General features: G+C 45.6%; 1 protein-coding gene across 2 annotated transcripts; it reads right to left on the bottom strand.

The window, feature by feature from the left end:
• Positions 1-18,040: 18,040 nt before the first annotated feature.
• GABRP (gamma-aminobutyric acid type A receptor subunit pi) lies at positions 18,041-48,005 on the bottom strand. Of its 2 annotated transcripts, XM_019803397.2 has the most exons (11): positions 47,939-48,005; positions 46,517-46,621; positions 35,240-35,336; positions 34,648-34,766; positions 30,576-30,643; positions 29,574-29,791; positions 27,177-27,259; positions 23,438-23,575; positions 22,810-22,962; positions 22,151-22,338; positions 18,041-20,034 (listed from the first exon to the last, which is right to left on the bottom strand). In XM_019803397.2, the coding sequence occupies exons 3-11, from the start codon at positions 35,290-35,292 to the stop codon at positions 19,732-19,734; spliced, it is 1,323 nt and encodes a 440-aa protein (XP_019658956.1). In that variant the 5' UTR covers positions 35,293-35,336; positions 46,517-46,621; positions 47,939-48,005; the 3' UTR covers positions 18,041-19,731. The 2 variants fall into 2 exon arrangements, with proteins under 2 accessions (XP_019658956.1, XP_019658955.1); XM_019803396.2 differs by lacking the exons at positions 35,240-35,336; positions 46,517-46,621; positions 47,939-48,005 and adding an exon at positions 31,420-31,564 and having other exon boundaries at positions 34,648-34,688.
• Between the last annotated feature and the right edge of the window lie 23,648 nt (positions 48,006-71,653).

Below are 71,653 nucleotides of genomic sequence, written 5' to 3' on the forward strand. Positions count from 1 at the left end.
TTAAAATTTTCTTAAAACTGGAAAAATTTCAGAGTTGTGATGAGGATGAAATGAGATACTCATGTAAAAGTTTCTAGGCGATACAGATGCACTTAATAAACAGCAGCTTTTTTCCCCATTAGTTCATGACAATCAATAATTATAGTAAAAGTAAGTTCTCTAGAATAATTAACCTACTCTGGCACAGTAACCTTTGACCAACTATCACTCTAGGCAGAATATTATATTGGCCTGCTTTAGACTCTTGCTAAGTGGCCTGGCTGTTGCCTGAGAAACAGTGATTTAAACTAGACATATGGATTTCTGTCTAAGTATGATAGATGAGGTAAGATAACAGCTGGAAAAGAGGGAACCTCAAGGAAGGAGGGGAGGGAATTGATTTTGGTTTTTTTTCAAAAGGCTGGTGTCATTTTTCTGAGATTTGTCATCATGTCTTGTTTGATCACTTGAAATCTAGGTGTCAAATACCAGCTGCGTGCTTCACAAAAGCAGCGGGTTTTATAGAGAAAATGTGAAAGGTTGGGAGATAAAGAGGAAGGGAGCAGATACTGTCTGATGCCGGTTGCCGTCCTGGAGAAGGACAGCTCTTCAGGACAGAGAGCATTGAGAGATGCCTACACAGGCAGCTGGATGTGAGTTTGGAGGGGCCCACGTGAAGTATCCCTTGGGTTCCAAGTCTTGGCTCATCAGTTTCCTTTGAAACCACACCACCCCAACCTTAACATAAAAACTAGCTTATGATGCAGCAGCTATTTACAAGCCCCCTTGACAATGACAAAATTTAGGCAAAGAGGTTAAATAATGTGCCCACAATTGAGTATTTCCAGAGCCTGGATTTGTACCCAGGTGTACCTCTCTCCAAAGTCCATCTACTTTTTTCACATTATCATTCTCTTTCTCCCCAGACGTGAACTTATTTTATGAAATAAGTGCACGCAAGCCTTTTGTAAGGCATAAAGTATTATATAAATCCAAGACATTTTAGATGTTATTTAACATCTGAAAGGCAAAAGATACCTGGAAACCAGAGAGGCAGTTATGCTCATGTAACACTCAACATATTTTAGTTTGTGGAGTAGGTTGAAAAAAAGAGAAGGGAATATGAGACCAAAATGGAGATTTAACAGTGGAGGCAGAGGTGAAAAGTAGTGAGTTTTAGTGTTTCAAAGAAAAAGAATAATAAACTTATTTCTGAGTAGTAGAAATTTTAAAGTTTAAACATTTGTCTCTTGCATGAAAAATTATATAATATGAATGTTCAGGGTCTAAAATTAAGGAGGTATTATTTCAAGGCTGATCCACAAAAAGTTCCGTTTCTTGCTAATCAAAGTATGGCTCAGGACCAACAGCTCACCTGCTTGCCCTGGGAGTTTGTAGGAAATGCAGAATCTGGGCCCCACTGGGTCAGGGCGGCCATTTGACCGTGACCACAGGAGATGGGTCTGCACAGTGCGGTCTCAGAAGCATTGCTTTGGGCTGAAAGCTAACGGCTGTGGATGAAGAGAAAGGGCATAACTTTGGGCAAGGGGTTTATGTGTTAGATTTCTAATGAGAAAAATGAATTTCAGGGGGTATCCTGAGTATTTTGTATGAACAGTCGGTACGAACAAATCACTCCAGTTGCCACAAAAGTATCTTGACTGTGGCTGGGGAGTGGGGTGTGGAGGGAAGTTATGTTATAAATAAAGTTCATTAAACAAACAAAAAGTTTAGGGACTTAAAGGAGTGAGAACATTTAATTCAGCCTACCATTTACCAATTACATTTTAATTAGCCAAGGAGGACATAGGTGAAATCTTGAAAATTTAGCTTAAAATCTTCCCTCTAATAACATGATATATTGAATAAAACAAAAGCAAAATTTTGTGAATTTCTCACTTGTCAAAGCAATTCAGTATTAGTTTACTCCGTTAGTGTGCTGAGGTGGAGGGAAAGAGTATCTGGGGTATTTGGCACCTTGTGGAGAACCCAGCAGTGGGGCAGGAAATGGTACTCTTAGGTCTCCTGAGTCCCTGCTAGGGGCTAAGTCAAATTTCCTCACAGCCTGTCATTACCATTTATGACTGCACTCTCAGCAGAGCATTATACTGGAAGAGATCAGTGGAGGCGGGAGGCAGGGATTCAAGGATTCTCAGCAAGAACTATGGTCTCTGACTTAAAGGAAATTATAATCCCTCAGGTCCTTAAGAATTTACCCTCTTTAAATTAATTCATCAACAGGTATTTAGTGAGCACATATTTTGTGAACAACTCCATGCAGTAAATCAAAGTGTAAGCCATTGTTTTTTTCTTCCAGAATGCTTAACCTCCATGCCAGAATTGGCAGAGTAATTCATGGAGGGGTGGGTAATGTACATTTGGGTAGGAGGGGTCACTAAAATAGTACACTGATTGTATTTAGGACTTGACAGAGAACAAAGGACATTCATGGTCAGTTTTCACATCTTAGAACCATGGAGAGTTTTGGAGAGTTTCATAATCCCCTTAAGGTCATCCCCACTGGTAAACTGGCAGAGCTGAAAATAAAATCCAGATCTTTCATTGCTTAATTCCATGAGAAAGAAGAATCCAGGTGGTGGTGGTGATAGTGACGATGGCCATGATGATGATGATGGTCATGATGACGGTAGTGGTGGTGGTGGGGGTAGAGTTGATGGTGATGATGGTGTGGTGGCGGCAGTTATGATGATGGTGGTGATGATAATGATGGTGTTCGTGGTTAGAAAGGATTTAAGTTCAGAAAGGCAGCGCTAGGGATTCTTCTCCTTAAACAAAGAACATTCCCGCTACTCCTTCCACCAATGTTGTTTGTTTGGGCTGAAGGAGAAAAATGAGTGACTTCAAGAGAATGAAACTGAGGACAAAAAGAGGGACTTGGGCAACCCAATGTGATCTTAGTGCATATGGGGCTTCCCAGAGCTCCATGAAATAGATATAAGTGAATAATCTTCATTGTGACCTACAACCGAGGTTAAAAAAATCAGAAGCTTCACTAAATGCATCTGGCAAGCATTTCGTCTTCCCTTAAATAAAATAAATTCCCTTAATAAAGCCAATGGAGGCAGGGTTGGTGGTGGGGGTGGGGGGTGGAGAGGGTGTGTATGATTTATTATGGAGCAAGGAGAGGGCCTTGATGGCTCTGAACTATCTATTTAGAACTGCTGGCTCTAAAACCAAGTTGTACATTGGTTCCTCTTTTTGTGCCAATCTTACATTTTTAAAAAAATATAACTTTTATGAATATCATCATTAGTGCTATAAGCACAGGGAAGTATAAGTTAATTCTACAGTAAAGTGATTATTAAATCCATTAGTCATATACAGGGAATCCATAATTAACTTATTCTCCAGCATCAAGTAAATGATTCTACTGTGTGCTTTAAGAAAGCAATTGTTCACTAATATGCAAAATACAGCAGAACTATTAGATCATAAAGCTATGCAATCTTATAATTAAATTATAAATTTTACATATTTTAATAATGTGCTTTATATACTTTAATTGTTTTCTACGCAAGATTAAAAGGAGGTGCCACGGTTTTTCTCAGACATATTATATCTTGACCTGAATTGTGCAATACTTAATAATAATTGATGAGTATCTACTAGGGATGGCAGCAGTCTTTCAGCGACATCAGATATTTCTTTGGGTTATTGCCGAGGACAAAAATAAAGATATGCATTAGTTTTAAGTGGAGTCGTAGCTCTACCCTTGGGCTTTCTTTTGTTTTCTCCCCTTTTGCTGTTATAACAACCATAGGCATCCATGTTCTCTCTTCCCAGGCCACAAGAATGGGCTGGCCCCCATCCCCACTGCCTTGGCTGTATATGTGGGTAAAGGCAACATGCACATTAAATTCTCTGCAGGGGACTTATGCGCCTACATGAGCAATCTATTGTTGTTATTGTATTTTGGATTAAATAATGATGCCATTCTTTTCCACGTGCACAATTAAATGTGCTTGAAAGACCTGGGAAATACCACGGATCTGTGCCTCAGGGGTTGCCTCTGCAACCTTCTGTTTTTCCAAATCCTGATTGCTGCAGTGGGAACTGTAGTACTGGTTCCGTTTATTCTGTCTGAGAGGGAGCCAACCTTCCTCCCAGATGATTACACTACCTGGCCTGCTTTTAAGTTTTCAGAAGTAACGTTGCATTGATGATGCCCTCCACACAAGTGGAATAAGTGGTTCATTCATCTTTTCACTTTCAGTAAACACTGACTGAGAGTTGACCACTTGCCCAGCCCTGAGGTCAACACTGGGGGTGGGAAAATTTAAAAAGATGAAGTTTTTTGACTTAGGTCCACAAAGCTGGTGTATCACTAAGGCTTACACAGGATGCTAAGTTAGTTAGTTTGCTAGGGTTGTCATAACAAAGTGCCATAGACTAGATGGCTTAAACAACAGAAACTTATTTTCTTGTTGTTCTAGAGACTAGAAGTCCTAGATCATGGTGACCACAGGGTTGATTTCTTCTGAGACCACTCTCCTTGGCTTGCAGATGGCTGCCTTCTCCTTATGCCTTCATGTAGTCTTCTCTATGTGTGTTTCTGTGTCCTAATCTCTGTTTGTGAGGACACCAGCCATATTAGATTAGGGCCCACCGGGTAACCTCATTTTAACTTCATTACCTCTTTAAAGACCCCCACACCCAAATACCATCCTGTTTTGAGGTACTGGGGGTTAAGACTTCAACATATAAATTGGGGGATGGGGACACAATTCAATCCATAACACTAAGGGATCACTAAGGGGCAGTACCAAGCCCAGCCTCAGATGGAGAAGGCTTCTTGGAGGGTAATTCTATTTTGTGTGTTGGAAGATAAATAAGAGTTGTTCAAGAGTTGTTCAATAAGGGGAAAGGCAACACAGGTGGATAGGGCATCCTGTGATGATTAGTTTTGAAAACGGTGGGATTTGGGGCGCCTGGGTGGCACAGCAGTTAAGCGTCTGCCTTCGGCTTAGGGCGTGATCCCAGCGTTCTGAGATCGAGCCCCACATCAGGCTCCACTGCTGGGAGCCTGCTTCGTCCTCTCCCACTCCCCCTGCTTGTGCTCCCTCTCTCGCTGGCTGTCTCTATCTCTGTTGAATTAATAAATAAAATCTTTAAAAAAAATGAAAACAGTGGGATTTGAGTGTGAAAGGGGTGGGGAAGGGACTGACATAATGTTGAGTCTGGAAAGGTGGACAGAAGGCCAACCTTGGAGGGCCATGTGAATCAAGTAAAGGGATTTGAATTTTATCCTGAAGGCTGAGAAGAACCACTAAAAGATTCTAGGGAAATGGTAGAGGTGGTTTTATTTTTTACAAAGAAATTGGTTTATTTCGGGGCCTGATGGAAAGGCTGCCAAATCCCAGAATATCTTTCCTATGTGATTTGTCATAGCGTCTGAAATTCTTAACACCAAAGAAACATTTCTTTGGGTCATTACCCTATAAGCACAATCATCTTTATTTTCTTACGGGCACTAATCAGGATTTGTGATTATTGAATTTGTTTACTTGTTTATTTCTTTGATGGTACGTTCTCTGTATATCCTCTGCACCTGGCACGGTGCCTGGCATATAGCGGGTGCTCATGAAAGAATAGTGAGTCATCCTGGTATGACTTATAACACAGTAAGCTGCTGCTAAAACCAGTAAACTGACCTAGAGCCCTTGGAAATAAGATGAAGGTCAGGTAAGTTTTGATAGTGGTAAGCAGGGAAGTGTAGGCCAGACCCAGTGAAGTTACGTAGGACAGGCCAGCAGGAGGAGCTGACACACCGGCCACTACATTACCGGGAGGCTGTGTGGTTGGTTGGAGGTAAGGGCTGCTGGAGACAATGCATGTGGGAGTGATCTGCACACTGAACTTGGAATTAGAAGCCAGATCGTCTGCCTCATTGGCAGGCCTCTGCCACTAACTAACAATGTCCAACTCTGGGTAAGTGCCTTACCCTCTCTGGATCTCCATTGCTTTGTCTCGAAAAGAGGATAGTGATAGTCTCTACTTTTTGGTTGTTGTGAGAATTAAATGAGTTAATTTAAGAAAAGTTTTTATGATAAAGCCTGGAGTATCCTAAGAGTTATGTCAATCTTGGTTACTATTATTATAATTTGTTTTTTAATTTTAGTCAAAGGATGTACAATTGGTCCCCTTGACTTTGATCTCTGTTTTCTTTCTCCAGCTTCTAAGCTGCTCCCATTTACTCTCTAAAACCTAAATCATGTTACTTCCCTACTTAAAAATCTTAGGCTTGAAAAAAGAATCTTGGCTTCAGTTTAGATTATCACTTGTGTATTATGTGATTGGCAAGTTCCAGGCCCTGGAACAGAAGATGTGAACAGGTGAATGTGGAATCACATTCTACTGATGGCTTCATATTGTTTTTTAAAAGATTTTGTTTATTTATTTGCGAGAGAAAGAAAGCAAGACAGAGCGAGCGTGCACATGAGTGGGGTGGGGGGAGAGGGGCAGAGGGAGAGGGAGAAGCAGACTCCCCACTGAGCAGGGAGCCTGATGTGGGGCTCTGTCCTAGGATCCCAAGATCATGACCTGAGCTGAAGGCAGGCCCTCAACCAGCTGAGCCATCCAGGCGCCCCAATGGCTTCATATTGTTTTGAGCAGTGTTTCTCAAAGCCTGGTCCACAGACCTTCCATTAGCATTCCTGGTGCTAAATAGAACTATGGTAGACTAGATACATAAGGATCAGAGTAGAGTGAGGGCAGAAGTCTAAGACTTAACCCTATCACAAAAGTATGGGGAAAGTTGTGGAAAAGAAGAGGCAAGAAGTGGGACACTGGTAGCTACAGTGTTCTTTCTGAAGAACTGGTCACATCTTTTATACTACAGACAACTTCTAAGTCTGAGGGAGGTCTAAGCTCTTGGCAAAAGGGAAATGCATGAAGAATTCAGGCCTTCCAGGCCTCCTTATTTGGACTGCATGGTGACTACCTAAACCAAACCGGGCTTCCTAGAATTGGCTGACAGAGGAAGAACCTGTTTAATTTGTGAGTTCTGGACACAAAATCATTTTTTGTGGCAGCTCCGATATTGGCAGATGGGAGATTTAGCTCTGTCCTGTTTATATAACAGCAGTTGATAGATAGTGACTTCATAGTTGGATATTTATGAGAGGTTTCATTTCAAATAATATAGTTTTGGCCTGTGGCAACGCTAAGGCTCTTACCCATTATTACTGAGAAGCTAAATCTTTAGGATATTGTTAACTATAACTGCAGGGGCTGTTTGATCTACCCGGAAGAACTGGAAAAGTTAATATTTTTCAAAGCAATGAAAGCTTTATTATAAAAAGTCTCATTAGGAAGTTTGTCCCTAAAACATATAGGCTATCAGAAGGTCAGGTATTAAAAAAATCAACTTTTCATACTTTTCTTTTACCTTATGACTTCTATCACATAACAAGGTAATTAAAAAGGAAAAAAAAGTCTGCTTTCCATTACAGAAACCAAACACCTTGCCATGGCCTCCAGCCAGGTCCCAGCTCTGAGATGAGCTGGTGAAGTCCATTCTTCACTGTTTCAGGACAACAGGCTTTCCTGTGTGAGGTATTGAGCCCTCTGCTGACTTAGTACTATTCCCAGACCTGCAAACTGTCAACAAATCATGAGTTCTTTCCTAATTGGGAAAGAAGACTAACCCCATTTGAACACCACCTGGGCATATCTTCCAGAGTCTGTGGGTTTTAAATCTTTGTAATGTGATGGGAGATCCTTGGCAGCTAAGGAAGTTATCAGGTTTGGAAAAGATGGGTGGGTAGGGTGGTACAAAGACTCTAAGGACAGGCTCTGGGAATCAGCAGGGAAACAGCATGTCACTACAACTCTTCTCAAAGGGACACTGGATGGCAGCAAAGGGTCTGAGTCACAGGGGCGCTCTTGGTTTGGGGGAGGCAGAGGAAGATCTAAAATAGTTGGAGAAAAATTGGATAAGAAACAAAAGTGATAGATAACTTAGCAGAGAACTTAAATATTTTTATTTTTTGTTTTTGTAGTGCAGGAAATCGAGCAGGACACACAGTAACCCTGTGTGTCTTTAAGGGGCCGGTGAGAGGAGTTATGCCTGGTGTTGTGGGATGAACTATGTTATTCCCCACCATCTCTGCCCTAAATTCATATGTTGAGGTCCTAACCCCCAGTACCTCAGGGTGGTGCTGTATTTGGAAATAGGCTCTTTAAAGAGATGATGAGGTTAAAATGAAGGCATTTGTGTGGTCCCTCACCCAATATGGCTGGTGTCCTTATAAGAAGAGGAGATTAGGACACCGACATACAGAGAGGGAGGACCATGTGAAAGCATAGGAAGAAGACGGCCACCTACAAGCCAAGGAGAGAGGTCTCAGAAGAAACCAACCGTGAGATCACCTTAGTCTTAGACTTCTAATCTCCAAAATGGTGAGAAAATAAATTTTGTTGTTTAATCTTCCCAGGCTGTGGCACTTTGTTATGGCAGCCCTTGCAAATTAATACATCTACTTAAGTCATTCAGGGGGAAAGGAAGAGAAGGGCAGATACTAGTTCCTAACTGCATAGCAGGATGCACGATGTACTTCTTTTCAAAGCTTGAACCTTTAAGCGGGAACCTCTACCTTTTCCTGTACTTGAACTCTTCAAGCTGCATCTGGCTTCAGCTGCAGACTCTGCTCGCAGGAGCTCCAGGGGTCTCTTATCTTGGTCCAGGTGAAATGTTGGGATCTAAAAGTTTAAGGCTATATCTTTTTTCCATGTAGATCTCATTAATTAAATTTTGAGAAAGAGTTACTTTCTCGTTATTGTTGTATTTCTTCATTACCTATACTATTGAAAAACATCCAGTCCCAAATTTTGTTTCTTGTTATTTTGCTACTAAGGAGTCTAATTCAGCATTTCCCACGGTGTGCTCCATAGAGGATCCATGAGATATTCTAATATATTTTACTCACAAAATGGATTCTGTTGTCAGGGCGCCTAAGTGGCTCAGTTGGTTAATCATCTGCCTTCAGCTCAGGTCATGATCCCAGAGTCCTGGGATCAAGCCCCGAATTGAGTCGAGGAGCCTGCTTCTCCCTTTCCCTCTGCCACTTCCCCTACTTGTGCTCTCTCACTCTCACTTGTGCTCTCTCTCTTAAATAAATAAAATAAATAAATAAATAAATAAATAAATAAAATCTTTTAAAAAAAAGGATTCTGTTGTCAAATAAACGTGGGAAACACTGTATATTATGCTCTCCTCTTAAACATTTATAATGCACATTAGCACATTAAAAGCTCTGAGAAGTCCTGCATCTGAGAGAGCCCCTTAACTTTATTTAATCCAGTATCTTCCAAAATTATTTGACTAAAAATGCCTTTTTTTATCCCCAGGTCATTAGCCACAGTGGTGTTTTAAGAAATATAATAACAGTAGTTATATTTGCTCAGGCATTGTTATACATAGGACGTTGCTGTAAGCAATGTATATATTATAATTCATTTTATCTTGATCACGACCCTGCAAAGCAAAAACAATCATTAGCCTCAATTGGCAGATGAAGCACAGAAAGGGGGATTAATGTGACTAGGATCACACAGCCAGTAAATGTTATAGCCAAGACCCACCAGTAAATGTTATAGGCAAGACTCAAACCCAGGTATTCTGGCTCCAGGGAGGGACACTTGGGGAAAAATTGCTCTGGTCTCCAGAGACAGAATTTTTTTCAATATTTCCGGATTCAATGAATGTATTCATTTACTCAACATTCACTGGGCACTCTTTTTTTCTTTTTTTATGATTTTATTTATTTATTTGAGAGAGAGAAAGAGAGTACATGAGCAAAGGGAGGGGCACAGGGAGAAAGACAGGCAGACTCCCTGCTGAGTGGGGAGCCCTACTTGGGGCTTGACCCCAGGACCCTGGGATCATGACCTGATCTGAAGACAGACGACTGACTGAGCCACCCAGGGGCCCCTTACTGGGCACTTTTTGAGAGTTACCTTGCTAGGCACTGTGGGATACTCAGTGAATAAAAGCAAACAGAGTTCTTGCCCAAAACAAGTGTAAATCTCAAGGAAATACAGACAGTAACCAACAAATTATTCAAATAGGTATAAAATTACAGTCATGGGACTTTTAATGAAAGGCATACACTGCTATAGTCTACAAAATATGGGGATGTGAGCTGTTCATCGAGAGGGAAGTCTTCCCTAGGAAATAGAAATCAAGCCTAAAGCGTTACCACTCTGTAAGGACCCAGCCCTGCAGGTGATATTTAGTGACAACTCCCATAAAGACTTATTTTAGTTTTGCTTATCTGGAACTATGGGTTTTAATTATTTAATGTGAAATTTTACATGGTGCCCACCCTTGGTCAAATTGTCACTTCCAAATCCTAAATCTCCCAGCAGCCTCATTCTCCTTTTCCTCCTTCCCTGTCCAAATGTCTCCCATTCTTCATTCATACTTAGGTAAATGTTTTAAGGTGTTATCTTCCCAAAAGGACATCTACATTTTTTTCTTAGATTAAGCCATAGATGAAAAAACTGAAGGTGTAATAGAAAAGGTTTCTTTGGACAGGAGAACTATCAAGAGTGGTCCCATTTTAGCTCTGCGTGTAGCCAGTCTATTACTTTATTTTCATCAATCCTATTTAGAACTTTTTTTTTTTAAAGTAAGAGTTTGGGAATGGTTGGAATAAGAGCTTAAACTTCATTGTGTAAAAATAAGAAAGGATGGGATGTGCATTTCGGGGACTGACATATTAATTAGAAATTCTAAAGACTCAAGTTTCACAATCTTAGCAGCACCAATTTCCTACTTAAACTGGCAGGAGAAATCAAATGGGTTCTATTTTGGGCTGCCGACTAGACTTCAATGTTAGCTGAGCCCAAACAAAAGCATCTGTTCCTGAAAGTAGAAACCCAATGCTTGACATCCATTCTTTGTTTTTTAGGCTCTCTTAAATCAAGACATGTAAAGCCATTAGGTGCCAACAAAAACCAGTTAAACCAGAGACTGAATTTTTTTTTTTTACCAACAATGTGCCTTTTATTTTTATACTGCAACCTAACAACAAGGGTTCCAATAAAAAATAGATAGCATTAATGAGCATGCCACAATCTGCCAGGTGCTGCGTTAAGTATATTGTACACCTCGTATTATTCAAAACCATGAGGATGTTTTTCCTGTTATACAGAGAAGGAAATAAGGTTCAAAGAGGTTAAGTGGGGTCACACAACTAACTAGTAACAGGCAGAGTCAGGGCACAAACCCAAGTCGACTCAGGTCAAAGCCATAGCTGTTAATTGTTCCAGGGTACTGCTTGGATTTCCCACAGAGTCTGCTTCTTCTTATCACCCTTGTGAATTATTGCCTTTGGAGATGGAAAGCTCAGTGAATATTTTGAAGGTAGGAAGGTGAAGGAGATGTGTTCTCATTACATTTGCATTTTTTTCATTCTTACTGGAGTCTAACTCAGATCCGGATTCTGGAGACTTCTAACAACTTATCAGAGGGAGGCAGTATGGTATAGTGGATGAAGCATGGGTCTTGAGAACCAAATAGACCAGGGTTCAAACCTTACCTCGGACCAACTGTGTACCTTGAGCCAGCCAGTCAATCTTATTCATTATTACTGTTCTTACCTGCAAAATGGGTTAATAGCATTTACCTTATAGGATTATCGGCAGGGTGAGAGCCAGAGTAGGGTTAAGTGCATAGTACGTGATGATACTTGATAAATTATACCTATTGACTTGCATTTACACACCATGGACTCCTATCCTTTTATGTGACTCACAACAGCAGGTCTGTCTAAACTACCTGGGAAGAAGAAAAATGAGAAAACCCCTGATGGATGACATTGGGCAATTATTCTTAGTATTTCCCCCCAGAAGACTGAATAAAAGTTATTTTATGCCTATGTTCTATTTGGAAAACATTATAAAACTTTGAGCAGACAACAGTGCTGCGATAGCACAGTGCTTACCAAAGCACTGGATGCTTCTCTGATAAAGATATAACTTTATTGCCCTTTATGTACTCTCTTGGTTAATACAGTAAGCAAATGGTAGATAATTTGAAATACCTTTACTACCATTTATAGTGTCAGAACATACAACTTACCTTTAAAAATGCAAAAGATTCATTGCAATGGAAGGCATTGCTTATATATACAAATGCATTTGTAAAACAATTCACAGTGCGGAGAGGATTCATGATCTGAGATCTTTCACCTTTGCGAAAATGAAATAGGGTTTTCTTGCTAACTGCATTCCAGGAGCAGCTAGCCAGGTCAGAAGTATGTTTCATGGGCAGGATGTCAGCTTTTGGGATCTCCTCCGCAGGGGCTTTTAGAAGGAAGGGGGGAAAGTGGGGCCTGTAGGCTAAAAAAAATAAAATAAAATGACTTTCAAAAGTCCTTCATGGGGATCTGATTGGGTAGCAAAGATTCTAGAGATACCTTTGTCTCAAAATTCTGGGAGTAGAAGTGTGAGTAGAATCTGGCAAATTGAAAGAGATCTTCAAGACTTAGGCCACAGATAATACCATTAAATCTTGATGGGGTTGTGGCTTTTTGTTATGCTGTAGATGTCGTCATCTTTCAGTGCTGCTTCTGCACAGAGCATGAAACTGTGTGCACAGAATCATTTGAGGAGGTAACGGAATCCGTGAAAAGAAGGCTGGGCTTACGAGACATGGCTTCTAGTTCTGGCAATGGCCTGTGTTTGGTCTCAGATGGATCCTGTCATGCTTTTGACCTTTATCTACTAATATGTCACGTATGGCGGTTGGACATCACGATGTCCCAGCTATATCCCTGTTCTAATTTTCTAGGGATATATAATATGTGTGCAATCATGTCTCAGATTAACTAGGACCTGCTTCTATTTATTTATTTATTTTTTTTTTTAAAGATTTTATTTATTTATTTGACAGAGACAGAGACAGCCAGCGAGAGAGGGAACACAAGCAGGGGGAGTGGGAGAGGAAGAAGCAGGCTCATAGCAGAGGAGCCTGATGTGGGGCTCGATCCCACAACGCCGGGATCACGCCCTGAGCCAAAGGCAGACGCTTAACCGCTGTGCCACCCAGGCACCCCAGGACCTGCTTCTATTACACATTCCCAAATACTTTTATATTTATAATCTCATGTTTAACTCTATCACAAACCTGTGAAGAAGGAAAGACAAACATTTTTGTTTCATTCAACGTATTGGTAACTTAGGCAAATAGAGATTAGGTTAATGGCAGAGCCCAGATCTCTTGACTCTCGTTCCTGGACTCCTACACTAAATTAAACCAGATCAGTCTTTTGGGATATATGTGAAAGGGTATGCAATTGAATTCTTTGTGGAAAAAAAGATAAATGAATAAGTTATTTAAATTACTATAGGAGTAGATAAAACAAAGTTCTTTTTCCCTTGTTGAGAATTTGCCTTTGATTCTCTCTGTGAAATGGATTAGAATGTTTTGTTAGGATTTAAGAAATATACAAACCCAGAAAAGGTACATCTCATATTCTTTTAAATGGATGATTTCTCCTGGGACTTCTTTACATTCGGAAAATTCACTTTATTATTGCATTCTAAGGTTTGCGGCTTTAAATGCCATGGCATCTGAGTCTAAGTTTTATTGGTGATATTTGTGGTTATCACTTTCTGCTGTCATCCTCTCCCATTTCCTTTGTTTTCTTCCATAGATACGATTTGATTTATGAATGAGGGCATTTTGATTCTTCAAGATGTATTTTGGTGAATTGGTTCAATAACTTGTTATTGAAAAGCAAATCCGTCAGGGACATATTTGCCTACTTCCCCTAAAAAGAAATCTCTCTCGTTGAGTCAACTGTTTATTCATCAGTTATGCTCCATTTCTGTATGTTATGAGGATATAGCCACATTTTTTATTTGTTAAATATGGCCATAGAAGGCTTCAACCTGAAGAGCCAGCTTCAAGACTACTTCTAAAATTTAGAAATTAAACAAGTGTCTTCATCCATGACATAATAAGCACAATGTAATTCGGATTCTGGCTACACTCGCAAGGCCTTTGGTGCAGATGCAGAATAAGCCGGTGAGCCAGACTGAAAGACGCCTAAGGATGAGAAAGGAAAATGAGCTTACAGACGCCCTTTTATGTCACAACTTTGATGATCTCTTACTTCTTAGTCGAGTCTTCTCCCTTTGTCACTCAGAGTTCTTGGGGGAAACTCTGGGGTCATACCCCGAACCTCCCTGAGGGCTACCCTATGAGGTGTCATTCAAAACAGCTGCCCCGCCTACTATTGCAGAAACCAGAGTCTTTGGTCGCATGTAGTCTAACTTTTTGCTTTCCTATGAAGGTTTTTAGTTCATTTGCATGAGTGTTAAGGTTTACTGTCTCAAAAACTGGGAGTTGCAGTGAAGAACTGCTACATCCCCATTCACTTTCAACCACGTTTATCATTGGGTGCCTTTTTGTCATGTTGTGGCCATATGAGAAACAGAAGCTGTCCTGTTCCTTCTTGGCACTAACATAAAAAAAACGGAAAAATTTTGCTTTCTGTCTGCTGTGTACATTATTCATACTCAATCACCATATTGAGTTGGACTTTTTCCTTCCATGTAGCAGACATACCCTATTTTTTTCCTAGAAAATATAGCTTTCATGCAGCTGTTGTCTTTTCCACCAAGGCATTTGGCATCTCTTTTCCCATCTGACTTCATATCAAAAACATCTGGAGAGCTTTGAAACACACAGATCTTGAGTCAATAGGTCTGGGGTGACTCTGGAATCTGTCATCTATAAAGCTCCACTGGTGAAACTTACGCTCCGCTGGGTGCCAAAGCATGTGTGTCAGGAGTCCCCAAGACCACCCGTGGATACACTGATTCTCTTAAGGGACCCATGGGACTCAGCATATAGCCCTACTCATAGCTGTAATATATTACAACCAAAAAAGGGAAAAAGCACACGGGGCAAAGTCTGGGGGAAAGCAGGTCCAAGCTTCCAGAGACTTCTCCTCATGTAGTCACCCAGGATGTGCCCAATTCCTCTGACATGGAATTGTGGCAAATGGTAAATGTATGGAATGTTCTCTACCAAGAAACTCATTAGAGAGTCAGTGTCCAAGATTTTTATTGGGGGCCGGTCACATTGGCAATCTCTGTTTAGCACGATCCAAAATTCCAGACTTCCAGAAGGGAAGGAGGTATTCAGCATAAACCACATGGTTTATACAGTTTAGGCAAAGTGGGCCACTATTACCAATCAGGGAATGATGGGAACTCTCCCCAAATCCAAATTCCACATGCCAGCTAAGGACCGACCTTGCAAACAGACCTTTTTAAAGATAACAGTCTCAGCTCTGGTACGTTAACCTTTTTCTACACAGTATGTTAGCCAAGTTTCTGTGTTGGGTAGGAGGAGAAACTTTCAGATGAACATGGAGACTCAGGTGATGAAATATTAAATCCTACTCCTTGAGGATTTTAATAATATTTGTGCCATGGGAAGCAGGCCATAAATGCAGGGTATGGACCACCAGCCTCTCCAAGTCCACTTCCCCTTGGCTGTAGTCTGGCTTAGAGAAAAAGAGATCACAGAGACATTGAATCAACATGCAGCTAGCCACAAACTCACTTTTTATGTTCTGCTCCCCTTTCTTCTTTTCCAAATGGGAGTATTTAATTTTTGGAATGACACAATTATAAGTAGTGAGTCTGGATAATCAAAAAGCCTTTTTCATATCCAAGTCACCGAAAGCTGCGAGTCACATGACCTCCCCCACCCAAATCCCTGAAAAGAAACTATAATTTTAGTACTCAGCCTCGTGGGCCACCAGGAATATTTGTGGGTTACCTGGGAATATTCTTAGGCATACGTTTTTTGTTAGCAACACGTAGTATGACACTTTAATTTTCTGAGGCTGGTGGCGTCTCCCTGCATCTACAACCTCCCAAGATTACCTGGCCGAATACAGTCATCTACTTTCAGACCTGTTGGTGGCAAAATCAAAGGAGAGAGATGATTGTTTATTCTCATGGGAAACTTCCAGATGGAGACTAGAAGTTTATCTGAGCATTTCATTATTCAAGTGCATTTCATTATTTAACTTGCACATTCTCTTCCTTCTAGACAATTAGACTTTAAGTTCCTTTCTATTTACTTTTTATTCAGTTCACTTATTCAGGTGAATAGTAGAACAGCAGGTACCTTGTACAAAGCCCTCTGTGAATCTAATAATCACAGTCATTATGCAGCATTGCTTTTCAAGGTGCTAAAGTTTCTTCTCGGACCTGTTTTTCGTGATTTTAATCACTTCTGCCATTTTTCTTTGACCCTTCCCATTTCTCTACATGCTTTTTAAAGGTACGATGGCCAAAGTTGGACTCAACATTTTTCAAGCCAAATATGCAGCAGTCTGACATATTTCTAAATTCTCTACAAAAACTATTGAAAATTATATTACATATTTTTTAATTATTCACAAAACATGAAACACATGGTCAAATGTTCTCTAAAGTCATTGGTATAATACATAAAGTACATTTACCATATATCGGGGTATAATTCCCTGTCTGTTATGACTCAATTTTAAAAATGTATATTAAGAGGCAAGGATCTTTGGCAGTAAATGTATTATAGATTGATCAAAATTAACTACGGGCTAGAAGCTGAGAAGAATACTCTGTACGTCTGAGTAATGTATAGCATCGAGGAAGGACCACGTCTCGATCCTGATTGTCTAACTCTCCCTAACTACAGATTGTTCCTAGATGTTCCTGGCACTGAAAGCCCCTACTATACTTTTTCTCCTAATGGTACTCCCCTGCGTTCCTTAATTGTTTTCAGCTTGTGGTCTATTGTTAATCTTTTTTTTTTTTTTTAAAGATTTTATTTATTTAACAGAGAGAGACAGCCAGCGAGAGAGGGAATACAAGCAGGGGGAGTGGGAGAGGAAAGCAGGCTCCTAGCAGAGAAGCCTGATGTGGGGCTCGATCCCAGAACGCCGGGATCACGCCCTGAGCCGAAGGCAGATGCTTAACAACTGTGCCACCCAGGTGCCCCAATCTCTAACTCTTTTCTGCTATGCTCATTTCTCCATTTCTCCCTGTCTTTCACTGGAAATTACCCTCTGTCATTTATCATTGAATATCATTATATATATATATACTTTCATATATTGAGACTGTTGATATTCCCAACATCAAGGTAATTAAAAATCATGTATCCATGACTTAGAATATTCTCAACCTTACATAGTTTCATGTCTTTGGAAATTTGATGATGTTAGTCTTTGTATTTTCACCCAAGAAATATTTGAATGAAGTGAGTTCTGGGACTGATCTGGGTAGGTAGGAAACATGGAGCAGATCTAAAATTTTAGGAGTTTTTACTGAGAACTCCAATGTTGTAGCCTACATAAATGGCATGAGTGATACAAACTGCAAGAATTTTCCCCAAAGTATGTTCTCAAACTTTAAAAATACCATCCAACAAAAACGAAAGTGAATTCCAAAACAATGAAGAAGGCTTAGAAGGGAATCCATAACATTTTTGAGAATTCGATCTTTCAGTAGCTGTGGGCCCAGCTGTTTAACTGAAAGGCAAGTGTTGTGGGGCAGTGATCTCAAAGGAAGACATCGACTGTGCCTCCAGTGCATATCTTCCTCGGCAGGAAACAGTAGGGGAATGTGTCTGTGTGTGTATGTGTGTGTGAATGTGTATGGGTAGTGTCTCCAGTGGGGGGAACATGGAGATGTTGGACCCTGAGCCCACTGAGTTTGCGCTATGATGTATACCTTTTCCAAATGGGATCTTACCTTACTCATTCTACAGATGACCACTTGATTTGGTGGGTAGCTAGTATGGTATGTTTATTTCGCAGTTTCACCCGTTTACAGCTTTTTTTTTTAAAAGATTTTATTTATTTATTTGACAGAGATAGAGACAGCCAGAGAGAGAGAGGGAACACAAGCAGGGGGAGTGGGAGAGGAAGAAGCAGGCTCATAGTGGAAGAGCCTGATGTGGGGCTCGATCCCATAACGCCAGGATCATGCCCTGAGCCAAAGGCAGACGCTTAACCACTGTGCCACCCAGGCGCCCCACCCATTTACAGCTTTTTAAAAAAATATGTAGCACTTGAATGGGGTTTCAGAGCAGATATTTCCTTTTAAACCCTTTTTAAAAAAATCACAAATATGATTGAACCAGACAACCACATTCCATCTCTTTTAATTCCCTCATTCCCATTAGAAACATTTTGTTAAAAGCTCAAGTGATTATACCCACACACCCTGAATTGTGAGAATTATCAAAAAGCGAAAAAGAACGAGAGCCTATGGTACAGGGGGTTATAGAAAAGAGAAGCAATGGTTTATTTCTGGAAAAAAAAAAGGTAAAGGCATACATTTATCAGAAAAGGAAGCTAAAGAATGAAAGATGGTGAGATTCTTCTTATGAAGATTGAGGCTGAACTGAAGCCTTTATCATGACACACTGGCAAATCTCCACTTAATAATGCTGTCGGCTGAGCTTGACCAAGGAGCACGGGTGCACATAATGTGCTTCTTGTGTTAGGGTGAGAGTGACTGGACTTGGAAAAGATAGTTCTTCTGCAGCCTGCATGTAGGTTCTGGAACAAGTCCCCTTGTTACTCAGGAAGTTCAGGACTCAGGGCCAACATTCTCCTACTCATGCAGGATGAGCTACTCCAAGTAATCCAGCCAGAAGGATCAGGGTTCCGAGCAAGGCCAAGCTTACTTGTTCTAAGCCACTTATTTCTGAGTAATGCAGTTCATGATCTAATAAGCATCATTCCTGGTCACTAGAGCATAGGAATAAGAGCTCCTCTTGGAAAGATGCAGGAGATCTGCTGCTGGGAAAGTGGTGCTCAGTGTCAGAGAAGCAGATAGAAATGGACTCAGTTCAAAGTAAGACTCCTTAGAATCAGTTAAAAAATCTTCCATTTCCATGCCTGATGTGGGGAAAGGTCTTTCGCATTGTTGAGGACTGGTGTATGTATAATAGTAAAATGATAAGACATATCAAATGGGGGAATGAAGCCCCAGAGCCCTTTCAGTTTGGATTCAGGGAAATGCATTATATCTTAGAAACAATTTTATGTTTGCGACTATTGATCCATTAACGTTTTCGTCATTTACATTTGATTTTTCAATGGCGGAACTTATTGGAATTTGGGGACGATTCTGCCGTGGTATTAAATACTGTATTAAAAACTCATCTCAGTATTGAGTTAGTGCAGTGACTTCCAGTGAATTGACTTAAGCCCACATTTCATTTTAATCAAAAACAAAAACTAGAAAATGTTACTCCCTAAATAGGTAACAATGCATTTTATAAGCACTGCAGAGATTTAGTAAATAGCATGTATGATTAATTTAGAAACAACCACTGACACTTGAGGGTTACTCAATACATATAATAGTTTCCTTCTCATTTTTTATATGAGGTAAATGCAGACCAGGGAGCCACTGAGCAAATAGTCAACTCTGAGTAGGTTTATAATCTTAGGCTCCATGGGGATGTCTTTGGTAAAGATAAAAAGGGAATGAGTTGATGTTTCTATTACAAGACTCTGTAACACTAGGACTTCTACACAGCTTAAATAATGGTTGGGGGAATATTCTTTGAGGAGAAAAGTTCAAATGTCATCTTAGTCACTTGTAGCTCCATTGGGTTAGCACACACACTTGGCTTAGAATACCATTTACATCATTACCTTGTTCTGTTGAAGAACCATGACATGCAAGCAATTCAACGTACTCTCAAAAATACATGTAGTACGCCCAGTAAAATACATTGGCTAGCATAAAAATCAAAGGAAAGAGTAATTTGGAATATCGATCAACATTACTGGGGTTTTGAATTGTGAAATAATCAACAATCCTGCCCATCTTATCTCGGAACACAAACTTGAACTTGTCACTGGTTTTCATTGTCAAGTCACTATAGTCAACATTATCACCGGAAATTTCAATGCTGGCAAAGCTGATCTTCCGTTTAAAGCTGGAGATGGAACTGTTGATGATATTAGTAATATTGACCTCTTCCACTTCCTTTGCCGTCCCCTAGATGATAGACAATGCAGTTAGCTTGAAGACTTGACTTAGCAAAATAAATAGCGAGATATTGTATACTCGAGGCCTAAATATTGAGTAATTAGGTTTAATAGAAAGTGGCATTAAATGCCTCAGACATAGGCCGGTGAGCCAGACTTGGCAGTCCTATTAACCTGCTTATAGGCACTCATCCCTAGGTCAGCAGCTTGTTTCCTACTATTGATATGCAGAGCTGTGTGCTCAATGCTCAGGCCCTGAAGTTAGCTGGTCTGGGTTCGAATTCCATTCTGCCTCTTGCTATCGTGAAATTTTAGTCACCTTAATTCCTTTAAAACTCAGTGTCCTTGCCTGCAAAATGGTGATGATATTAATACCTACCTCATGAGAGGGATGGTATAAATTTGTAAAGCATTTAGTAGGTGTTTGGTGAATTCCGTTCTGTCCCAGTGAGGAGGGATTAATTGATTATGAGAGATAATAGAAATCAGCAGTGGCTAAAAGTCTCTGCCACACAAACAGAAATAATAATGCTCGCACGTATTGCATGGTGCACTGGGTGTTATACGCAACTAATGAATCATCGAACTTTACATCAGAAAAAAAAAAAAAGAAATAATAATGCTCCCTACAATTCCAGGGAGCCATCATTTTCCAACATGCCTGGAATGGCATAGCATGTGGGGAGTGTAGTGAAGTGGGAGAAAGTGGAGTTTGGATCCTTGGCCAGGCTGCTTCCTAGCTGTGAGGTCTTAGATGAGCCATCTTACTTCTCTGAGTGGCAGATTCCTCAACTGTTAGTTTGGAATAACAGTGGAGGCCATCTGATAGGCTGTCGGGTGGACTAAAGGAGATGTTTAGCGCACAACAAGTACTCTGTAGTGAGGCTATTATTCCACACACACCAAAATAAGGGCTTTCTGATGACTTAGGTGAAGAATCTTAGTAGTTCTCCAATCCCTTTTGGCCAATCTACCAAATCCAGATTTTTTTTTTATATAATTAATCATTGTTCCCTTAAGGAAGCCTATAGGGAGTAAAATGAAATCCATATTCTTCTTTGGCCAGCAAAAGGGATCATTTGCCTTTGATAATAAGACTGTATGAAGCATCGTTCGTGTTAGTCAAACACAAGGGAACAAGGCAACTGGGTCTTTGGGCTATTCTGATTCATTTCCTCACCGTTAGACCCTGTGTGGTCCTAGCACTTGGCTAAAGGTGGACATCTCTTCTGTGCGGATCCCTACCAGTTTCTTGCTTGTTAGCATGAGCTTTTGCATATCAGTGTTTATCAAACTGGGCTTCCAAAGACTCCCAGTGTTCCATGGGCCTGTAGTGAATAATAGTTAAGAGCGTGGCTATTGCCCACTGCAAGTAAGAATGACAGGTGTCAGGCTTTGGAGCTAAGCAGATTTAGGTTCAAATCCTAGCTCTACCTCTTTACCAACATCCCATGGAATAAGTCACTTGCCCTTCTTGTACCTCAGATTCCACAGTTATAAAAATGGAGATAGCCTTACTGGGTTGTTATGAGTATTTTAAGTGATATTTGCAAAGGACTTGTGACTAAGTCTAGTGCATGTAAATGTTCAATTGATAATAATGATTATTATTGTTCTGAGAGCTGGACCACAGTGTTTCACTACTAACTCAGATAATGGTAGTCTTTCCCAGTTAGCAAAGATGCTAATTGAGAAATTTGCTGCAATTTAATTTTTTCCATACATTTTCCAGCAAGCCATTACTTATATAATTTAAGAAAATAAGAATGCAACAAAAGAATTAAATAGTAAATACATATTATTCTGAAACTTGTAAGCAAACTATCACATTTGGTTTCATATTGGGTTTTTCATGGATGCTTGTTCTTGTGGCTGTGATTTCATGTTGCATACAGACAACAGTTATTTTTTGCTAGCAGATTAAACATGTTAATATCCCATTGTACTTGACGAAAAGAGCAGTCTTTTTCAAAAGGTGCCATGACTTCCAGATGCCCCCACCTGAACAAGGATGAGAATTGCTGGAGCAAAGTGAATCACTGGGGGACAGGAACCAGTCAGGGTCATCTCTACAGATCAGCACATGGCAAATGATGAATCATATACAGGGTTCTCAAAATTCTTACCCTATCTTTGGCTGCCATCTGCTGTAAGGAGCTGTAGTGGGCAACCGCGTATTCCAATAGGGCCCCAAACACGAAGCTGAAGCAGATGCCCAGGTACACATCGATGGCCTTTATGAAACAGTTGGTGTTGGGAAGAGAAGTGCGGGACCCGATCATCAGTGTTGTCATTGACAATACGGTGGTCACTCCTGGGAAAACAGGTAGGCAATGTTCCCACATCAGCAGCCAGTGAACCTTTCACCTTTACCTGGCAGACTGCCACTCTTCAGGAGTTGGCAAAGGGGGACAGAACTCAGAAATGGAACACTCATTTTGAAAAATCTGCGATCGTCTAGGATTGATTTGTCCATTTTGAATGGATATGAGTGATATGGCTTTCTAAAGGTTCCACCTTCTGTCTTTCCACTGGAGGGGGATGTTCAGTATGCAAAATAACTGGTACTAGACCATCCAATCACAATTCTCTCTTATTACTGTAAAACATGTTTTCAAAGGCACTGTCTGTCTCTTTCTCTGTAAAAGATGTCTCAAGAAACCAACTCCCGGAACTGCCCTACGAATATCAGTGAAAAAACAAAACAAAACTGGAAGAAGGCAAAAAGAAACAAAAAAGGACCTATAACCCCAGTTCTTAGGAATCTCCTGCTGGAGGTGCTTACCAATGCAGGTTCTTGCAGGAACTGAATCAAGGGAAATCCAAAATGAAACCCAGGATAACACCACCAGGAAAGTGGAAGGAACGTAGGTTTCCAAAATGAAATACAGGACATTTCTCCGAAGCTCAAATTGCAAGACCAGTCGTGTATAATTTCCTGATAGGGTAAAGAAGAGATAGGAAAATCATGCCTCCTCACGTAGCACTTTCCCTATGGGACTTTTAATTAGCTATATTCACATTGTTATCTGTTATTCACCAAAACCTAGTTAAGCGTGAACTGTCATTATAGTTTCAATGAAAGAAATTGCTGTTGTATAGAATGAGATGTAGAGGGGTGCTGGTACCCCTACCCATGATCCTTTTCTTGTGCCTTTCTCTGTCATAGTATTCCTGGAGCATTGTACCTGCTGGTTTCCTCAACGTCTACCCCACTAAACTGTGAGCCCTTGGGGGGCCGTTTCAATACTGGGCATGAAGCAGGTAATAGTGCCAAGCCCAGATCTTCCTGCCCTACCACACTGTGGAGGGGTTCCTGGGCCCCAAAGAGATAAAGTGGGAAAGGGATGGTACTTCTGATGCAGAATGCAACCCTGTTATTTTGCCTTTGTACAACGTGTCTCACAAGTCACCTGTTTCCTGTCGCGATCTGGTGACTAAGGTGAAATACCGTTGTATGGTGTACTGAGCAAGCCGCAGGTTTTCCAGCCCGCGCACGGAGTCGTTCCCTCTCAGCCAGCTGAACTCCACGTCATTTCCATCATAGCCCCCTGGCAAGGAAAACAGTGCCCTGGTCAGTGCAAAAAGGTAGCAGACCGAACTGGTCTGGAGAACACTACAATGTGGAGGCAGCAGGAGCTCTGTCTTGATTATGCTAAGTCCGAGGATGATCCCATGCAAAACCTGGCGTGATTTCTCACATGCAATTGCAGTGTCTCCTCCAAACAGGATGGCCTGCTAGGGCTGTATGCCATCAATCAAAAACTGGTTCTACGCTAAGAATTACATAGACTCGGTAGGTGATAGACCTCTAGGAGTAGCCGCCCTCATTATTCAAATGGTCTTTATTGAACTCGTGTCTGAACACACACAGCCCTAAGCTCCATAGTGCCTTTCAGGACAGTCTAGGAGCTCTGGCAGTGTTCTTGGCGACTTTACAGTTGGTCTGTTCCTATTTCCATGTTGGCTTAAATGCAAAAACAAAAACGGAAGACAAGAAACCTGCAGCTAGCCCCTTTATTGATGTCTGTTAACATAGGCATTCGATAAATCTCAAAGCAGTTTTACTAATATAGTTCATAATAGTAATAATAGCTAAGTTTTATGAAACATTTATGGTAAGTCTTTTGTACGTGACGTCTCTAATGTTCTCACAAACTTGCAAGGTAGACATTTCTATATTTCTTCACTAAAAATTTTTTCTTTATAGTTTTTGAAATTGGGATGGATCTTAGAGTTGATACAAACATACATACATATAAAGTAGCGCTTACATTTTTTCCTAAAATATTATTCAATAAATGCTGTGCCTTGGAATCGAGGAACTGTAATGTTTTGCCCATTTTATCCGTGGAAATTCTCAGATTCAGAGAGATTGCATAACTTTCTCAGGCTAGCAAGGCAAGTTAAAAACAAAGGCAGGATTGTACCTTCAGAAAGTCTAAACCCAAAACCCACGGGTGATGGTGGTGATGATAATAGCTATCATTCAGTGAGCAATTACATTTCTAAGTGCTTATAACATTATCATCTCATTTAATCCTCAACATATCTCTTGGAGAAGACAGATGAGTGGTCAATAAGCACATGAAAAGATGCCCACCATCATTAAGCATTAGGGATAAGCACATCAAAATCACAGTAAGATACCACTTCACACCCGTAAGAATGGCTGCCGTGAAAGACAGACAATAACCAATGATGAGAATGTGGAGAAGCTGGAACATCGCCAGCGGGAATGTCAAATGGCACAACCACTTTGGAAAACAGGTTGGCATTTCTTGAAAACTTGAACATAGATTTACCACTTGATCCGGCCTTCCACTCCCATGTATCTGCCCAAGAGAAATCAAATCATGTCCACAAAAAACTTGTACATGAATGGTCACAGGGGCATTATTCTTAATACCTACAGGGTGGAAACCAGCCAAAGGGACGTGTACTCTTTGGACTCTTTCATATGGAATGACGAGGAATAAAGCAACAAAAAGGAACAAAGCACTGATACAGGCTCCAACATGTATGAGCCTCAAAATCATGCTAAGTGGAGGAAGCCAGATGCAAAAGACCACCCGTTGTATTGTTTCCTTTTATATGAAATACCCAGAAAAAGCAAACTCATAGAGACAGGAAGTAGATTAGTGGTTGCCTGGAGGCTGGTGGTGGCAACGGGAGACACTGTAAATGGGCACAAGGGATCTTTTCGGTTGATGGAAAAGTTCTAACAATGAAACATGGCCATGGTGGCACTACTTGGCAAATTTACTAAAAATCTTTGAATTGTACACTTGATAGGGCTAAATTTTATGGCACGTACATTTTACCTCAACAGAGCTGTTAAAAAATAACTCTTTGGGGGAATGGGATAGACCGGTGATGGGTAGTAAGGAGGGCACGTATTGCATGGAGCGCTGGGTGTTATACGCAACTAATGAATCATCGAACTTTACATCGAAAACCGGGGATGTACTGTATGGTGACTAACATAATATAATAAAAAAAAATTAAAAAAAAATAACTCTTTGAGTCAGATACTCTTATTTTTCCTCCTTCACTGATGAGGAAAGTGGGATCTGGAGAGGTGAGTTCTAGTCACCTAAAGCTACCAAAGCTAGTGACAGGGAAACACGGTGATCCCGGAACCTGTGATCTTAATCAGGGAACTCTTTTTTTTTTTTCCCCCAGGCTACTGGGAGATGGGACCCAGTGTGGGACTGACATTTTGTTAAATCTTAGCTCGTGCTATGCACTATTTAGCAGTGGCTATCTTCCCTTCACGGGGCAGAGAAGTAGTCATGAGCTCTTAGAGGCTTTCCAGGTAAAAATTGCCTAAGGGCTTTCTCTCAGAAGCACCCCAAAATTTACTGTCCAATTTGCTGTCCAAACAGGCCTAGGATCCCCAAGAAATTAGAAAATATATATATCTAAACAAGTGAGTTGTACAAGCTTCTACTTGGACACTTTTACAACTATTAAATGCTCGCAATCCTTACATTATCACAGCTCTTGTGGGATGCTAGCAATTCTTTCCTAGGGATGGTGTACAGGATTAAAAATCCCTTTGTGAGGTTTCTGTACCCAAATAACTGCTAATAAACACTCAGTGAAAGCTTCCTCTGCTCACTGGGGATGGTATTCGTGCAAGCCGAGTGCTGAAGTTTCCAGGAGAATCTCACTCCTGGGATTTGAGATGAGTAGAGCCACACACGGAGGGCAATTACTTTTTCCATGTGGGGCTGAAAATGAGTTCTCTTTTTGAGAACCTCAAGTTTTATTCTGCCCCCAAATAGCTGTATTGCTTTAAGGAGGTTTTACATGCATTTAATCAATAGGGTAATTAATCTGCCTGTCTGAGTTTTTAATTAAATGTCTACCTCTGAAAAATGACTGCCGCCTCATAATGGTTGTGCTTCTTGGACATTGACCACTTGTGTCCTCATGTCAGAAGTGCCCGCTGCTCTCCAGTGCTTGACTATGGTTTTTCCTCCTCACACAACCATCCCTTGATGCCTTAATGACTCCTATCTGAGGCACTGTTTCCCAAGGACACCTGTCACAGGCAGCACTTTCCCAAGTCCGGTGGGCATTTCAGAACAATGGAGATTTACTCAACAATGCCATTTGACACACATCAACTTAGAATAAACGCTCATCCTTCATCATAAATCCTCAGACTGCAGTTTAGATGCCCACTCCTGGCATTATTGTGTTAAGCTATGTATACATTCACCAAACAACTTTTCCAAGTTGAAAACAGTTGTGTAATAAATGTCAGTGATTGCTTTGAATAGTTACCATTTTTAACCTCTGCTGCGTTCTTTCTGGCTTCTGTGCCTTCTCAGATTCTGAGTCCCACTCCTTGTCCTATAGACCCCCATTTCTTTGGCTGCCCTATCTACTCTTAAGTAGAAATATTTAGTGCCGATGCACAATGGTCCTCCCCCAAAAGATTTCTCACATGCAATTGCAGTGTAATGTTGGAAGGGTTGTCTTTGAGAGGTCTCTAATCTCTCTGGACAAACACTCAGAAGGGCTGAATCAATTGGAATCAACACCAAGAAAAGAAAGGCTGCTGCTGTGGCTTTCTTCATGAACACACTGATCTAAGTCACCCAGGAAAACCATCTCAGGGCCTGCAGGGTATATACTCACAGCTTTCCAGTTGCAACTTGCATGTCTGTGTGTCCATGGGGTATTTCGACAGGTCCATGTTACACGCAACAGTCGTTGTGATTCTAAGAAAGGAAAAATGGGTTCAAAAGGAGTGATATGGGGGAAAGGATACATTCCCTTTGAAGGGCCACTCCAAGAGGACTTTCACCTTGACTCTTACAGTGAATGTGTGACTTGGAGCCTATGCTCAAAACATTCCTGAGGTTTTCTGTGTCAAGTAACACCTCTGAGATGTGGTCAAAGCTGGGGTCCAGAACGGAGGAAGCTGGAATGTGGGCACTGAAGAGGCAAACTTGCAACAGTATTGCAGAAGAGAATCACTCATTGGCTTGAGACACTTTTGCATCCAGTTTTAAAATTTAATCTTCATGACAAACCCACGAGGAGCTAGAACAGACAGTACTGTCACCACTGTCCCCATTTGACAACAGACTTGGGGGCTTGCTTCAGCTCACACAGCTCTTGGTGGCAGAGCCGGGGCTGGGGCCCAGGTCTCCCGGCTGGGCAGTTCTCAAGGACCCTGTCTCTTGGAGGGGATCATTCTCGGAGGAAGTAGAGGATGTTGGAGGGTCCCAGGCACTGTGGCTCTTGGGCACCGACACCCAGAGACATTGAATTAAACAGCAATAAAGCCCTCGCAGTGGAGATTTCAAGTGGCTGATCTTTAGCTTCCTTTTTTTTTCAGTATCACTTATTTTTATTAAGCATCCTTATTTATTAAGCACTGTGCTGGGTTCTTGGGGAAAGTGAAATGATGTGTGCATGGTACCACCTCGAGGAAGCTCACACTTGTTTCGGGGAGACAGAGAATGACACCAGCTACTGGTTACTGAGTGCTTACTCCAAGCCAGGCCTGGGGCGAAGTGCTTCAAGTGCACTGTCCCTTTGAATTTTTACAACAGCTTTATGAGGTAGGAAATGTTATTCTCCTTTTGCTGCTGAGGAAACTGAGGTTCAGAGGGTCTAGCAACTTCCCTAAGGTCACAGAGCAGGGACAGAACAGGGACTTGCCCCCATATGTGTCTGATTCTAGAGCAAGGCTGTTAACCATCATCCACTATCCTTGTACAGGACAGACTGTGTTATGTGCAGAATACAGACAGACACATACACGCGCAGGCATGTACACACACAGGAAGGGGGAAATTAATGTTGTTTGGAGTTGGGGTCAAGGGAGAGATCTAGTTTGGCTTCTTGAAGGAAGGGTTGGGGCTTTAGCTAGCTTTTGCAAAATTCAGTGTAGCTGAGGAATGCCAGATGAACAATTCAAAAATTCATTTTATTCAATAGCTCAGTCTTTGTTGCATCATGTCAGCTTCTTACTTAGGATCTAAGATAAGTCCCATGAATATTTGGTTCCTGGCCTTCTCCCCAGGGACTGTGGGAGCATAAGCTTTGCTCGGTCCTTGCACATCCCTCTGCCTGTAGGCTGCCTCTTGCAGCAGCTAGGGAGCACCTTACCTAATCCAGCCAGCTAGCCACTTGATGCACAACTGGGTGGAAGGAACTTTTGACCTCAGGGATTTGGGGAAGGGACAAAGGGGAGCCCATGGCTCCAGATGGCAGAGGCCTCGGGGCACTGCACTTGGCTTCTCTGTAGAAAAATGCCTCAGACAAGTAGAGATGCACTCTGGGACAACTCTAGCTCCACTGAACCCCATGAAAAGAAAATTCCTTACATGGACCTACCTCTCTGCCACTCTTGCTATTCCCCTTATTCCCTTGCTAGCTTTTTATTTTTTTATTTTTTTATTTTTTATTTTAAAGATTTTATTTATTTATTCTACAGAGATAGAGACAGCCAGCGAGAGAGGGAACACAAGCAGGGGGAGTGGGAGAGGAAGAAGCAGGCTCACAGCAGAAGAGCCTGATGTGGGGCTCGATCCCAGAATGCCGGGATCACGCCCTGAGCCGAAGGCAGACGCTTAACCGCTGTGCCACCCAGGCGCCCCCCTTGCTAGCTTTTTAAAAAAATTATTCTTTAAGACTCAGCTCAGAGTTCTGTGAAAGCCTCTTCTAACATCACCCAACAAACCCCTAACTTACTCCCCACCTCTTCCCCGCCCCCCACCCGGGATTCTGGACTTCCTTTGCTTATCCATCTGCATCAGAACAATGTCTCATTCAGCTCTGTAGTCTCAGTGTCCACTGTGGGGCCTGGCACAGAGCAGGCATTCAGTAGCTGCTTGCTGAGCCAAACTGAACAGAAGGAGGGCCCTTCTATTATAGGAACAAGAACCTAGAAGGCAGGAGCATGAGAAGGGCGGGACCTCAGGGGTCTTGTTTGAGTGTTGGTCAGAACTACCCAGGATGTATTGATGCCTTTTCCTCCAACCATTCCCCCATTCAGCCCTGAGATGGAAGGGACCCGATCACCTGAGAGCATACAGGACTGTGCCATTGGAGAAGAGGCGGATGAGCCTGTTTCCCACAGTGACTTCATGGAGGAAGGACTTCTTAGATTCCACAATGTAAGTGTCTGGCACCCAGAGGAACTCCACGAGACGCGCATCCAGAGTGAAGCTCTTGTTGCCTTCAAAAACCAGCCGCTGGTCCGTCCAGCGCTGTCTGAGGTATATGGTGGCCGTGTAGTCCTGAGGGGGGAGCCAGGTAGTGGAAATGGATTGGGGGGAGCGGAGCAAGGCTTTGAAAATGGAAGGAAAGGGATGAAGTCTTACTCCCCTTCCCACCTCCACTTAGGTCAAGAGTAGACTATAATAGACATTGGTGAACAAAGTCTTATTCTTGGGGGAGGGGCCTGTAGCAGAAAGAGAACAAAGGACCTTATTTATTCTATACAATAACTCTCACTGCTGAAAAGGAGCCCCATAGGAGCATGTTTAGGGCCTTAACTTGCCCGCCCTCTGTCCCAGAGGCCCCACCGAGTTGTTGAAGGTTCTGGTGAGCTAAGTGCTTAGGTTGTCCAGCATTTACCCAGAATGCACAGCAGGCCCCCTTGGCAAGCTGCCTTTAGTGTCACTTTGTGTTTAACGGGTTCTCTTAAGTGAGAGGATGGTGGAAAGCAGTTATGTGACTGTCAGTTTTCATCAGCTTAGCTTCTCTTCGGCTCTGGGAGGCTCCACGAGATACTCAGGCTTCCCCACTGTCCTTTCATTCTCTCCCCGGTTTCAAATGCACCCACTCAACTCCCTCATCTTTTCCCTCCCGGCCCTTGAATCCATTTTCCTCCTGATACTCAGAAGATCTATTTTACAAGAATCTTCTGATATCCTGAGTTTTGGGATAGGTCTCCAGCTTCTGCCATTCCAAGTACCTGGGGGCTGTGGGTCTCTGTTCTGTTTTTCAGGAGCTAGAAAGTGCATCCCCATAAACAACAAGAAGGACTCGTCAGGTGGAAGATGAAGGGGCCACACTTACCATATTACTCTCTGAAATACTAGAAATACTTGCAATGTCCAGACTCAGTGCTATCTTAACTGGTTCTCCTAAGAATGAAGCAAAACATCGGAAGAACTTACAGAGAAACACAAAACATGCTACTGCAGCACAGTGTTTTAAAAATTAGAAACTACGAGAGTAACACTGGCCTATTGGAAAATTTTAACCACTCTAGAAGTACATAAAGTGAAAGGTAAATTTCTGTCCTCCCCTTGTCAGGAGGAATCACTATATAGAATGAAAAGAAAGTATGAAAAACTTTTGTATAAAAAATGCACAAACATATAAGTAGCCTAATACGTAAGAGAGACCCCACTGCGTTCATGAGTGTGTAGTTTAAAGGATGTGGTGGTATTTGCTACTTCTTACTTGGAGGATTTTTCCAATGGTGCTTGCAAGAGACAAATCATTTGAGAAACGTAGTATGAGATTTGGAAATTTGTGCACAGAATCTTTTTTTCGTCCCCTCAAGTAAGTAAATTTACCACAGATGGCATTCAAGACTGCTCATGGTTGAACTCTTGCTCACCTCCTGACACTTTCCTCCTCTTCCTTTACTCTCCAGGAAGCCTAAACTATTTAGAATTCCAGAATCTTTCCCCTGTGAGCTGGTATATAGATATTGGGCCTCAGGCCAAACTCCTGAGCATGCTGGTCTCTGCTCTTGAGACAGAGGCCTTGGAGCCACCATTCTCAGAGGCCGGGCCAGGGCAGTCTGTTCCGACTCAGACTGGAGATGTGAAAGAAAAGCCCAGGGGTGAGAAGGATGGGAGTTCACAGCTGGGAGAAGTTATTGAATCTTTCAGAACTACAGTTTTCTCACCTTTGAGTAGGGATAATGCTAGTGTCATGGAGAGGGTTGAATGACATTAGCAAGCGGCAGCTTCTTTGCAGGGTGGTGGCAAGAGGAAATATGTGTGAAGAAGGTGCTCGAAAACAATTATCTGTACAAAGTCCCAGGACTGTGTCTGTCACATAATAATAGAGGTTCAATAAATGGCATTTGCCTTCTCTTCCCCATCACCTCCATAATCCTGGCTAGCTCTGGAAAAGGAACAAATTTACTCACCAGGTTAATAGCTGCAATAGCTTTCACTTGCAATAAATAAGTAGGGGTGCCTCAGGGGACGGTGACAATGGATTAACCAGGAAGAGGAGAGGTGGAATTCAAAGGAAGCTTAAAACCATCTAATTGGTAGGAATCAGACTAATTATTAACTGAAGGAAACCAAGCTATAGAATGTAGGTAGGAATTTGGAAATGGAATTTTAGAACCAATGCAATTAAAAATAATTCAGCTAATACTTGGTGTGGATATTTGGTGGAAGAATGGGAGGTCTTTGAGGATAGACCCTGAAGGAGCATCTTGCTAAGTGGCTTTCTGCCCCTCAAGGCAGAACTTAAGAAAAGGAGCTTGGAGTCAGAGTGTTTGAATCTCACGCTCACCATTCGTAGCTGTGTGGCGTTGAGCAAATTGCTAAAGCTTTTTGTGCCACAGTTTGTCACCTGTGAAAGAGAGCTACTCTGCCTTCTCTGGAGGGTCGGGTTGGGAAGGTTCCAGAATCTATGTTTCAGTGTCTGGAGCACAGTGGGCAGTGGATCAGTGCTATTTGCTCTCCCTGAGAAACATGGATAAAAGAACACGCACAGAAGTCCCACTCTGCTGTGCTTTCTGTGTTGTTTGTTTCCAGCTAGTCCTTCAGTTGGCTTCTTTATGGACCAGAACTTGCTTTCGTCCCCTTGAGTTATAAGAGTGAGCTGTGCCACCAGAGGGCAGCTTCCTCCTAGGAAAGAGGTCAAAGCTGGTTCCTGGACAGCGTTCCTAGGGCCTGCTTACAAACCTGCGCTCTGGCTCCTTCACTCCCTGTAACACTCTTTGGAGGTCTTGTCTCTTAAGGACCTCAGGGACCTAGAGCCCGGGCGGACAGACATTACAGAGAACACGGGCCCTCCACGGAACTCCAGGCTGCCACATAAATGGCGGTTCCTTTCAGAGACAGATTGCCAAGGTGTTGGGGCTTGTGCCTTCCTCTCTTTTTGACGAAGAACCCCTTGCCCCCGTTTCTGCCCAGGTGGATCTGGGCCTCACACTCCTTGTGTCCACCCCAGGTTCAGAATGGGCACTTTGCCCAAGAACGTGTGAGCAGGCAACAAGAAGGGCAGTATCCTGGTCTAACTGTTTGGGGTTTGGAAGGCAGAGAAATTGGACCTAACCAAGGTGTACAGACTCATATGGTTGTCATTAGTGTTTAGCCAGGCCTGGGAAGACCAGGGGAGCCTGAAGCCTTCCTAGGTTTGTTAACTTAAGGACCTCAAATCTTTATTGTGTGGCTGTGAAAATGGTCTCTCTGATCTCCAACTGAGGTGAGTGTCATTGGCCCAGCTGCTGTGCTCTGAAATATTTACCCTTGCTCTGAGGCCATGCTTCCCACGGGCTGACGTCCCACCAGTGACTGAGTGTGGTGAGGATACGAAGGCACACTGTGCCTGGAAGGCACGGAGACAGGAGACTCCTCTGATGGGAACTTGGGCTCAAGGTCTCCCTAGGGGCCTTTCCAAACACACACAGAACTGCACCATAGTCTAAGATGCCTCTGCCCAACCTTCCTGCCCTCCCTCTCCCTTCCCCCATGGTCAGCTTTCCTCTCTTCCCACCCCACGTGCTGTCATAGATATTGCCGCAATAAATATCTCGCATGGATAATCACCTTTTGGTGTCTGCTCCTCAGAGGACCTGGACTAACCCACTAATCCTAGATTTGACCAGAGAATTTTATCATGTGAGGGGAGGAGCAGGAAGGAAGGAAAGGGGATTAAAATAGACCCATGCACCCCGATGATGTGGCAGGCGCCATGCTTCATGTTCACCCACTTCATCTCCATCAGTCCCCTCCGTGAGGTGGAAGATATATCCCCATTTTACAGAAAGGGGGCTTAGAAAGCTAAGGTGTTTGGCAAGCAGTAGAGACAGGAGCCAAATGGAGGTTTGTTTAACTCCAAGTCTCTTTCTACCACTTTGTTTTATGTAAGGAGACACTAGCAGCCACTTCGGTCAATCTCGCATTTTATAAACAGAGAGACTGAGACCCTGTGAGGAGGTATGGGATTGGTCTCATTCCCTCCCTCCTTGCCTCATGCTGTCAACAAATACCAATTGACGACTTGCTATATGCCAAGCGCTGAGCTGCTGCTGGTGTTAGTGAGGTAGATAAAGCAAGACTCCCTCAAGGGGCTGCAGCCTAAAGCTGAGACAGATGCCAAACCAGTGGCAATGATGGTACTGCCCCGTAATGGCTATGATTTGGAAGTATGTTCAAAGCAAAGTAGGAAAAATGGAGATGGGGCCTAAAGGAATCAGGGCTGCCTTCTCAGAGGAGAAAGCCTTTGATTTCAGACGGGAAAAATCGGCATTTCGCCAGGGAATCAAGTTGGAAGAAGCCATTCTCAGCTGATAAACAGTATCAGCATAGGCATGGAGACCAGGGAAGCCAAGGGGGTCAGGGACTGTTTGGGGTGCACTCCTGTCAGGGCAGGGCAGGAGGAGTTGGGGCAGGCAAGACTGGTAGACAGAGGCCGGGCGGGGAAAGCCTGGTGTGCCAAGGGGCTCTGGACTCTATGCCGAGGATGCTGGGACATAGGCAGGTATTCTGAGCAGACAAAGGACTCAGGCAAGTCATCAGGTGGCACAGTTTGGGGTTAGCCTTCAGTGACCAGGCTGAAAGCTGGAAGGCTAGGTGGTGTGGTCCCGGCGAGTTCCTTAAATAATGACACTGGAGGTGGGGGCAGAAGGAAGACCATGTGTGATAGATTGTTAGAGGCTCTGGTCACCTCCTCAGCAGGGAAGAGATTTCTTTTCCCACAGGTTGAGAGGCAAAGCACATTCTTCAAAGTGGTGTGACAATCATTGGCTGTCCTCATCCATCATTGCTCATCCTTAACAGGTGGCAGACCAGAAAATGGAGGCAGCTAAAATCCCCTGAAACCCTCTCCTGCATATTGCCTCTGTTCTTGTCCTTTTGAACTGATGTCCTGGACAAAAAGGATGACCTACCGCCAAAATTGGGCCTGAGAAATTTGTTATATCCTGCTGTGAGATTCTCAAAGCCGGGCAGGGAGAGCTTGTCACTTCTGCTGACCTCGACGTTGAACTGATTCCCCTGGATACATATCCTGGAGAAGAAAATGGGCGTTGGTGCATGTGCTCATTTATGTGTGACTAAGCGTGTATACACATAAACTCGAGCTTGTGTTTGCCTGTGTGCATGTACTTGTGGTGCCCATGTACCAGCAGTGACTCTCCCAGAGAGAAATCTCTAATTTCTAGCTGCTGAGTTAATAATGGCCTATCCCACTCCACTTTATTACCCATTTGCCATACATCAGAATATTGAGGTACTTTGGGAAACACTTCAAGTCGTCTTTAGAAAAAACACAAGGGGTTCATTCATCTATGACCATTTTGGAAGCCTGAGTTCTCCACATACAATACATGGCAGGAAGTTGTGCTGTCTGGGTGTATCAGGGAGGTGGATGGACTAGGCTTTATCTTGCCATTGGTAGGTAGGAGGACCCACCGCCCTTCCTACTTCATGCATATATGCAAAGCAATTCAGACCAAGGTCTTTGTGAGGCAGCAAACTCACCTTGGAGTGAAGAGACTCAGACACATGAAGGTCAAGTGGAGACTGTATTTCATGTTGATGAGGCGCTCACTCAAAGAGGGACCGAAGTAGAAATCGCCTGGGGAAACAAGGTGGGAGAGGTGACACCCAAAGGGCTCACCTGCTCTAAGCCCACCTCCATCCTGTGGGTCATCAGCCGCAGTATTTTCTCAGAATGTGTGGGGAGCAGCCCCTTTCCACACCATTTGGTTATAGCTCCTGGTCCTCGCATGCTGTCCAGGAATGACTTCATTTTGGAGGATCACATTTTAAATCCAACCCAAATAAAGGCTGACACCTTGTTTAGAGAGTGGCTCACCAGCACCAGAAATGCAGCCAGTTCATCCTGGCCTGTGTATCTGGAGAGCCCCAAGACTGTCCTTATCCTGACTTTGCCAGGAAGGACACCCCCAATTATGCAGTCACCCCGACAGTGCCATTTATCCAAGGGTCTAGGCCTGTTAAGCAGGTCATGTAGACAGGAAATGAAAACTTCCCCATAATAAACAAACAAACAAACTTCCCAAGAACCTTCCATGTTCCAAGAAATACATTAGATACTTTCCCAGGGATCTTTTCACTCCATTGTCACCGTGCCTTTGTGAGGTGGGCAGGTTAATCCCGTATTGTGATGAGGAAACAGGGGCTCACAGAAAGGTCACCGTGCTACTGAATATCAGAGGAGACTTGAGCCCAGGACTGGCAGCCTCGCATCTGTGATACTGGCTGCTCTCCCAACCTCCCAGACCTGCTCCCTGGGTGGTCTGAAGCCGTTTGGCTGGTTGGGTGGGTGAGCATCGTGTATGCGTGTATGCGTGAGGACAGTCAGGGAAGACATGGCCCAGGGGCCTGGTCTCCTCAGGCTTGGGAGTGCCTGTCAGATGTTCCCCCTGAGAGAGTAGCCAGCAGCCAGACAGGTGAGCCTGTGACCTGTCATGCTGGTGACAGCAGAGTGGGGGTTCTGGGGTGCGGCTCGGGCCTTGTGCCGAGGCAGGCAGTTCCAGGGTGGATCACCCCCTCCTCTGTGAACCAGGCCACTTTCAAGGCATTCTGGGGCTTAAGGAGCCATTTAGCCATTAATCAACTAATATTAATTTTACTTAGAAAACAAATACACACTCATTGTAGAAATGAAAACAAGATAGAAATGTAATATTAAAAGTGTAAGTCCCAATGATGTGTCCATGTAGGTTCATCAGTTTAACAAATGTACCACTCTGGGGGAGGGGGTGTGATAGTGGGGAAGCTGCGCATGGGGTGGGGTAGGGGGCTCAATTTTATTGTGAGCCCAAAATTTCCCAGAAAAATAAAGTGTAAAAAAAAACCTGCCTCTTCCTCACTTCTGTCTAGTCTCACACCTCAATCAGTTGTCTCTTAACAGTTATGTATTCTAAGCATATATTATTGTCTATTTATATACATGTGTATCTGCATGAAGAAAAGAATTAAAAAGTAAAATTGGGGTGATATGTGTATTTTTTGGCATTTACTTGTTTGCTTAATAACAATAGCCAACATTCATTAAATACTTATTGCATACTTGCATTCTGTTGAGAACCTCAGAAACCCTTACAACAACTCGAGGTAATTACTACCATTCTCTTCACTTTACAAATGAAAAAACTGAGGCTTCAAGAGGATAAGAAACAGTCGCAAGGTTGTAGAGCGGGTGAGGGACAGACCTGAATCCAGGCCAGCTCACCCACTCACTTCTAACCGCTGCCTCATGACACACGCTCTTTCCCAATGCCGGCTTCTCAGTTCCTACACATCCGCCTCATTCTTTCTAGTGGCTCAAGGTATTTTATAAGATCAATGTACCAACATTTATATAACACACGCCCTGGGTATGGTACTAAGTTATTTCCACATTTTTTACTGTTACAAAATCAGTAATGAACATCTTTGCACTTTGTAAGCTCCTGGAAGTCTGCACTGTCAGATTTCTCTTCCTCAGCCCTTTCCTTCTCATCTTTTTGATAAGTCAGCATTGTCAGTCCACCAGTGATCATAGTCAAACCTTCTTCCTTTAGTTCATCTTCCCAGTCTCTGTCCATTCCCTTGTCCCCAGCCTCAAGTTTAACAGGGTCCAGGGAATGGCTCCCATGCCCTCCCATCCCTTCATTCAATTTTCCAAAGGCTTAACAAGCTCCTCCTGGGAATCAGACGTGTATGAGGCATCACCAGAGCTCCCTTCCAGTGAGAGAAAGGACTGTAAGCAGTGAAGCGACACAGCGTTTCCTGTGACTGCCCTATAACAGGGACTGAGGCAAAGGGATACATGGTGTGCAAAAGAAGCAAGTGGTCAACTCCACTGGGGAAGGGTGGGACAGTGCCAGGATGGAAGTCATAGAGAAGACCATTAGATTCTTGAAGAAAGTGTTTGCATTTGCCAGATGAACAAAGGAAGGTGGGCCCCCCACCCCGATGTTGGGCAAAGATAGGGAGACTCGCCCACCAACACTCTTTTACACACTTATGCTCTGTCTCTCTCCTCTAGCCCATGGCCATCTGTGACTTCTTCCTAGTCTGTTCTGAATTAGCTTCATTCTCATTTTGGGATATTCCTAAATCCTTCCTCCTCCTCTAGGAAATTGAATTTTGTTGGGCAAGTTGGAGAACAATCTAGCTTCAGCTCCAAGACTCCTGCTGAATTGTGTTTCTCTGTGTTAGGGCTCTATTGAATCGTGTTTCCCTATGTTAGGGGCCTGGGCCTCTGAATCTGCTCCAAGGAATTTTGTCTCTGAAAAGCTTTGTCCACACCAGACCTGGAAAGATGACCCCATGTGACCCCACTTGCTATGGTCAGGTTGTTGAGCATGTCTCATCTTATTAAGGAAGAAAAGAGAAGAAGAGGAAGCCCCTAGATGCCCCCTAGGTTCTGTGCTTGGTGCTTAATCGCATTTAATTCTCATGACCATAGGGCCCCGTAGGTGTTAATTTCTAGAATCTCAGATTGGTGAAGGGATTTGGCCAAAGCCACACAGCAATTAAGTGCCATGATTTGAATCCAGGTTTCTAGGCCCCTGTTCTTTGCACTGCATCTGGGAAGAGGGCCCCAGCTCCCAAACTGAATTGGATTCCACCTGACTCTGGTCCTTCTTACACCCAACCCACCTCTGAGATAGAGTGCTGCATCCACACTGTGTCCCCAGTGGCAACTGTGCTGGTGCCTTCACCCCGCACGGTGGAGGGGCCAACCATCAAGTGATGACTCGTGTATCTGCCTGCCTGAGTGAAGGTTCCAGCCCTCAGGGCTGAGACAGACACTGGGAATGGCATTTGGCCGAGCCATGCACTGAGCCACCAGAGGGGAGTGCCCTGAGGGCTGTCCCCACAGCCACAGGGGCCCTGGCAAGTCCAGCTGCATCTAGCCCTTCCCACCTGCAGGGAACACGTACTCAGATGGTCTCTGGGGGCTCCTGAGTAGGGGCAGCCTAGGAAATTTTACTCGACTGCGGGTTTCTCTGCCAAGACCCCTCCTCTGCTAGGAGAAAAGCTTGAGCTTTGGGTTGACACAGCTGAGTCGTTTAACCTTTCAGAGTCTGGGCTTTCCTATCTTTGAAATGGGAACAGAAAGCATTCAATAAATATTAATTTTCATTCTTCCCTCCCTTTGACATCTTCCGTGGGGACTTCAGTGACCCCAGAACGACCATGAGACCCAAAGCTCAAGCTCTTCCTATACCCTACGCTGCCATCCAGGGTATGAGCTGACGGCGGGGTCCCTCTGGGGGCATCACCTCAGGAAGGACAGGGTCAGACACAGGACTTCAGGGTCACCCTGGTGGCAGATGGCAGCTTCTTCTGGACTGGCTCTGAGAAGCAGAGGTAATTACAATATGCACACATTTCCATTCCCACTCCCAGAATCTCCACCACATAGACAATGAACCCCAAACATGTCATGCTTTAGCCTCCTTTCCACTCAGGCAGAGTTCCCCTGACTTCCGTTACTTCCACATAGACAGAATCATTTCTTGGGAAGCAGGAGTGGAGCCCAAATTAGGTTGAGGCGAGGAAAGGTATTCTTGCCATGGGAGCCTCCTTAAGAAAATCACAGCAGGTGAAGTTGTGGGGTGTGGGCCCTGGTCGGCAGTGTGGAGAGGAAGGAGCTCCTGCGGCTCTCGGGTTAGACAGGAGAGCTCTAATCTTGACTTGGCACTGACTCACATTGTGTCACTTCTCCCTGAGCTTCAGTTTCCTCCACTGTCAAATGGGATGGTAATCAATAGTTCTTCAGACAGTGACGGGACCTGACACAAAGCAGGTGCTCAGCAAATTCTTGGCCCAGCCGCCTCCCCTCGCTCCCAGCAGGGTTTGTATCTGAACTTCCTTCCCTTTCCTCCCTCCAAATATTGGAGGGGCCAGCAGTTTTCTTACCAGGGTGCTGCCAAGGCTGTGTTAGGGCAGGTCCTTCAGGCCTTCAGGCTGGGTGTTCAGGCAGAACATGGTCTTCTGGGTCCCTGAGAGTCTCCTCATCCTCAGCCCTGACCCCCTGGATGCAGGCACACGGCCACTCTCTGATGAGTGGCTCTTCCCATGGGGAAGACAGAGTTGCAAGACTGGCTAGGCAGACAAGTGGGCGGAACATCCCGCAGCTCCTCCCTCGGGTGGAGCCCTGACCTGGTAGAGGTGTCTGTGGGAATCGCCCAGCTCCTGCTATGGCTACTGGCTGCTATGGCTACTGGCTGCCAGGGCTTTGATTCTGAGTTGGTGTCTCAGCTGGTGTCTCAGCTGGCTGGACCACAGCCAGAAAAGAATCTGGAGATCAAGGACCCATGGAAGTCAAATACAGTGGGTGACCCCCACCCAGCATGCCTGGAAGATGAGTCCTGGGCTCCGAATTTTAAGGGTGCCTCTATCCTGGTTTCATGGAACAGGACTTAGCAGTATGTATGGCCTTGGGCAAAGCCACTTTACCTCTCTAGTAGAGAGGTAGAACTTGACCATTTCTAAAATTCTGATTCCTTGGGTGTTTTAAGGAAACCTATGGAATCAACAGAAAGCCTAGTCTATGTACAAGGAGACTTGTAGATCTGAGGCCATCATGCTTTCCAGACTGGGCAGTTTTCAAAAGAGATATAGGGGCCAAAGGAATGGAGGATAGAGGTTGAGGAGGCCAGCTCAGAAAGAGGTGGGAGGGACTTTGGGAAAAATCTGGCTAGATTTCTCCATCTTTCCTCTTTCACCATCCCTGTCCCTCACACAGAGGGTTCTTTAACTGCCTGCAAAGTCCCTTTAGGGCCATCCGTCCTCCATAGCTAATCAAACCTCCTAACAGAAGGGCTTCAACAGCGTGCACAGACCCCTAAGTTCTCCCTGTCACCACAGCCAGTGGCCCTGAAACTCACTCCTCGCTCCAGAACCACGGGAAGGCACAAGGAATTCCCTGGAGACCTGGCCTTGCACCCTGAGAGAGCCAGGAGCAGGGACTCTGATGGAGGGGCCTGGGAGAAAGGAGAGGCTGTAGCAAGAAGCCCCCCCCGAGGTACCTCCTGCCCTCCCAACATCATGGCCGAGCCCCTGCCCAGACCCCCCGCCGGTCTTGCAGGGAAGAAGGTGGTAAGACAGGGAACGGTAAGACAGGGACTGAATAAAGCTGTAAGGAACAAAAGGAGGTAGGATGGAGCGGGTGGGTGTCAGCGTGCGGTGTCCCATAGAAGCCTCTGGCTCCAAACCAGTTTTTTTAGTGTGCCCCAGAGCCTGGCCTGCCTTGCAAGCATTTCTGTGCTCCTGAAGAGAAAGCTCTTTGATTTCTCCTGAGAGGCCTCCTCACTTTCACCTGGGAACCTTGAAGGCGGCTGAAACAGGAATGGCTCAGGAGCTGGTTTCGGGTGCTCAATGAATGGAAACTGCTTTGTGGCTTTTCTCAGACTTTCCAAGATGTGCTCACAGAAAACAAAGGCTCAAAAGTAACAAAGACAATACAGAGCACTGGGGGTAGGGGGGTGGCTGTGGGGTGTCCTCTGAGGCAGGCACAGTGAGACTTAGATGAAAGAACATGGGCCGGCTGGGTGGCTTTTGGCAAGTTACTTAAACCTCTTTGGACCTGTTTCCCTTTCTGACAAATGGAGAGGATGATTTCTCGTAGCGTTGCTGAAGAATTCAGCAATGACAGGTGTGAGGGCATATCTGAAACTACCTGGCACATAACAGGTGCTCACTAAGTTGTTCTTTTTATCCCGCTGTTAGTATCTTCTCATGTTCGTACTTCTCTGTCCAATCCTCCATCTAAGTATCTACATTTGTCATTAATTTATCATATTTATCATCTCTGTCGTAAGTGGGGGAGTTTCCATGGAAGCCAAGTCCTGCTCCAATGGTCCCGGCCTTGCTCCTTGGCTCCAGAACCCTCTGCATCATTCAGGCCACCTAGCTTCCACGTGTGACCTCTACTCTGAGGACGCCTGAGGTCAGCGGTATTTCAGGATGTTCAGCTATGCAGACATACTGCCCATGGGTTACTCAGCCTGGCGTCCACCTCCTACACCACATGGCCACACACCCTCCTAGAATGTGTCCCAGAAAAACACAGGCCGGAGTGAGGGAGTGCGCCTTGCCTGGTGCATCGATCACCATGCACACGAGATGCTGAAAAATCATAACCACACCATACGTGTATGTGGCGCTCCTCAGTTTCCAGAGCTTTCACATTTGCCTGTGTCTTGGCTCATCTGAGCCTCGTTATAATCCTGGGAAGTTAAGTTTGTTCCTTTATTCTCATTTTGCAGATGAGAAAGATGTGCCCAGAGTCACACAGCTACCACGTATGGACTGGAACCCAGGTCTTAGGATTTTGAGTTAGCTGCTTACCTCACAGGTCTGTTCAGTGATTTGGGGTGGGAGTGGGTCAGAACAGAGGAACAGAGTCCAAGTGAAGCAGGGGACAGAGCCAGCCTTTGGATCTTCCTCTGGCCTGGGAGGCCAAGGTGGGACTAGGCTACCGCGCACCTGGGCTTCCCCGGAGATGCCCTATCAGATTGGAGACCCCCCCAACCTGCCGTCCCAGCTGGAAACTCTACACAACCTGGATCTCCTTATTCCCTGCCCCCCATCAACACCTGACCGATCCCTACCTCAGACACCTTCTCAGTTGTCTCCTCTGTATCTCCTCACCTTGGAGACTGGGGTTTCCAGAACGAGGCCTGCAAACACGAGGCCCTGTGCAAGATGAGGTCACTGAAGTGTGGGGAGAGAATACGAGGATTTCTAGGGCTTCAAACAATGGGAAAGATACTGTATTTCCTAGTATTTACCTTGGGATAGGTACTGGCCCCTCACTGCTCTGTCAGTCAGACCATCTGAGGTCATATAGCAAGGTCACATACCGAACAGCCTGGCCACACTGGCCTGAGACGGAGCAGGGGCTCCAAACTTGGAGAGCTTGGCACCCACTCCTTTGCTTTCCTTGTGACTTGACTTTCTGCAGGGCAGGTGGGCCAGGTCAAATGGATTTATTATTTGTTTTCACTAAATAAACCCTGAAGAAATGGACACATGGCTTAAAAACGAGTCCCACCAGAAGAGACTACTTCCAGAAGATAGCATTAATAATGCAGAGGCCAACAGCAAGAAAATGGTCGTGTTGACACTTGGCCTACCTAATGCCCAACATAATTAAACAACTTCCAAATGAAGAGCTGGAGTGGTTTTCAAACCTTCTGGTGAAAACTATAAAAAACACAACTGATATGTTTGCAAGAACAACTGGTGAACATCAGAGAAGGTGGAATTTACCAGCTGAATTTAAACAAAAGCTTTCGTATAATTGGTGAGAAAGACTGAAACATTAATATTTTAGTAAGCACAGCCAATGAAGCACTTTTTTCATTTGGATGTCTGCACCTTACTGAGGTGTCTTTTTTCAACTCTGAAAGCTGTAAGAATCAAATATCAAAATAATTTGCAATTAAAACCAGATCTTCTAAACACTGAACTGCAAAATGTTAATTTGCAGATAGCACAAACATAATAAAACGTATCAACCACATCACACTCACTAAAAACGTTAGCATTCATAATAATTCCTTTCAGGAAAAGGTGTTTTTGTGTGATTAACAATATAAAATCATTAAAAGTAGTGTTATTTTATCCTTAGCTAGCCCATTTAAATTCTTCCTTCTGTCTAGGTCTTAACTGTGGTATTGTGATTTATAATATGAAGTCTGTAGTTGGCCTTTGTCGTTATGACTGGCACAGAGCTGAAGCCCTGGGCATTTTTCAGGTGATGAGCTTGATATCATATCTTTTGCTATGTTAATGCGGTCACTTTTGGAATGCCCCGGGGTCACCTAAGGATGGGGGCTGGTTGCCATGGGAGACTACCACGTGATTGGAACTTTCAGTTCCACCCCCTATTTCCAGGGTGAGCAGACCGGCTGGGAGTGGAATCAACCGCCGATGGCTAATGACCCAATCAATCGCGTGTAAGTAACGAAGCCTCCATAAAATCCCAAAAGGACGGGGTGCAGAGAACTTCTGTGTTGGTGAACACCCTAGGGGTGGCAGGAGAGTGGTGGGCACGGAGAGGGTATGGCCTCTCTACACTCTTCCCCAGCCTTTGCCCTGTGCATCTCTTCTATCTGCCTATTCCTGAGTTCTATCTCTTGTAATAGACCGGTCATCTAGTAAGTAAAATATTTCTGAGCTCTGTGAGCTTTTCTAGCAAATTAATGAAACCCGAGGAGGGGATCTTTAGAACCTCTGATCTACAGCCAGTTGGTCAGAAGCACAGGTAACAAACTGCATTTGTGACTGGCAGCTGAAGTTGGGGGTGAGGGCAGTCTGGTGGGACTGAGCCCTTAACCTATGGGATCTGATCCTCTCTACAAGGGGGTAGCGTCAGAATTGAGTTGAATTATAGGACACCCAACTGGTGTTGTTTGATTGTTTGCTGGTGTGGGGAAAAAATCCACACATCAGAGTTGGGCGTAGAATCATTACTTGTACCCATACTGTATTAAGACATAAGACATGTATGTGATTTCTAAGTACATATATAAATGTATATTGAGGGTATAGAGTCAAGAGGTCAAGAACAGTTGGGCCAGCCTAATGAGGAAGTTCCTGGCTATTCTTTCAGTTTCTGATTATATTTTGTCTACCACATATCACCAGACTGATCTTCATAAAAACCCAGAGGGGATCCAATTCCCACTCTGATTTCTGTTTTCTCTCGAAGCCCCTCTCCTAGAAAGAGCTGCAGCTCTAACTGCCTTCTGTGGCTGGGCAGCTAACTTGACATAAGAAGAAGGTTCAGTGTAAGGCATGATGGGGACAACAGCAAGCAGGAGAGTTCTTTGCCTAAAAACATTCCAATTTAAAAATCTTAAACCCCGGACAGGCAAGAGAAAACCCTGCCGTGGCCTGGATGAACTTGTGGGCTGGCATTTGTAACCCCTGAGCAGGTCAAGGTGAACCCTGGAAAATGCTGTCCATCTGTCCAGACAGGTCTCTTGCTGCTTGCTCCCAAATGGATTCTGCACTGAGGTCATTGCTAACTGGTGCTGATCTTGGCCCTCTCCTAGTCCCTCTTCCCGGCCGAGCCCCCGCTAAACAAGCCTGGTTCTGATGCCGCCGCCTCTGCTGCCTTCTCCATCCTGGAGCTGCCCTCACACGTTGTTCTTGTTGGCTTTTACTGTTCTCAATACAACACTGACCTGCCTGTCTCCATCACTAAGCAGGCTGCTCCCTGAGCTCTGATTAATCGGTGCATCCCCAATACCAAGGTCAGCGCCTTGGCCACGCAGTGGGTGAGTCTGCTGAGCCACCGAATGCACGCGAACACCACCACCTGTATGCTGGGTAATAGCAGTGCGTTATTAACTTTAGGATTTCCTTCTAATTTCTAATAATAGTAAGTACATGCCTTCTGCCGCCTTTCTTCACAGCTCCCTGAACTCCCATGCATAAACTTTTGGACTTTATGTACTTAAAGCACCAGGAAGGAAAAGAAATGGCAAGTGGTGAACATGTCTTTCTTGGCCCTATCTCTGCAGTGGAGGAAAAAACCATGCAGTCAGGGCAGCGGGTCCCAAAGTGTGGTCTGCCTAGATGTGCCTGGGTCAGCTTCACCAGAAGTACTTATTAAAAATGCACACTCCTGGGCCTCTCTCCTGACCTACTACTGCATGGGAATCTCAAGAAGGGTGGCTTGGGAAATCGAATTCTCGTAAGCTCCCCAGGTACTCCGTCTTGGGTCTAACACTTGAGGGCTGCTCTTACAAGGCAGAACTCCTGTTTCATTGGCTCAGTGATTCCGAGAATCCACAGTACTGAATTCCTACCCGTTCCGTGACAGGCACTATGCTAAGCACTGGTGGAACATTGCTGACTTGCACCTGGTCCTTCCTTTTTGGAAGCTCATAGTTTAGAGGTAGAGAGAGACAAGAAATAAGAAGCCTTTTTACCTACAACCTGTGACAAAAGCTCAGGGGGAAATGAGCAGGTAGTAACAACAGGGATTAGAGAGGAGGTTGGCCAATTTAGAGTGACCCTACAATGTCCCTTTGAGAAGTGACATTGAAGCTGATCCCCAGAGGATGGCAAGGAGCTGGCCATGTGTCAGGAGAGCCAGGGAGGTAAGATGGGGGCTGGGGGACAACCGTGGGTGCGCCACCTGGTTTAGGGAAATGATGAGGGAAGAAGCTGAGGGCTGACCTCATGCCTCCTCAGGAGTTTCCCCCTCTCAAACTCTTAGAAGCTGTGATGTCTACGGTAACTTAAACCCTGGCTTAGACTTTGACCCTTGACGTCTCCTGGAGTTCAGCCAGACTCCCACAGTCAGAGAAGTCCAGAAGCCAGCGAGGTTTCACTCATTCTCTCCAACCTGCTCTCCTGGCCTGCTTTGTTCTTTTTCTCTCAACCACTTCTTTTGAGCTAAGTCCCTGGCACCTTTAGAGGACTGCCAGAGCTGTATTAAATTATTAAAGACCTCAGAGCTCACTCCCAAGCCACAAACACAATCCCTGGCACTGTTGGCCATCGGGCAGTTGGAGAAAGGTGGGCTGGACTTCTGGGAAGTGGTGGTTAATGAGGGCAGACCGTCACCGCCCCTGGCGCGCCCTGCGAAGCCATTCCCAGGAAGGTGGCTGAAAGGAGAGATCTGCCAGAAGAGGGCAAGCTTTCTCACCAAACCTCTGCCATTACTTTACTGTGAGAGATCATGCCTTACCATATTCCCTGTGCTCAAAAAACAAAACCAAACACAAACCCAACCCGTATGCCATTGCCAGAAGGTCAGGCTATGTACATTACCTTTATTTGTCAAACTGTTTCACAGGTCAGTTTCCAGGGATCCTTGAGTTCAGGGGTCCTTGAATGTTGCCTCTGCTTCTGAGCCCAGTGGGGCCTCTCACTGCTCTGAAGAGGGGTCCAGTGGAATAAAAATTATTTTGAACAGAAGGCATTTGAGCTCCTGAAATCTCTTACCTGCCTGAAAGCATTGCTTCGGAAAAGAACTCAAAATTGTCACAAAGCCGTTCTCCCAGAACAGCCGGGAAATATTGATTCTTATCATCCCAGATAAGAAGTTTCTACTTCACACCGAAATAGGCATTGTCACAAAAAGGGCCTATCTCCCATCTATTCTCCAGGGCCCATTTATCTTTCCTGAAAGTCATTTGTACTCCCGTAAGCGTAAGCGCTCTCTCTGCCCCGCCCCCCCCACCACTTCTAAGAGGTCACTGGTTTTCTCTAAGTGTCCTTCTGCCCACCCCTTCCCCTATTAAGATGGTGTATAAGCCCCAATTCTAACTGCCTCTTTGAGCCACTTTCTTGGTGAACTCCCATATGCATGTAAATAAAAATCTGTCTTTTCTCTTGTTGAATCTGTCTTTTGTCTGTTTAGTTCACAGGCCCCCACACACCTTCATAAGAGGATACAGAAAAGTGTTTTCTCCCCAACAAGCTCCGTTTCATTTACCAACTTGCGCCTGTCCACCCAGGATCCTTGGCACCTTCCTCCAGAATCATGAGGAGTCTCTCTGATGGAAGGGCCAAGGGCCTGTTGATCATAAGGAGATGAGAAGACTCTGTGGTGAGGCCATCAGAACTCAGGGCGCTGGGTCTGGTGTGGGATTAGCAAGTTCAATTTCCGTGGCCGAGTAGAACAGAGCGCAAGTATTGGAGTCAAAAGTGGTTTCCAATACCTTGGCTTTGACAATCCCTGCTCGGTGATCTTGGAACGTCACCTAACCATTGTGAACACCGGCTTTTCATCTGTTACGTGGGGATAATAATACCTACCCTGTGGCTTAGCATAGGTAGTGTACATCGAACTCGGCCTGGCACATAGTGGTGCTTAATCAGTATTTTCTATCCGGGATTTTATCTGGTGCCCATTGCACCCTCCCTGGCAGCATTTTGTGTTGTAAGATGCTGACGTGGCACTTGGCACCAGAAACCTACCAGCCCCGAGGCACCGGAAGCTGCTGACCCAGAAGGATCTCTGCAGTTACCCGTTCGCAGAGTTCTGCAGGGCCATCAGCCTGTCGGTAGCTTCGGAGCCTTGGAGTACGGGTATCACACGTGTGGGGCTCACTTCCCTGACCTTCAGAGCTGCTCCTCGCCACCCTCAGGGCCAACCCAAGTCTGAGCTGCCTACTGCTTCCGATAAAAACGGGCCCACAGCTAAGTCTGCTATTTCTTAGAGAGTCAGGATACAATTTGAGAGCCTACCGTGTGTCAGATGTTCTTCTAGTTGTGAACAAAAACAGGCAGTTTCCGCTTTCCAGAACCATACGTTCTAGAGAGGAGAGACAAAATAAATAAACGCATTTGCACGTAGATGCAGAATCAGGTAGAGATAAATGCTACGAAGCACACAAACCTAAAGGGGCGGGGAATGGTAGGGGGTCTACGTTAGTTGGGTGTCATATAAGGCCTCTCTGAGGAGGTGACATTAGAAGGGAGCCCAAAGGAGGGGATGCCGTCCTACCCTGGCTTCCTTCCTCTAGCCCCATTCCCTGTCAATTCTCTTCTGAAATTCTGCTACCATCAGGTGACTTCCCTTCCTGAAGATCCTCGAGTGGATTTTTTTTTCTGAAGAAAGCCTTTTTGGTATTCAAAAGCCTTTAGGGTCTGACCATAAAGGTACTCACCTACCATCTCTCCTTCACTCTGCAATGATCTATCCATACCAAACCCCCCACAGTTCTCCAAATCTCTTTCTCCTCCTCCCTGACCTGGCTTTGCACATGCTGTTCTCTGCCGGGAACATCCTTTGTCCTCCTCTTAGTATCCATCAGGCCAACCCCAGCAGGTCCGTCGGAGTCTCTCTCGTCCCAGCCAGGCGTTCTCTGCTTCCTCTATGCTGACCACGACACCATAGCACCACATCGCCTCTCCAAGCAACCACGACACCACAGACCACAGAGTACACAGTTGTTTCCTGCCTGCCCCACACCCGATGATGAGCTCCTAGGGAAATTATTGCATTCAACCTCAATGCCCAGCATAGAACTGTATGCTCTGTAGGCACTGAATGAATTAATGAATAGGGACAAGGATCCATTCTATTCATTCTCTGTCACCATAGTGAGCCCTTTCCAGCATGGCACATTTTATTCAGCAAGAAAACTAGATCAGGTCTCTTCCTCCCAAGCAGTGTCCTTTCTGTCTGCTTAGGAGTCCTTTCCACTGTTGTCCCCCTTGTTTTCCTGCTTCATGCTGTCTGTCTCTCTTGACTCTCCTTTGCAGGCCTGCATCTGCAGCTCTGGGTCTGGGGTGTGGGCTGCACATCTGCAGGCCTGCTCCAGCAACTCCCAGCTGACCCAGACCTTTTCCCTGATCACCTAGATCTCCTCTCGGATCCCCAGTTTGAGACAGGCTGTGGTTCCTGGTGGCTAGACCTGAAGCCATTTTAAGCTAGGAGGCAATTGCTGAACCAGGTGGAATCGGCCTGGAGGCCACCCCAGGCCTGAGGACAAAGGCTGGCAATGGAGCTGTCCATGTCACTGTGACCCCCAGATCCTAAAGGGTCATTTGCATTCACCACACGGACTAGAGACCACACCTGGCTTTGGGGATCCCTTGGCCACCACCTTAAATACATGGCCCTGCTTTACCTTCTACTAGCTTGAGCTTTAGAAATTTAAATACTCTGACCCAAAGTTTGCTTAATTCACTCCTTTGCCTTAAACCTGGTGACCAGACTGTCTGTCTGGCCATTCTCTCAATGAGAGACCACATACTCACGCACGCTTTCAGCCACTTCATCTGTATTTATTGGTTTGGGCCCTTTGCTAGGCTCTAGATCAGAGTCAGTGAATGTGTTCTGTCAAGGGCCAGACGGCGCGTGTTGAAGGCTCTCTGGCCACGCTGCAGCTACCCAGTCCTGATGCTGTAGAGCAGAGGCAGCCACAGGTAATACGTAATTGAATGCGGGAGGTGATGTTCCAATGAAAACTCATTTACGAAAACAGGCGTTGGGCAGGATTGGCCCACGGCCTGGAGTTTGCTGACTTCTGCTTTAGATTGTTGATGACGCATGGACCGGAGCACCACCGGCAGTGCTGCTCACGTGTGGTGATTGGGCCCCCTCCCCCATTTTTTAAAGGATTTATTTATTTATATGAGAGAGAGAGCGTGTGCACCTGATAGGGGAGAGGCAGAGGGAGAGAAGCAGACTCCATGCTGAGCCCAGTGCCCAACTGGGGCTCGATCTATGACCCTGAGATCGTGACCTGAGCCGAAACCAAGAGATTGATGTTCAACACACTAAGCCACCCAGACACCCCTGACTGGGCTCCTTTTAATGAAACATTTTGAAAACCAAATTCATTTCTAGAATTTCCCCCACCAAATCAACACCTTTTCCCTCATTCTAACTTTTTCTTTAATATAAAGTTCCATTAGACTTGTTCCCTGAAGTCCTCCAATCAACTTGCCTTATTTCTTTCCTTTACGGCCTCCTTGCCTCCTTGAGGATACGGTCTCAGGGTCGTCACTTCTCTGTTCCACATATGACTCTTCTCTGGGGTCCTCAGGACTTCCTGCTGGAGGTACTGCAGCAGTGGGATCCTAACCACGGGCCGCTGGACTTCACCCCTAGGCTCTCAAAGCTGGCCCATCCAAGGTCCGCTGCAAACCCAAACCAGCCTGAGTGGAAGGAGGTTCTTCCCTTCTACACAGGCCGTAGATTCCAGTGCCCCTGTAATTTTAAAGATTTATTTATTTGAGAGAGAGAGAGAGGAGAGAGAAAGAGAGGGGTTGGGAGGGGCAGAGAGAGAGGAAGAATGGGAACCTCAAGCAGACTCCCTGCTGAGCATGGAGCGCAATGGGGCTTGACCTCATGACCCTGAGATCATGACCTAAGCCGAAATCAAGAGTCAGACACTTAACCGACTGAGCCACCCAGATGCCCCTCCAGGGCCTTTTCGAGGCCAGGCAACCAGCCTCCTCTCCTCAGAGAGGTGGAAGATAGCACCGGGCTAATCTCTGGTCCCTGCCTCCCATGAGAGCCATCTCCAAATCCTCCTCCCTGAAAACCCACACCCAGCACTCTGCTTTGCTCCCACCGCTGTCATGGAACATGTGCACTGCCCATCACTCAGTAGTCATCCTTCAGGCCTCACTCAGAAGTGTGGGCCTCCTATGTTCCAGGCGCAAAATGAACGTGGTCCTTGCCCTGATGAGCTCCCAGGTCAGCAAATGCTTTCTGAAAAGGGACACAGAGTAAACACTTTCAACTTTGTGGGCCTCGTGGTCTGTCACTACTCAATTCTGCTGTTGGAATTCAAAAGAAGTCTCAGACAATACATAAACACGTGCTCATGGCTGTGTTCCCACAAAACTATTTACAAAAACGAGGCAGTGGGCAGGGTTAGGCCAGCCACGATTGTTGTACGTTTTACCACTGTTTCATCCCCGTGCTATCTAAAAATTGTGATTCTATGGAACACCAGCACATGAGAACTGAGAAGTACCAGAATCCTGAACAGAACAAAGTAACATGAAACCTTAGGAAAGTGTATCTGATGAATGAAAACTAAAATGGTGTCCAGTTCAGCCAAAATGGAGGTTGAAAGTTTGAATGGTAGAAGTGAAGGTAATAGGACATGAGAAGAGTGTTGCTGGATTCTCAGATGAGAAACGGGGTTCAGGAAGGTTATAGAAGAGGTGAATCTTGAAAGGTGAATAGATGTCAGAGGAGAGAAGGGCATTCGAAGCAGAGGGAACAGCGGAGTGAGGCACGGGGGCCCACACAATAGCTTAGTGTGGCATGGGCACGGTGGGGAAGTTGGCAGGGTGCCTCGCGACCAGCTTGGAATGCCATGCTCGGGGGTTTGGACTTCATTTTAAGGGAACAGTGAAGCAACATGATCAAATTTGTATTGTAGAAAGATTGCTCTGGCAGCTGTTTGGTGGAAAGACTGGAGTTGGAGAAACTGAAGGCAAGGGGCGCAGCTCGGAAACCAGAGCAGTGGTCCCCATGGGCACTGATGTGGGCCTGAACGGAACAGCTTGGCCTGGGTCGAGCACTTCCCCAGCTGTCCCTCACGTGTAAAAGGAAGGGGGTTAAATTAGATGATCTCTAAGACTTATTTGCTTTGCCCAGGGCCCCAGGGAGAGTTCATCTTCTCTGGGATGGGGGACGGTCTCAAGATACCGGGGAAGACACAATGTGCAGTTGGGCAAGGTTAGAGGAGCACCATGTTTCTGGTGGGTCACACAGACAAGTGCAAATGTCTGGGACAACAGTCAGTCTCCAGGAAGGTTCCAGGGTGGCTGGAGACACTGAACAGGTCCCAGTGGGCAGAATGAAGCCCGTGAGACTCGCCTCTTGTCCCTGAGACACTGAGCCAGGCTGAGAGCCTGATCCCCATTCTGAACGATTCACAACCCTCTGAGTGGCAGGCACAGCCACCCCCTGGCATCATCAGACACCCACTTCAGCTCAGCCGCACCATTTCCTTTCTGGTTTATGCCAAATTGTGCTGCTTCCACCCAGGCAGCTGTATTTCTATCACAGTGCTCGACTCCCCAGCCCCTCCATTGCCCCTGCCCTGCTCCTTTCTCTTCTCCATATCTTAGCTCCTTCTACCACCCTCCAGAATTCGGTCATTTACTATGTTTATTTATTTATCTTTTTTTTTAATGTTTTTTTTATTGTATTATGTTAGTCACCATACAGTATATCCCCGGTTTCCGATGTAAAGTTCGATGATTCATTAGTTGCGTATAACACCCAGTGCACCATGCAATACGCGCCCTCCTTATTACCCATCACCAGTCTATCCCATTCCCCCAACCCCCTCCCCTCTGAAGCCCTCAGTTTGTTTCTCATAGTCCATAGCCTCTCATGTTTCATTCCCCCTTCTGATTACCCCCCCTTTCTTTATCCCTTTCTCCCCCTACCGACCTAGTTCTTATGTTCCATAGATGAGAGAAATCATATGATAATTGTCTTTCTCTGCTTGACTTATTTCACTTAGCATTATCTCCTCCAGTGCCGTCCATGTTGCAGCAAATGTTGAGAATTCGTTCTTTCTGATAGCTGAGTAATATTCCATTGTATATATGGACCACAGCTTCTTAATCCAGTCATCTGTTGAAGGGCATCTCGGCTCCTTCCATGATTTGGCTATTGTGGACAATGCAGCTATGAACATTGGGGTGCATATGGCCCTTCTCTTCACTACGTCTGTATCTTTGGGGTAAACACCCAGTAGTGCGATGGCTGGGTCATAGGGTAACTCAATTTTTAACTTCTTAAGGGACCTCCACACTGTTTTCCAGAGTGGCTGTACCAACTTGCATTCCCACCAACAATGTAGGAGGGATCCCCTTTCTCCACATCCTCTCCAACAATTGTTGTTTCTTGCCTTGTCTATCTTTGCCATTCTAACTGGCGTAAGGTGGTATCTCAGTGTGGTTTTGATTTGAATTTCCCTGATGGCTAATGATTTTGAACATTTTTTCATGTGTCTGTTAGCCATTTGTATGTCTTCATTGGAAAAGTGTCTGTTCATATCTTCTGCCCATTTTATGATTTGTTTATTTGTTTCTCGTGTATTGAGTTTGAGAAGTTCTTTGTAGATCTTGGATACCAGTCCTTTATCTGTGGTGTCCTTTGCAAATATATTCTCCCATTCCGTGGGCTGTCTCTTAGTTTTTTTGACTGTTTCCTTGGCTGTGCAGAAGCTCTTTATCCTGATAAAGTCCCATAAGTTCATTTTATCTTTTATTTCTCTTGCCTTTGGAGATGTGTCGTGAAAAAGGTTGCTCTGGCCGATGTCATAGAAGTTGTTGCCTATGTTCTCCTCTAGAATTTTGATGGATTCCTGTCTCACATTGAGGTCTTTCATCCATTTGGAGTTTATTTTTGTGTATGGTGTGAGAGAGTGGTCAAGTTTCATTCTTTTGCATGTAGCTGTCCAATTTTCCCAGCACCATTTATTGAAGAGACTGTCTTTTTTCCACCGGATGTTTTTTCCTGCTTTATCAAAGATTAGTTGCCCAAAGAGCCGAGGGTCCATTTCTGGGTTCTCTATTCTGTTCCATTGGTCGATGTGTCTGTTTTTGTGCCAGTACCATGCTGTCTTTGTGATCACAGCTTTGTAGTACAGCTCGAAATCCGGCATTGTGATGCCCCCAGCTTTGTTTTTCCTTTTCAACAGTTCCTTGGAGATTCGGGGCCTTTTCTGGTTCCATACAAATTTAAGGACTATTTGTTCCAGTTCTTTGAAAAATGTCCTCGGTATTTTGATCGGGATAGCATTGAAAGTGTAGATTGCTCTGGGTAGTATGGACATTTTAACTATGTTAATTCTTCCAATCCATGAGCATGGAATATTTTTCCATCTTTTTATGTCTTCCTCAATATCTTTCAAAAGTGATCTATAGTTTCTAGCATATAGGTCCTTTACGTCTCTGGTTAAGTTAATTCCAAGGTAACGCATGGTTTTTGGTGTTATTGTAAATGGGATGGATTCCCTAATTTCTCTTTCTTCAGTCTCGTTATTCGTGTATAGAAATGCAACTGATTTCTGGGCATTGATTTTGTATCCTGCCACCTTACTGAATTGTTCTATAACTTCTAATAGTTTGGGAGTGGATTCCTTTGGGTTTTCCATATAGAGTATCATGTCATCTGCAAAGAGAGACAGTTTGACTTCTTCTTTGCCGATTTGGATACCTTTGATCCCTTTTTGTCTTCTGATTGCTGTTGCAAGGACTTCTAGTACTATGTTGAATAATAGTGGCGAGAGTGGGCATCCTTGTCGTGTTCCTGATCTTAAGGGAAAGGCTTCCAGCTTTTCCCCATTGAGAATAATGCTTGCAGTAGGCTTTTCATAGATGGCTTTTATGAGATTGAGAAATGTACCCTCTATTCCTACACTCTGAAGGGTTTTAATCAGGAAAGGATGCTGTATTTTGTCAAATGCTTTTTCTGCATCAATTGAGAGGATCATATGGTTCTTGAGTCTTTTCTTGTTGATATGATGTATCACATTGATTGATTTGCGAGTGTTGAACCATGCTTGCATCCCAGGTATGAATCCCACTTGGTCATGATGGATAATCCTTTTAATGTACTGTTGGATTCTATTAGCAAGGATCTTGTTGAGGATTTTGGCATCCATATTCATTAGAGAAATCGGTCTGTAATTCTCCTTTTTGAGGGGGTCTTTGCCTGGTTTGGGGATCAAGGTAATATTAGCCTCATAGAATGAGTTTGGTAGCTTTCCTTCTGTTTCTATTTTTTGAAATAGCTTTAGGAGAATAGGTATTATTTCTTCTTTGAATGTTTGGTAGAATTCCCCAGGAAAACCGTCTGGGCCTGGAGTTTTATTATTTGGAAGGTTGTTTATCACTGACTCAATTTCTTCATAGTTAATTGGCCTATTTAAGAAATCTATTTCTTCCTGTTTCAGTCTTGGTAGTTTATAGGTTTCCAGGAAGGCCTCCATCTCTTCCAGATTGTTTAGTTTTTTGGCATATAGCTGTTGATAAAAGTTTCTAATAATCCTTGCAATTTCAATGGTGCTGGTCGTGACCTCTCCCTTTTCAGTCATAATTTTAATAATCTCAGTCCTTTCTCTTTGTTTTTGGACAAGTTTTGCCAGTGGTCTATCAATTTTATGGATTCTCTCAAAGAACCAGCTTCTAGTCCTGTTGATCTGCTCTACTGTGGTTCTGGTCTCTAATTCATTGATTTCTGCTCTAATCTTGGTCAACTCCTTCCTTGTCAGTGGGTTAGGCCTGTCCCTCTGTTGCTGTTCCAGTTTCTTGAGGTGAGAATATAGAAACTGCATTTTAGATTTTTCTATTCTTTTGAGTGAGGCTTGGATGGCTATGTATTTCCCCCTTAGGACTGCCTTTGCAGTATCCCATAGGTTTTGGACCGTTGTGTATTCATTCTCGTTGGTCTCCATAAATTGTTTAATTTGTTTTTTGATTTCCTGGTTTATCGAGTCATTCTTGAGCAGGATGGTTCTTAGCCTCCAAGTGTTTGAGTTTCTTCCAGGTTTTTCCTTGTGGTTGAGTTCCAATTTCAGAGCGTTGTGGTCTGAGAATATGCAGGGGATAATTTCAATCTTTTGGTATTGGCTGAGACCTGTTTTGTGTCCCAGAGCATGATCTATTCTTGAGAATGTTCCATGGGCATTTGAATAGAATGAGTATTCTTTGGTTCTGGGGTGTAGTGTTCTATATATATCTATGAGGTCCAACTCGTCGAGTATGGCATTCAAAGCCTTTGATTCTTTGCTTAGTTTTTGCCAGGGTGTTCTGTCTATTTCTGATAGTGGGGTGTTGAGGTCCCCTACTATTACTGTGTTCTTATCTATATGTCTCTTTATTTTGGTTAAGAGTTGGCTTGTGTATCTTGCTGCTCCCCTGTTGGGGGCATATATATTAATAATTGTCATATCCACTTGTTGAATACTTCCTTTAAGAATAATATAGTGCCCTTCTGTATCTCTCTCTATGGCCTCTAGTTTAAAATCCAGTCTATCTGATATGAGAATTGCTACTCCAGCTTTCTTTTGAGGTCCATTTGCGTGGAAGATGGTACTCCATCCCCTTACTCTAAGTCTGAATGCATCTTTGGGTTCAAAATGAGTCTCTTGTAGACAGCAAATGGATGGGTCATGTCTTTTTATCCAATCTGCAACCCTGTGGCGTTTTATGGGAGAGTTTAAGCCATTTAGATTGATAGAGATTATTGACAGATATGATTTTAATGATGCCATTTCTCTTTAAAGTCTTTGTATCGGTTGTGACTTGCTGCTCTGTATCACTCTTGGGGCCTTTTTACCTTTATAGAGCCCCCCTTAATATCTCCTGTAGGGCTGGTTTCGTGGTTACGAAATTGGTTAATGATTGGCGATTTTGGAACGTCTTTATTTCTCCATCAATTCTGAATGACAGCTTTGCTGGATAAAGGATCCTTGGCTGCATGTTTTTCTCTGAAAGAGCTTTAAAAATGCCCCCCCAAGCCTTTCTCTCATTCCAGGTCTCTGTAGACAGGTCTGACGTAATCCTGATACCTTTGCCTTGGTACGTGAGAAATTTCTTTGCCCTGGCCGCTTTCAATACTGTATCCTTGGATCTAATATTTGCGAATTGCACTATGACATGCCGTGGCGTAGGTTTGTCCTGGTTGAGCTTGGATGGGGTCCTCTCTGCCTCTTGGACACGAATGCTTGTTTCCCTTGCTAGATTAGGGAAGTTTTCAGCTACAATTTGTTCAAATATCTCTTCTAGACCTCTGTTTTTCTCCACCCCTTCAGGGATGCCGATGATTCTGACATTGGATCATTTCATTGAGTCAGTAATCTCCCGTAACCTACATTTGTGGGCGTGGATTTTTTTAAGTCCAGCTTCTATTTTCGTTTTTTCTTCTACTAACCCATCCTCCAATTCGCTAATACGTTCCTCTGCCTCATTCACCCTGGCCGTCAGAGCCTCTAGTTATGACTGCATTTGGCTCATAGAATTTTTAATTTCTGCCAGATTCACTCTCATTTCTGCCCTTAGAGATTCTATATTCTCATTGACATTTTCGTTAAAACTTTTTTCAAGTCTACACATCATCTTGACCATTGTTACTCTGAATTCCATATCTGATAATTTGGTTACATCCATATCCATTAGTTCTGTGGCAGAGGCCACAGACTCATTGTCTTTTCTTTGCTGGGGGGGACTTCTCCTTCTTGTCATTCTTATGAGGAGAGGTTGCGAGGTTGTGCAGAGCCCATATTATTGACCGGGACCCAGGTCATGTGCCCTTGTTTTATAGGGATCTTAGGGATGTGGGCTTCTTCTTTAAATATTTTATTTATTTATGTGGCAGAGAGACAACCAGCGAGAGAGGGAACATAAGCAGGGGTATGTGCGAGGAAGAAGCAGGCTCCCAGCGGAGGAGCCCGATGAGGGATTCCTTTCCGGAACACCAGGATCACGCCCTGAGCAGAAGACAGGCACTCAATGACTGCGCCACCCAGGCGCCCTGGGATGTGGGGTTCTTGATTTTTCAGCCTGCCTTCTGGGGGAGGGGGCTGCCGCGCCGTTACTCAGGCAACCCTGTTTGGGTAGAGTCTCCATGTCCCCTGCGAGAGGGGATGGGGATGGGCACACTGTGAGCCAGGTATTTCCAGGCTTTTGTTCTCTGGTGGCTTTCCCTGGCGGTCTGCTGTGCCTCTTCTGAGAGAGCAGCAGCGGCCGAATCTCAGCTGTTGTCTCAGAACAGAGGGATCGCGGACCGTTCTCCACTGATGTTCTGGCCACCTTAACTCTGTTTCTGTTGGTGCTGCTCAACCCTGCAGCGTCCCGGATGTGCGCCCCACACCCAGCGTCCCAGCCCTCACTTCCAGGGCCGGTGTGTCTCTGTCCTTTGTGTTTCTAACGCTGCCAGCTGCCAGCCGTCCCACGCGCTCCCAGAGCTCCCAGTCTCAGTCTGGATCCAGTGAGCACACCGGAGTTCCGGAGTTCCGTGAGAAGTCTGGTGGCGCGCACTCCCTGCTGGCGGTCCCAGTCTGTTTTCTCGCAGGTGCCGTCAGCCCCACTCCCCCGTGCAGGTGGCTACTGCTTCCAGGCGCCCGAACGTGGCAGCTCCCTCCCCCTTCTGTTTATCTTCCAATATCTGTGCACGGTTTCATGGCTCCCACTTCGTACCTCAATACTCAGCACTGGAGATGTTCATTTGTAGAGATCCAGATGTATCTTCCTGCGTCTCAGGCTGATACGGTTGATGTTCAGGCTGGTCTGGTACCTATCCAGCTCGACTCAGGGGACTGGCTGAAAAAGGGGTCCCCTACTCCTCCACCATCTTAACTCCCCATCCCATTTACTATGTTTATTGCTTATTATCCATTGGTCTCTTCCCTACAGAAGGAAAGCTCTGTGTAGGCAGGAGGCCTCATCTCTTTTGTTCCCTGATGTAGTCCAGTGCCTGGCACATCGTAGGAAGACGGATTTGCTGAACGAACCACAGTGACTCGATGCCGTTGGCACTTTAGGATTCCTGTCTTAGGAAGCAGCTAAAGAGTTGGAATGCCTTGCCCAAGGACACAGCCAGCAAGTGGCTGACTGCCAAGTCCATGTCCCCTCCACCAGGCCTGGCTGAACCCTGAGCTGAAGTGGGCTGTGTGATGTGGTCTCACCTCTGGGCTCCCACTGCCCCTTCCCTCGACTGAACTCCCTCAGTCCCATGGGCAACTCCCAAGGCCTGCCTCCAACTCTCAACACCCCCCTTCCTCCAGATTGAAGGAGGCTACCCCTTTGCCAAGGAGATTTGCCCTAGTTAGAGCCTGGAACAAGCAGATGCTTTTGGGCTGTGGTAGTGGGTTGTGCTGAATTTTCTCACGCTTAAAGATATAGATGTTAGAGACACTTGGCTTAGGGTGGGGGAGTAGAGGCAGGTGGAAGGCAGGGGGAGCGATTAGGCAGAGAGGTGAGACTTGCATGGAGGAGCTAATTCTGAAGGTGCCTGCCTCAAAGACCAGTCCTATGAGGCTAGAGAATCAACCCAGCCCATTTTTGCCACAGGCTCTGCCTTGCTCCCACCCCCTTTCCTTGAATATGATAGATGTGTCACTTCACATCCTTAGAACGTAATGTGGTTTTTTAATCCCTCTAACATGCATTCATTTTGTAAACATTCATGCAGCCAGGTCAGGTGTGGCCGGGGCTGTGGCCTGGCCATGCATGGCCTTGCCAGTCCTCTTCCAGGGCCACCCGAGAAATGCCCTGTTGCTACTGCCATCTCCCCAAAAGGCTGGGGCACCCACCTAGAATGCTAACAAGTGCCAAGGTCTCGAGGAAGGACCCTCTAAGGTGGCACCAAATTGACTCCTCATCTTTTCACCTTCTTCCCTTCTCTGCTGCCAACATGCCCCAAATACACCATGTTCATTCACGCCTCCCTGTTACTGCACACCCCATTCTCTCTTCCTGGATCACCGGCCCTGCTCTCCCCACCCACTGAACCGCTCCTCATTCTTCCAGAGCCTGACTCAGCGCTGACTTCTCTGGGAGGTCTTCCTACTTGCTGACCTTCTACACACACACACACACACACACACACACACACACACACACTCTGTACATGGATGCGTACACACACAGCTTCCATATGCACATAGAAGGACACACATGCACATACAACACACCCCTATTCACACAGAGACACACACACCTATAGACTTAATAGGTACATAGATATCCACAATTTCCTTCCCCTAAATATAGACATACCCCTATTCCCTTCTAAATACTCCCACTCACATGCACAAACATACCCCACTGGCCCACCTTTCCCGCACGCATTCATACACCCACAGTGCCCTCTACGCCCTTCCCTGACACACACAGCAGCTAGCCACCCCTTCTCCATGCTCTGTAGCGTGCCGAGCACAGCTCTTTTAATGGGTTCCATCCTGGGCTGTAGCTGTTCATTCCCTGTTCCTCACTTCTCAACCAAGAGCCCTTTCTAGCCAGTGGGAAGTTCACTTCAGAAGATTCTTTAAAGTGAAACCAGAAATGCCCAGGCAAAACAATTTATCAGAAATATTCTGGCTCAACCTGTCCTCAGGCAAAAGGAACACTAAATGAATTTCGATCAATGGGTGAAAGTATCTCTTATCCTCAAAGGTCATCTTTATGAGGTTTCCCACATGCTCATTAATTCAAATCCCTATTTCTTCCTGTTGGAGTCTTTCAAGAACTTCCCCATTTTCTTCCATCTACCACACACTGCCCCAGCCCTCTTTCTGAAATGCAGATCTGGTCATGTCACTCTCTGCCTCAAAAGCTATCAATGGCTCCCTATTGCCTCCAGTAGAAGGTTCTAAATTTCATATTATGCCATTTCAGGCCCTCTGTGGTCTCTCCCAAATGACTTCCCTAGCCTTACTCCCACTTACTCCCACTTTCAACAGGCTGCACCCCATGTCCCAGCCACACCAAATATGTTCTGCCTTTTCTGCACTCCACAGTTCTGCTGCTGCTGCTTCCTTCACCTGGGATACCCTTCCTTGATCATGTCTCCCCTCTTGAAAGCTAACTTATCCTTTAAGACTTCAAATGTGTCTTCTCTCCCAGAGCCTCCTAGCTGGAGTGAATCTCTCTGTCCCATAGCACTTTGCCCCTGTAATCTAGCAAAGTGCAAGAGTAGATTGGATGCATGTTTTCTTCCACAGTGTTGAAAGCTCCTTGAAGTCAGGAATTGTGTGTTGTTAATTGTTGTGGCTAATCCCCTCCCCCTTCCCTGCATCCAAGTGCTTGGACCAGACTAGGAATTAAATCAACTGTGGAATTGAAGGGTTTTCTAAAAACTCTTGTAGGAACCACTGTTGCCGACAGATGAAGGTAGGGACTCTGTGATGGCTGGCAACCCTCCACAGCCATGCAAATGGGGCATGGAGGAGTGGTCAGCTGGGGGTCACCTAGGGAAACACTGACATTTCTTGGAGAGCAGGTTCCGATGGTTGGGGAAGCCCACCCCAGCTGATGCCGTGTTATTTTCCCATTTGTGAGAACCAGATAGTCTCTTTCCTTCTTAAGCCCCTTCCTTTTCTGTCAGGCTCCCATCTCTGGCTGTTCTCCAGGGGATAATTTGTGTCTGTAAATGGTGGAATGATTAGCTCCCAATCCTGGCCTGCATTAACCTTGAATTGATGGTGTCAGCTAATGAGAGAGAGGGAGCAGGAGGACTCAGGCATCAGGGCACCTCTAACTGAACTCCTTTCTCTGGGACCTGGCTGGAGCTGAGCCATGGGTAAGAGGTTCCCAGGCCCTAAGAGGGTCCTTGCACATGTTTTCACTCCCAAGTAAGAGAGATCATTACAGATTTTCCCACGTTCAATGTCCAACATTGATGTTCTCCATTTTAGTCAAATCCCTCCCCAAACAAATAATAAATTAATGAAACAATGTATTTCTGTACCTTTACCTGGTATCTTTGTGGGACTTCTGGTTACCCTGGCAACAAGGCGACACACTTCATAACCCTTGCTTACTAACTGTATGAAGCTGGACAAGCTGCGTGGTTCATTTGAGTCTGTTTTCTTATCTGTAAAGCGGAGATAATTATAGTATCTACCTCACAGGGTTGTTATATGGATTAAATGACCTAACGCATGTAGGCGCTCAATCATAGGGCTGCATTTAGTAACGTGAGCTGTGAGGATTATTATTTGGTCCCGGTGAGCCCTATGACCCTGTACCCTTTCTGGACCTCAGTTTCCCTTTTTCTCAAATAGGGGCTGAGACTTGGTCATCAGTAACTCTCTAGTAGAATGCTAAGATGGGATAGGTCTTAGGTCTTTGTCCCCACCCTATTATATCCCCAATCCTGCTGGTGTTTCTTAACACTCAGAGTCCTGCCTGTTCGATGTTCCACCAGTGTAAAAGATTCCTGTCACAGTTGTCATAATAGTCTTGGTAACACGCTGATGGAGAGAAGTGAGTTTCTTAAGAGCTCCCATTAGAGCTGCCCCCTGCAGTCAGGAGAAGTCACCAACTGCACCACCTGTCTCCTAGAATGGCTTCTGTCTCTGGCAGCCAACTCTATCAGTCCACGTAGTAACCCTCATGTCAGCACAGTGTTTTACACTTTATGGAGCTTTTCCATCTCTGTGATCTCAATTCGCCCTCCCCATAACTCCATGGGATAGCTGGACTAAATATTATCAGTCCCATGTTATAGATGGAATGTTCACTCACCCATCGGCTGGTTCATTCGATGAACATCGAGGGAGCACATTTGGTACAAGCTGCCCCGGCTCAGATGATTTTGGTGTATGTGGCTGAGGTGTCCTCGCTCTAAGTGGAGGCTCCAAGTCAGCCTTCCAGGCCATTCTGTGCCGGGTCCAGTGAGCGTTGGCCCCATCCCTCTCCTGGAGTCGGCTCCGGTCACTACCCAATTCCTGGCACGGACACCTGCATTGATAATCACTTCCCAGGGAGTGTGTCAGCCCAGGCAGCCCCCTCGGGTTTGTCCTAAGCCACCTGGTGAACTGTTACTCGCTCACCCTCCAAGCTCCAGCCCCTCTTCTGTGGAAGCCCCCCTGACTCTGTCTTCTGTTGTGCCAGCGTGGTACGTTGGATTCATCTCCATCCCCACATTGATCACATTATGTCGTGGTGCTCTGTGAGCGGTATCTGTACTGACCGAGCAGATAAACTGCCCATACCTGACAGAGGGGCTGCCACCCACCCCCCAGTAAGTAACCCTTTGAGAGTTACAGAATCATATTCACACAAAACGAATGAGGGAAATCATCTATAGACGTTATCCAAGAGGATGACAGAGTGTGTTCTGAAAGCTCGAACTCCAATCGAGGGGATCTGGGTACTGTCTCCTGGAGCAGGTCCCACCGTGGAGCTGTAACTAAGGAGGCTGACAGGTCATCGGGAGGGTCACATGCTCTCTGAAGAACGTGGGAGCTATCCAGAGGGGAGGGTCAGTCCGGAACCTTGAAAAGCAGAGCTCACAGAACAAGAACTCAGCCATGTTTATCGGATCTGCCAGGGGAAAGAGGCTGGAATCTGCCAGATGTGTTTTCAGGTCACTGGAAGGGTTTGTCTCTTGCTGGAAAAGGATAGTTCATGAGGACCCTGCACAGTTCTGGGCATCCCCTGCGCTCCCCACACTGCTAGCTCATTTCTCTTGGCTTTGATTTCCACCCAAGAAGTGATGTTCTGTTTTGGTTTCCCTTTGCATTTGTTTACAGAGGTACCAGCACTGACCACGTAGCGCTCCTGTTCTGGCTTCTTCTCTGCCTTCCCTCCTTCTCTGCCTTCCTTCCTTTCCTCCTCTCATTTTCTTCTTCTTCTTTCTCTCCTTGTGCTTCCGCCTCCTGTCCCTGTCTTGTTCTTCTCATTGTTTTTCTTGTAGATCCAGTTCTTAAAAATAAATTAATGAAGTGGCATGAATCCTAGCTGGTCCATGAGCCTCTTGTGAGCGTGAGTTGTATGATCTCGTTCCCTCAGAACCTTGGCAGAGTCAAGCTGCTGAACTTGGAACGCTGGGGCCAGGCCTCAGGATGAGGCCGCCACACCATGGCTACCACACCAGGGCCTCCGCTCCTTGGCCCAGCTCAGCAGCCTGCCTGGCAACGTCTCTGAGCTTTTTTGAGCTGCAACATCCTTGGGCAAATATGCAGTTTTGTGGTTTGTAACCAATCCTGACTCTATTCTATTTCTGTAAATACTGCTTACATTTTCCCAGAGCCTTTTAATCTTATTGTCTGCATTCTTATAGATAGACACAGCTGTCTTCCAGAGTGAAGGGTCGTATAAATAAAGAAATGCATGGTTTGACTATTAGGCACAGAATGGGAAATAGCCAGTTGAAGACTATTCTTCAAAAAAAGGGGCTAGTCTTCTTTAGATGACCTGAAGTGGGGGGAAGCTGATGTCGTATAGAAGGCAGTGTCCCTGTGAATAAAGAATCCAAGACCCCCGAAAAATGGGCCCCCAAGCCTTCACTTTAAGTAACTATTCACTGCTGCTTCCCTTGGCAAGATGCCAAGTGGCTATCCTTTCCACCTTGCTCTAGACCCGGCGAGTAGCTGTTTGCAATTTCAAGTGTATGCAGAGCAGGTGCACTTCCGTAATCACCTCTTGTACATCGGATATAGTGCGTGATGAAGCCCTGCCCAGAGGCAGGGGCTCCTATGGCCGGGGAGGACTGGCTGTCACATTAAATGCTATTGTTCTCCTTCCTGGAGATTGTGTTTGCTGTGCTGACACTGAGCCAAAAGGAATGTCCTGAGTGACATTTCAGGTTCCTCTCCTTTTGGTTATATTTTTGAGTTCAATGGCTCAGTTCTATTACTTCAACAATATAAGAAGGAGGCAATTCATTTAGTTTAAAGGAAGGCTCATGCATTCCTTACATAAATATTAGCAGAACGCCCAGTGCTATAATCCCCTTTTAGACGCACAGGAATGAACCTGAGAAACAAACATCTTGTTTGCCGGTTCAGTGGTGACCGGCATTGTGTGGTTTGGTGGCCTGAGCCTATGTCTTTGTGCACATTACAGCTACAGGTCACCACTAGGTCATGGAGATGGGAATGGAGCTGAACATAGGACAAAGCTGGGTGGGGAGGGCAGGACAGGGCTGATCTGAGAGATATCTAGACCTGGGCAAGGATGCAGTCTCCCTCCCAACATTCAAATCCCAGGCCCCAAGACAGAGTATTTGTGTTTTATTGTCTGCGTCATATGGCTTTACCCAGGCAACTAGCTGGCAAGGGAAGTGGATGACATTTTGGATACGGGGAAGCCGTGGGAACGGGAGGGGCAGGGTCCAGTAAGACCGTAGAAGGACGGAAGAGAAACATCCCTCCATCCCTCTACTTATTCATTCATTCACCCCTTCACTTGCTCCGCGCACATTGATCAGTACCTGCTCTGTGACACACGAGGATAAATGAAACATGCCACCTGGCCTCAGGATGCTTAGAGCCTCATGGGAAGAAAGGAAGGTCAGTCATAATGATTAGAGATACTAACTGGGCCTTGCTCTTTACAGTACCTTTTTGTGTCAACCCCTCCTTTCTTCAGGGTGACAGAAAGAGGGCCAGGTGTCACTTGCACACACTGGGGGCTGCATTATAGGAGAGCAAACTTGAGCTTGGGGAACCTGAATCTTTTATAGTGGACAGTAAGCTTCCCTGCCCTTTGCTTTGCGGCGGGGGGGGGGGCGGCGTATCTATCTTCTGAGGCCATTTGCTATACAAACTTGCTTGCAAAGATAGTCCATAACTAAGGTGATGTCTCTGCTCTCAAGATGTACAGAAACATGAGAAACTCTTGGAAAACTGTGTCCCAACAACGATCAGTTTTGTTTGTTTAGGATGATAGTTCTTGTGGAGACTGAGAAGGAGGTACAGAGGGAAGTCCTCGACTCTGGTACCAGAGCCTTTTACCCTCCTCTGGCAGGACTCAGTCCTAGGGGAGGGCCACGGTGGGACAGATAAAAGAGGTTAGCAGTAGGCGTGGGGGAGGGGGTGGATCTGGCACCCTCTCTGTTGGACAGTGATAAAGGCTTTGCTTGTGGAAAACATCCTATTAGGATCTCAGAGCAGATATCAAAGGAGAAAGGCAATCAGCCCTGGGTAGGCATGAGGGAGTGTGTTGTGCGATGACCTGAAGGAAGGAAATTGAAACATGTTCAAGACCTACCAGGTTCTCTCACTAACATTTCTACACCCTTCATTTCATCTAATCTCAAAATAACCTTCCTTTTTCTTTCTTATTGTGGTAAAATACATATCACATAAAATTTACCATTGTCACCACTTAAAAGTATACAATTCAGTAGCCTGAAGTTCATTCACGAGGTTGTGCCGCCATCACCACTACCTAGTTCTGGAACATTTTCATCACTCCAAAAAGAAACCCCCAGATCCACGAAAGTAGTCATGCCCCATTCCTCCCCACAGCCCCTGGCAACCACTAATCTGCTTTCTGCCTCCATGGATTTGCCTGTTCTACACATTCATAGCAATCATTTGATATAAATATTGTTATTCCCATTTTACAGATGAGGAAGCCATAGCTCAGAGAAGTTCATGTCTCGTCTAAGGTCACAGAACTGATAGGTGATGGGCATGATAGGTTCTCTACTTGAGCTCTCCAGGGAGAGGAGAAAGGTCTCTCACATGGCCCCCAGAAACATGCCACCTATGAGCATGGCAGGCCATGGAGCAGGGCGGAGCAGGGGAAGCAGGAATGCAGTGCACTAGGCCTGAATCAGGAGGGAGGCAGGAAGGAGAGGCCCTCCAGGTTGAGGAAGGGTCCAAGGTGTTGACATGGGGTAGCCAGACAGCCAGTGGGGCCAGGACTCCTGGAGTGGGAGGCTCTCTCTTGCAAAGGTGGTGTCTGGAGCAGGGGAGGCACTCCTGATTTGGGGGGGGGGGCAGGATTCCAGCAAAGCTGGCTGTGACCCCCATACTTCAGACCTAATGGCTTTTTTCATTTGGGTGAGACCACCAAGAGAATGCCCCAGGAAGTCAGCTGACTCAAGTTTCTTTTTCTCCAGGGAAACCCAGACCTGTCTTTGGGTGAAAGTCTCTCTGTCAGCTGCCAACACCCCCAGGCTGTCTGGGGGGCTAAGAGACTGAGCGGGAGTTCATGAATGGCCTCCAGTCAGGGGCAGCTGCCAACTGACGCCTCCTGAATCACTGTGTGAGCCTTTTGTTCATTTCCTGGGAACCCATGAGAAGCTGGGTCAGGGCACTGCACATCCATGGCAGCCTGGACCCTGCGGCTCTTGCCTCCCTCAGCAACATGGGGTCATTTTCTGGGCCTTCCCCCAAGTCTTTCAGATTCAAGAGCCCTTTTTCTTGCTTTGGGGTGTATGGTAGGTGTTTGGGTGTGTTCCTTCCTTAATTCCTGAAACCCGAGAGGCTCAGGTCTCTCCCTTTGGGTAATGTTGGCCTCTCGCCTTCCCAGTGCTGCCTGCCCCACCCTGTCTCCCTAGGAAACAGAAGGGGGTGGGGGAAAGTGGGGTTCCTCTGGAGTGCCCTGACTCATCCTCGGTAGAGGGACCCTCTTCTCTTAAATATCATTCTCATGGGGGTATGGCATCCTTTGGCCCTGAGGGTCCTCAGAAGGGTTAAGTGTTCTGAAAGAGCCCTTCCAGATGGGCTGTGCTGTAACAGCTGTTGGAAACGGCCTCTGCCAGCCCCTGAGGGCCTTTGGGACACGACTGTGACAGCATCTGGCTGTGTCTGAGGCCAGTCAGATGAGCTGGGAGGTAAGGCATGTGGCTTCCTCCTGGCAATGATCTGTCTGTCTGTGAATGTGACCCCACAGATGTCCGTCTGTCTGCCCTCCTCACACCACACCTCTCTAGAAGGAATTTCTAACTGCAACCTGACTCCATGGGTGAGCCTGCTCCTTGGTGTTAGGATGATGAGCCCACAGTGCCTGGTGGGGGCGAGTAGGAATGAGGGGGCAGGGTAGGCACAGGAGACATCTGGCTGCCAGGAAAGATGGACCCGGGGTAAGTACCAACTTCCTGCTTGGCAGAGCTGGCGTGGAGGCAGAACGGACTTGGGTTCACCCACCGCTGCCACGTGCAGCCGTGTGAACCCACATAAATCCCTTTGCCTCAATGAGCCTTCACTTCCTCATTCGTGAAAGGGGATAATACCTACTTTATTGAGTTGTTGTGAGGCTTCACGAGAGAATGCATGTGAAGTTCCCAGTTGATGGGCAATAAATGCCAGTTTATTAGAGTCTAGTTATTTTAGAGTTTGACCCTTTCATTTAGCATTAATACATTGTAAAAGAAGGGTGGATTTGCTCAGGGCCGCCTATGTCAGGGAGAGCCCTTGGCCTGCCTCAGCCTCTTCTGGGACGGTTATCTGATCTGTGCGCCTGGTTTTGGCCTCTGACTCAGGAGGGGACCTGAGGCTTTAACTCTCTGTCCCTTGCCTAGGAAGTAAGGCCCTCCTGCAGTGTGACTCTTTTCCCTAAAGGGTGTGGGCTGCACATCCCTTCCTTAAGTGAGGAAAGCCAGGTTCCAATCTGCTCCTTGTCTTTTAGACTCCCAACCTCTCTGCTTACCTGCTCTGTCAGGCATGTGAGGCTTGAAGGGAGGAGTCATTGGGGATGGCCACTTGGCACAGTTGTTTGGAGCAAGCTGCTCCTGGGAGTGGAGAATCCATGTTTGGGGAGTACAAGGATTCAGAGGAAGGCAGAGACCCAGGCCCTTCCCCTGGGGAGCCCCCCTGGGGAATGCTGATGTCAGGAAATGCCACTGGAAAGAAAACTTGTGTGTTTGGTCTCAGCTGAGCATCCCTTAGATCAGGGGTGCTTATTCTGGAGGAGAGAAGAGGAATAGGCAGGATGACCTTCTGTGGAAACAGGGAAGCATATAAATGACAAGGCCACCATGAGTCCAAGTGGCTCGCCTTATCCTCCATTTACAGTCATCTGGCCCTAACTCCTCTTTCTGTTGTCCGTTGTCCCCATATGACAAAAATGATAGCTAGGCCCAGCCCTGACTGGCCTTGGGGCCTTCACACACACCCAGGAGCCAGCTCTCTCAGAACAGAGTGGGTGACAAGAAAAGACATGGCTGACAGCAGGGGGCTGTGTCTGTGGTGACACGGGCAGACAGATGTCCTTACTCTAGAACACTCTGGTTGGGGGGGGGGGTGGACCACAGAGATCACCTTCACCAATCCCCATTGCCCAAAATCCAAGAGGTAAAATGGTCAGCCTCACGTTGGGTGGTCTAACTTGTTGATTCAGCAGTAGAGCCAACATCTCTGGTCAAAAGTGCCAGCTACTCCTCGAGTAGATTCCCTCTGACTTCCTGCAAATATGTGCCTCTGAGGGAAGTGATTCCCGTAGCCGGGCTGACACTGGCTGACGAGGAATGAGAAACACTATCTGGGACTAAGATTCCATTATCTTCTCTAGGCTTGTGAGGGAACACCACAGAGATCGCTGCATGAGGCGGATCCGTGGATGGCTGCCATCTGTAGCAACAGTAATAGCTAACACTTAGGTTGTGCTCGCTGTCCTGAGCAGTTTGCCTGAAGTAATGCAGTCCCTCCTCACAGCAGCTCTGTGAGACCGGTACTGTCACTACTTCCTGTGCTAGTTATGGTCCTTCAAGAAGCACAGGCCAAGATGCTGTTAGATGTGGCACGGGCTGGACCTCATACACCCTCCATGCTCAGTGACTGGCTGAGCACGGCATGGGCTGGCAGCAGCCATCCTTAGGGGCTTCTCTCTTGGGGTGGAGTGGGATGGTCACGTTGACATTATTGCCTGACTCTGAACCCTGACACATAAGGTGGTCAGGCAAGTTCTCTTGAAGGAGGTCCGAGCAGCACATGTCCATGGCTGCCGTACCTCCATTTTACAGATGAGGAAACTTGAGGCACAGGTCCCATGGTTAATAAGTGGCAGAGCTGACACCGGAGCTGGCTTGGTGCTAAATCCACCCTCTGAAACACCAGGCCACACTGTGGGCTGTTGGATTATTTGTTGGTGTGTAGGGGAAAGTACTGTCGTGTAGACCTCGGAATCCGGCAGACCTGCACGCACCTTTCCCCTCTAGCATGCGCCAGCTGTGGGAAACTTGAGATTGGCGTGTGTAAAGTGCCTGGTACAGTGGCTCACACACAGTAGGTGCTCCTGTTCTCATTCCACCTCCTGGGGGGGAGAGACTCACAGTCTTTCCGTTGTTGATGTTGCCTGCTTAATGTCCCACTCTCTCTGAATGTCAACTCTGAATCCCAAAAGGATGCTTCTGAGCTGACTGCTGTGCCGGGGGCGGGGGGGTGTGGGGAGTGCGGGCACCAGAGCTGCCTGGGGCCTCGGAGTGGATGGATGTTGGGGCAGGCGCCAGGCCTGGTCTTGGGGTGTTCTCCCCACTGAAATGCAGCAGCAGCCACCCCGGGCCTCCTTCTGTCCTGGGGAGATGAACGTTACTGACTTGAGTAGAGGCCAGGCAAAGTGTCTGGTAGTCTACAGCTCGATTTCTAACGTCTAAAACAACCTTAGGCAGGCGGTCTTAACATCCTCATTTTTCAGATGAGGAGACTGAGTCTTACAGAGGTGAGGACACTTGCCCAAGATCACACAGCTAATAAATAGCAGAGCTGGAATCTGAACCCAGTCTGACCGACTATAAAACCCACTCACTTTCCCCCACACCATGCTAATCTCGTGAGGTAAGTTATTATCATCCTTGTTTTATAAATGAGAAAACAGAGGCTCAGAGAGGTGGAGTCATTTACCTAAGGTCATACAGCAAGTACATGGCAGCAATGGGGTTGAAGCCCAATCCTGTGTGACTCCAAAGGCTCCAGGACAACCTTTCGTTCTGGGTTAGCCTGGACTCTGAGGAGGGCGCAGGTCCTAGATTTAGGAGAATCTTTTGTTCTCTAGTCCCCCAATCTCCAATCCCAGCCCCCACTCCTTGCTTTGTGGGTCTGGGAGATGGAACAAAGAGGAGGGTCATTCTGCCTTTTCTGTTCCTTCATCCCATGGCCTGGCGGCCCTGACTCTGTAGTATCAGTGTGAACCCTGAATCAAAGCCCAGAAGACTGGGTTAAGCCCTTGCGTCATCCTCTTGACTGTGGGCAAGTCACTCGTTGTAAAGTGGGGTGATGAGCACCCTGTTGGCTTCTCAAGGGAGCTGGGAGGAGAATCCAGCAACATGAAGGACCAGAAAAGACTCTGAAACCAGCCTAGGGTTGTATGACCACCCGGGCAGTAGGGCTGTTATTATCATTTTGTAGTTTTCTTCCTACCCTCTGCCCTCCGGCTGCCCCGAAGCCCTGACCAGCAGGGAAGGCACTGTGCAGGCCTCTTTCTAGACCCACAGTTGGTCCGCAACCCTCAGGCGCATGGCCTGGCCGGTCAGACCATGTTTCTCACAGTGCTCCCGCCCTGCAGCCCTCCAACCCTTGGCCTCCCACCCCGCAGAGTAGTACTTCATTCCCTGAGGGGGAGATTCCAGAGCAGATAATCCAGCTGCCTCCCTGACAAAAACCAAAAGCAAATAAAGGAATATTTACTGAGTACCTGCAACTTGCCAGGCCTTCAAGTATGTAATCCTCTGCAGCAACCCTGAGAATTTTTTCCTGTTCACTTTTGATGAGCGAGGCTGGTGCTTAGGGGCATGCAGCTGGAGAGAGGGGGAGCCAGGATTCCAGCTCTGGGCTGTCTCATTCACTGGGAAGACAGACCCTTTCCTGCCTCTCATGGCACACAGTCTGCTGATGGGCAGGTCCTTCTGATGGCCAAGGGCCATGTCTGCGACTGTCTTGTCTGTGCAGGAGGCAGAAGCCAGAACTAGGGAGGGCTGCCTCTTCCTCTAGGCTGCCCAGGATTTCCCAATCACCAGAAGAAATGGAGACTCTGGGGACAGTTCTGCAGAACCATCCTTCATCCCAGCCTCATCTC

The sequence above is a fragment of the Ailuropoda melanoleuca genome, chromosome 3 (genome assembly GCF_002007445.2).
Source record: "Ailuropoda melanoleuca isolate Jingjing chromosome 3, ASM200744v2, whole genome shotgun sequence".
NCBI classification, from domain to species: domain Eukaryota; kingdom Metazoa; phylum Chordata; class Mammalia; order Carnivora; family Ursidae; genus Ailuropoda; species Ailuropoda melanoleuca.

Excerpts from the sequence above, each read along its gene's own strand:
- GABRP (XM_019803397.2), bottom strand. The coding sequence starts at position 35,292 with ATGAAATACAGTCTCCACTTGACCTTCATGTGTCTGAGTCTCTTCACT. Across the intron at positions 30,644-34,647 it reads TCTCAGGCCCAATTTTGGCG|GAGAACCAGTTAAGATAGCA; the intron begins GTAGGTCATCCT and ends CTTCATTCTTAG. Across the intron at positions 27,260-29,573 it reads ACAGTCCTGTATGCTCTCAG|AATCACAACGACTGTTGCGT; the intron begins GTGATCGGGTCC and ends TTCCTTTCTTAG.